At 15.2% G+C, this 65,602-nt stretch overlaps 7 protein-coding genes across 7 annotated transcripts, besides 76 other annotated features; 2 read left to right on the top strand and 5 right to left on the bottom strand. All coding sequences in view use genetic code 6, as the record gives it.

Annotated features, from left to right (window-relative positions):
- Positions 1-16: 16 nt before the first annotated feature.
- Positions 17-72: a microsatellite.
- A 5-nt stretch (positions 73-77) lies between these two features.
- Positions 78-132: a microsatellite.
- A 36-nt stretch (positions 133-168) lies between these two features.
- Positions 169-207: a microsatellite.
- A 512-nt stretch (positions 208-719) lies between these two features.
- Positions 720-763: a microsatellite.
- Positions 723-756: a microsatellite.
- Positions 764-1,614: 851 nt separating the features above from the next.
- Positions 1,615-1,648: a microsatellite.
- A 284-nt stretch (positions 1,649-1,932) lies between these two features.
- Positions 1,933-1,989: a microsatellite.
- Positions 1,934-1,978: a microsatellite.
- Positions 1,934-1,988: a microsatellite.
- Positions 1,990-2,018: 29 nt separating the features above from the next.
- Positions 2,019-2,081: a microsatellite.
- Positions 2,053-2,099: a microsatellite.
- Positions 2,100-2,502: 403 nt separating this feature from the next.
- Positions 2,503-2,565: a microsatellite.
- Positions 2,509-2,549: a microsatellite.
- Positions 2,509-2,565: a microsatellite.
- Positions 2,519-2,565: a microsatellite.
- Positions 2,566-4,167: 1,602 nt separating this feature from the next.
- Positions 4,168-4,217: a microsatellite.
- Positions 4,218-5,792: 1,575 nt separating this feature from the next.
- Positions 5,793-5,846: a microsatellite.
- A 2,812-nt stretch (positions 5,847-8,658) lies between these two features.
- Positions 8,659-8,689: a microsatellite.
- Positions 8,690-9,095: 406 nt separating this feature from the next.
- Positions 9,096-9,133: a microsatellite.
- Positions 9,134-9,904: 771 nt separating this feature from the next.
- Positions 9,905-9,944: a microsatellite.
- A 1,981-nt stretch (positions 9,945-11,925) lies between these two features.
- Positions 11,926-11,959: a microsatellite.
- A 235-nt stretch (positions 11,960-12,194) lies between these two features.
- Positions 12,195-12,251: a microsatellite.
- Positions 12,244-12,295: a microsatellite.
- Positions 12,296-15,327: 3,032 nt separating this feature from the next.
- Positions 15,328-15,422: a microsatellite.
- Positions 15,354-15,428: a microsatellite.
- Positions 15,375-15,426: a microsatellite.
- Positions 15,393-15,434: a microsatellite.
- A 1,192-nt stretch (positions 15,435-16,626) lies between these two features.
- Positions 16,627-16,696: a microsatellite.
- Positions 16,697-18,396: 1,700 nt separating this feature from the next.
- Positions 18,397-18,427: a microsatellite.
- Positions 18,428-21,600: 3,173 nt separating this feature from the next.
- Positions 21,601-21,649: a microsatellite.
- Positions 21,650-21,733: 84 nt separating this feature from the next.
- Positions 21,734-21,770: a microsatellite.
- A 236-nt stretch (positions 21,771-22,006) lies between these two features.
- Positions 22,007-24,796, bottom strand: IMG5_127670 (hypothetical protein; the record flags this gene model as incomplete). Its single annotated transcript, XM_004032166.1, has 7 exons — positions 22,007-22,524; positions 22,569-23,458; positions 23,511-23,711; positions 23,771-23,841; positions 24,183-24,214; positions 24,244-24,322; positions 24,710-24,796. Coding segments are annotated over 7 exons (1,878 nt in total), but the record flags the coding sequence as incomplete, so codon positions are not given.
- Positions 23,003-23,044: a microsatellite.
- Positions 24,797-24,850: 54 nt separating the features above from the next.
- Positions 24,851-24,886: a microsatellite.
- Positions 24,883-24,927: a microsatellite.
- Positions 24,928-25,058: 131 nt separating this feature from the next.
- Positions 25,059-25,137: a microsatellite.
- Positions 25,138-28,007: 2,870 nt separating this feature from the next.
- Positions 28,008-28,041: a microsatellite.
- A 566-nt stretch (positions 28,042-28,607) lies between these two features.
- Positions 28,608-28,659: a microsatellite.
- A 1,045-nt stretch (positions 28,660-29,704) lies between these two features.
- Positions 29,705-29,755: a microsatellite.
- Positions 29,756-31,244: 1,489 nt separating this feature from the next.
- Positions 31,245-31,283: a microsatellite.
- Positions 31,251-31,284: a microsatellite.
- A 1,012-nt stretch (positions 31,285-32,296) lies between these two features.
- Positions 32,297-32,326: a microsatellite.
- Positions 32,327-32,355: 29 nt separating this feature from the next.
- IMG5_127660 (vacuolar ATP synthase proteolipid, putative) lies at positions 32,356-33,228 on the bottom strand. The gene is made up of 5 exons (XM_004032165.1): positions 33,149-33,228; positions 32,947-33,105; positions 32,833-32,909; positions 32,700-32,748; positions 32,356-32,566 (listed from the first exon to the last, which is right to left on the bottom strand). Exons 1-5 carry the CDS (start codon positions 33,219-33,221, stop codon positions 32,463-32,465), a joined length of 462 nt encoding a protein of 153 aa, XP_004032213.1. The 5' UTR covers positions 33,222-33,228; the 3' UTR covers positions 32,356-32,462.
- Positions 32,590-32,643: a microsatellite.
- Positions 32,629-32,678: a microsatellite.
- Positions 32,911-32,938: a microsatellite.
- A 271-nt stretch (positions 33,229-33,499) lies between the features above and the next one.
- Positions 33,500-33,558: a microsatellite.
- A 3,471-nt stretch (positions 33,559-37,029) lies between these two features.
- IMG5_127650 (hypothetical protein) lies at positions 37,030-38,459 on the top strand (the record flags this gene model as incomplete). The annotated part of the gene is made up of 9 exons (XM_004032164.1): positions 37,030-37,075; positions 37,156-37,248; positions 37,308-37,416; positions 37,500-37,567; positions 37,668-37,804; positions 37,863-37,988; positions 38,044-38,118; positions 38,185-38,288; positions 38,369-38,459. The coding sequence occupies exons 4-9, from the start codon at positions 37,522-37,524 to the stop codon at positions 38,457-38,459; spliced, it is 579 nt and encodes a 192-aa protein (XP_004032212.1). The 5' UTR covers positions 37,030-37,075; positions 37,156-37,248; positions 37,308-37,416; positions 37,500-37,521.
- Positions 38,460-40,649: 2,190 nt separating this feature from the next.
- Positions 40,650-40,695: a microsatellite.
- Positions 40,665-40,695: a microsatellite.
- Positions 40,696-42,401: 1,706 nt separating this feature from the next.
- IMG5_127640 (tRNA-specific adenosine deaminase, putative) lies at positions 42,402-43,001 on the bottom strand (the record flags this gene model as incomplete). Its single annotated transcript, XM_004032163.1, has 2 exons — positions 42,674-43,001; positions 42,402-42,616 (listed from the first exon to the last, which is right to left on the bottom strand). Exons 1-2 carry the CDS (start codon positions 42,954-42,956, stop codon positions 42,402-42,404), a joined length of 498 nt encoding a protein of 165 aa, XP_004032211.1. The 5' UTR covers positions 42,957-43,001.
- Positions 43,002-43,161: 160 nt separating this feature from the next.
- Positions 43,162-43,201: a microsatellite.
- Positions 43,202-43,400: 199 nt separating this feature from the next.
- Positions 43,401-43,425: a microsatellite.
- A 526-nt stretch (positions 43,426-43,951) lies between these two features.
- Positions 43,952-44,382: a microsatellite.
- A 520-nt stretch (positions 44,383-44,902) lies between these two features.
- Positions 44,903-44,950: a microsatellite.
- Positions 44,941-44,978: a microsatellite.
- Positions 44,956-45,024: a microsatellite.
- Positions 44,958-45,011: a microsatellite.
- Positions 44,974-45,026: a microsatellite.
- A 601-nt stretch (positions 45,027-45,627) lies between these two features.
- Positions 45,628-45,694: a microsatellite.
- Positions 45,641-45,694: a microsatellite.
- A 2,537-nt stretch (positions 45,695-48,231) lies between these two features.
- Positions 48,232-48,318: a microsatellite.
- A 112-nt stretch (positions 48,319-48,430) lies between these two features.
- Positions 48,431-48,463: a microsatellite.
- Positions 48,432-48,466: a microsatellite.
- A 433-nt stretch (positions 48,467-48,899) lies between these two features.
- Positions 48,900-48,952: a microsatellite.
- A 189-nt stretch (positions 48,953-49,141) lies between these two features.
- Positions 49,142-49,166: a microsatellite.
- A 1,475-nt stretch (positions 49,167-50,641) lies between these two features.
- Positions 50,642-50,688: a microsatellite.
- Positions 50,689-53,093: 2,405 nt separating this feature from the next.
- Positions 53,094-53,121: a microsatellite.
- A 318-nt stretch (positions 53,122-53,439) lies between these two features.
- Positions 53,440-53,503: a microsatellite.
- A 1,013-nt stretch (positions 53,504-54,516) lies between these two features.
- Positions 54,517-54,554: a microsatellite.
- Positions 54,555-54,694: 140 nt separating this feature from the next.
- Positions 54,695-54,719: a microsatellite.
- Positions 54,696-54,737: a microsatellite.
- Positions 54,730-57,621, bottom strand: IMG5_127630 (hypothetical protein; the record flags this gene model as incomplete). The annotated part of the gene is made up of 4 exons (XM_004032162.1): positions 54,730-55,456; positions 55,509-55,722; positions 56,697-56,916; positions 56,964-57,621. Coding segments are annotated over 4 exons (1,818 nt in total), but the record flags the coding sequence as incomplete, so codon positions are not given.
- Positions 55,460-55,501: a microsatellite.
- Positions 57,622-57,847: 226 nt separating the features above from the next.
- Positions 57,848-57,896: a microsatellite.
- A 390-nt stretch (positions 57,897-58,286) lies between these two features.
- Positions 58,287-58,338: a microsatellite.
- Positions 58,296-58,341: a microsatellite.
- Positions 58,296-58,348: a microsatellite.
- Positions 58,349-58,394: 46 nt separating this feature from the next.
- IMG5_127620 (hypothetical protein) lies at positions 58,395-59,944 on the bottom strand (the record flags this gene model as incomplete). The annotated part of the gene is made up of 5 exons (XM_004032161.1): positions 58,395-58,870; positions 58,951-59,380; positions 59,565-59,659; positions 59,742-59,851; positions 59,892-59,944. The coding sequence occupies 5 exons, from the start codon at positions 59,942-59,944 to the stop codon at positions 58,395-58,397; spliced, it is 1,164 nt and encodes a 387-aa protein (XP_004032209.1).
- A 436-nt stretch (positions 59,945-60,380) lies between these two features.
- Positions 60,381-60,465: a microsatellite.
- Positions 60,466-61,897: 1,432 nt separating this feature from the next.
- Positions 61,898-61,942: a microsatellite.
- Positions 61,943-63,010: 1,068 nt separating this feature from the next.
- On the top strand, positions 63,011-63,274 carry IMG5_127610 (nonhistone chromosomal protein lg, putative; the record flags this gene model as incomplete). Its single annotated transcript, XM_004032160.1, has 1 exon — positions 63,011-63,274. A coding segment is annotated over one exon (264 nt), but the record flags the coding sequence as incomplete, so codon positions are not given.
- Positions 63,275-63,902: 628 nt separating this feature from the next.
- Positions 63,903-63,930: a microsatellite.
- Between the last annotated feature and the right edge of the window lie 1,672 nt (positions 63,931-65,602).

Raw genomic sequence — 65,602 nt, 5'->3', positions numbered from 1 at the left:
AATATTATATATATAGATTATTATTATTATTATTATTATTATTATTATTATTATCTATTTATATTACTTATTTACTTTTTTTACAATTTTTTTTTATTTTTTTAATTTTTAATATTTTTTTTTATTTATTTTTATACTATGCTCTTTATTTTTAAATAATTTATATTTTTTTTTTTATTTTATTAATCTTTTTATTATTTTTTTAATAATTTTGATAATTTTGATTCTTGTTTATTTTTTATAAATTTTGTATTTTGTTTTTAATGGCTCTCTTTAACATATTTCATTATATTTTTTATTATATTATTTTTGAATTTTAACCTTAATTTTTTTTTACTAATATTATTGATAATCTACTTACTTTTATAATTTAATATAATATTTTTGATTATTTTTTTTTTTATTATTTAAGAAGAATATTATATTATAAATCTTTAATTTATTCTTTTATTAATTGTTTGAAACATTTATATGAGGATAAATTAACTTAATTATATTTTATAAAATAAAAATTTATAGATTAATAATTTATCTATAAATTTTAATATAATTAATAAAAATCCACTTTTTTTTCTTATCATTTTATCAATATGAAAATTTTAATTAAATATACACGATAATATTAATTTTTAGAATCAAAATTTTATAAGATTTTTTTTTTTTTATAATCAAATTTCTAAAAAAATAAAGTTTTATATATCAGTTTATAACATAAACTAATTAAATAAATATATTAAAAAAATATATATATAAAAATACTATTGATATTTAATAATTTAATTATAAATAAAAAAATATAATAAAATAAAATAAGTTAATATGGGTAAAGATTAATCAGTTCAATTGCAATATTTAATGGAAAAACTATATTAAATAGATAAATAATTAGGAGGATCTGCTAAAAAGAGTAAAAATAAATTATTAAAAATAATAATTAATATTGAATAAAATATATTAAGTTAATGAAGCAAAAGGTTCATCAGGAGAATTCGAAAGTATATATACAGAATGCAAATAATTAATGTTTGCAATTAAAAAGAAAATGGAAGAAATAGAAAATATAAAAACCAGAGACAAAGCATTAATAGTAACAGAATAATAAATAAGAGACTAATTGCATTAATGTTAAAATTTAATAAAATAAATGAATGAAGTATTAACTAATTAAGCTAAAAAGCCAAAAGTATTTTTTTATTTTTATTTTAAAATATTATTGAAAATATATATATATATGTAAATAATAGGTTTTTGATAGAAATGATGTATAAAGAAGAGATAAATAATATTATTAAGCAAAATAAGAACTTAGTTATTTATTAGAAAAAAGAGGATTATAATAAGATACAGGAGATTCTTTAAATAACTAAAAAATATTATAACTTTAACTGAAATGAAAAAAAGTTTTTATTTTAAAAAAAAAAAATATGAATTTATATTTCAAAAAAAAAAAGATATTATGGGAGATGGAAACAAATAAATATATAGAGCAGAAATTAATGATTTAGAAATGTAGGCCTTAGAAGATTTTCGTAAAAAAGATCTATAAATAGATAATGTATTAGACAAAATTAATGAAAATGCAGATATTTTAAAAGGCAAAGCTGAATAAATGGGAAATGTATTATAAAATATTTATAAAATATATTATTTATAATTTATTAATAGAGAATTGATTAAGTAGGTGATAAAGTAAAAGGATTAACTTCAAAAGTAGATGAAGCAAATAAATAATTAGAAACTTCAAATAAAAGAATGAAGGAAGTTATATTAAAAGTAAATTTTAATTAATATATTAAGTTAAAAATAAAATATTGTTATTAAGTATAGAGCACCAAATAAATTTTGTTTAGATATGATTTTAATATTTTTTTTATTAGGTTTAATAGGTGTTGCTTATACTACATTTAAATGAAATAATATATATAAAGGATTTATATATATTTATATATAATATATATTTATATATATATATAATTATTAATATATATAAAAATATAAATACAATTTTACATTTTTAAATTTTTATTTTTTATATATATTTATATATTTCTCATTTTAATATATATACTATATTTTTATTTATATTTTATTTTTAATATTTTATATTAGCATATTTAATTTAATATATTTTTTAATATGTTTCATTTTCTTTATATCATTTTATAATTTTGTATTAGTAATTTAAAATTTTTTTTTTTTTTTCAAAATTTAAAATTGATATAAATATAAAATTTTTTTATATCGAAATAAAAATAATTAATTTAATGAATACAAGAAAATACAAATATTTTGATGATTTGAAATCAGAAAAAGAACTAACTTTAGAAAATACATTATAATCTAATATGTCATAAACATAATTAACTAATTTAGTTTTATATTCTGACAATGAAGACGAATAAGATGATTAACCTTTTCGCAAATATTATTTTTCATAAGAATTAAGATAATTAAGTGAATAAGAATTATAAATATTGGATAAATGTTTAAAAATATATTAATAATTACAAAAAAATGTAAAAATAAAAAAAATTAAAAAAAAATAAAAAAATAAAGAAAATAAAACCAGATAATGCATTCGATTATAATTTCGAATAAGAATTATCTTCATATTTATATGATTGGAAATCTTCAAGTATCATAATAGAAACAATATCTCGTTTATATAGTTATAAAGTCGATAAATTATCAAAAGACTCAATAAATGTATTAAATTTATTTTAGCGAAATTTAACAGATAATGCTAATAATGAATTTGAAAATAATGAAGATAAATATTAAGATACGCAATCAAATATGGTAAAAAAAATGTAACAAATTTCCCATAAAAACTCAAGTTTAGGAAATAATACTGTATTAAATGAAATTGATAAAATAACAATTGATCAATATGATTTAGTATTTGAAACAGAGCCTTTATTTGAAAAAATATAACGTATTTTTGACAAAAGTGATTCTGAAGGACTTCTTTTGAATAAAGTTAGATTAGGGAAAGATCTTTAGTTTGAATTAGATTTTTAAATAAGAAATTTCGAGTAAAAATAAATATAGACTAAAGCTAATTATAGTTTGGAAAATTTACCAAAAATTGATTTTTTTGAAAAAAAAAATAGAAAGAATTCACTTATTCCATAGTAGATATAATAAATTTTATTAGAAGAAAATATTGATTAAGATTTTTTGGAAAAATAGCTATTTAATTAAGAAAATTAATATAATGATTTCTAAGATGAAAATATTAATATTTATTCAGAAATTAATAATAATATGAGTTTTTTTGATGATTTAAAATCTTAAAAAGAAGACTTTAATGAAAATAAAGATATATTTGATATTTTTAGTTTATAAAATTAGATTATTTAAATGGGAACAGGTATAAATTTAATAAAAGGAGGTATAAATTAGTAAGAATTTTTTATGAAAAATAAAAATTTGTTTCAAAATAAATAAAATAAATTCAATAATTCCAAAAAAGAAATAGAATTAGAATTTAAAAATATTAAATAAGAAAATAAAATTTAATTTGATTTTAGCCAAAAAGAAAATATTCGGGAAATTTTCGGCTAAAAATTAAAAAAAGAAATTATTTTTTCTGAAAAAATTATCCATAATCATTTAAATGGAAAAGATTTTGATATAAAATTTGATTTTTTATCCAATAAAAAAAATTCTTAAAATCCTTAAAAATAATTCTTATAAAATGAAAATAACTAATCATTTTAATAAGATGAATTTTTTAATGACATAGATAATTATACATTTAATACTTAAAATAATAATAATAGTTAAAATTTTCATTATTTAAAATCTAATGAGACTTTTTAATCAGTTAAAATTTCATAACTTAAAAATAGTGTCTGGAATAACATTTAATAAAGCAATTAAAATGATGTTAAATTTTCAGATATTCTTTTGAAAAATAATCAAAATGTCTCCATTTAAACTTATTTCCTTACAATACTGCATTTAGCAAATGAAAAGTAACTTAAACTTTTTAATGATAAATAAGATTTTACTATATAAATTGAATGAAGATAAGTTTTTTTTTTAAAAAAAAAATAATAATATAAAAAAAAATATATGTATATATATATATATGTTTATAAAAATTATATTAATATTAATTTGAATTTGAATTTTTATATATTAATTTAAGGATTTTTATAATTTTTGAATATTAAATATTATCTTTTTTAAAAAAAAAATATTATTTTTTTAACATATTTTAATTTATTTATTTTTTCATTTATCAAAAATAATAAACAAAAATAAGCAAAAACGATCTTAAAACGGAGTTTTTTATTTTTTATTTGAAATATATTTTTTATTATTAATAAATATATATACAAAGAAAAAAATAAAAATATATATATATATTAATATAATTTTTATAAAAACATATATACTAATAAAGGAAAAGTAAGTAAAAAAAAATATTTATGTTTTTTAATTTTTATATTAAGGTTTAATGAAATAGATATTATATTTTATACTTTTTTTCCTTATTATAAATATAAATTGTTATTCTATTAAATATTTTGATTCCTAATATTAGAAGATAGCCTAAAGTAAATGGGGTAAAGTAATTGATAACTTGTTATATTTATAAAGATATCTTAAAACGAAAACATAATAAAACACTAATAGATTAAATAATGGAATTAAAGTAAGATATTGAATATGAGTTAGAAACAAAAATAAAATTATATGAAAAACAAGAATAAGAATTAGAAATAAAGTTAAAAAAATTAAAAAAATAATTAAGCAATATACAAGACTAAAAACTATAAATAGAAATAAATTAAATATTAAATTTATAAGATCAATTATAAATGTTAAACTAACAAAAACAATAAAATTAAAATCTAATAAAATAATTAAAACAAAGCATAGACGATTTATAAGAGAAAATAAATTAAATAAAAGAATAATAAAATGAGATTAAGGAAAAACAAACACTTTTTAATGAATAAATAAATCAAATTTTAGAATTATTAAATTAAATTGTTTAAGAAAATAAATTTGATAATATGTCATATAATTAAAAAAAAGGAAAAATTTTAACTAAACTCAAATAAATTAAACAATAGAAAAAATTCGGAAATAATTAGTCTTTAATTATTGTAGATAGCCTGTTTAATTCTCTTTTCCTTTAAAAATTTTCTAATTAAGCAATACTTTAGTAGGTATTTTAAGCTCTAGTTAATATAATTGAGGAAATTAATAAAAATGATTAAATTAATTAACTTTAAACTGTTAATGATAATTATTAAAACGAAATTGATATTTAAAATTAAAGACTTATTCAAAAATAATCTTAGGATGATTAAATCGATAAATAAATAAACTCTTTATAATGTAATTAAATATATAATTTTAATAATAGATTATATTTATATTAATTTAATTTTTTATAAAAGAATAGTTATTTGTTAATTAGGAATAAATCGATGAACTTGGAAAAACTATTTAAGATTTAAAAGAAGAACTAAATTTAAAAGAGCAAAATTATAAAAACACTGTAGAATTCAATCAAAATGTTTTAGAAAAGTTGTAAAAAGAAGATAATGAACTTGAAAAAATACTCTATTAATTCAATAATAGCAATTTTTAAAACTATTTATTAGAAAAAAATTGATTAAATTATAAGTTGTTAAATAAAATTAAATTAAAAATATTATTTTAAATATATTCAATATTTTAATATTATTATTATTTTGTACTTAATCTTATTATTAATACTTATTTAATTATCTATTATTATTAGACAATATAAATAGTAATATATAGGAAATAAATTAAAAAAAAATAATAATATTAAATTAAGTAATTAAATTAAAAAAAATTATATATATATATATATTAAGAAACATAGTTTTAATATTATATATAAATTATTGAATAGAATAGGATAATTTTATAATTAATTTAATTTATTTAAATATGCATATAATCTGTATGTAATTATTGTTTTGATTATTTTGAATAAATTATATTATAATTATTATTTATAATTTTTTTAAAAAAATATTAATAAAAAAACAAAAAAGCCTTTTCCTTTCTTTTTTTTATAATAATTAAGTATTTATTACAAACAAAAACAAATATTAATAAGTAAGTAATAATTAAAATAAATATAAAGATATTTTATTATACATATACAAATAAGTGTATTGTAAATTATTTAATGAATTTATCAAAAAAGAAAATTTACTATGTTATACATATTATACGATAAAATTACATATAGGTTTGTGGCTTTCAAATAAAAATTTATATCTATAAAATTTCTTTTAAAATACTGTGTTTTTTTAAATAAAAATAATTTTAAGATTTTAATTACTTTTTTTGTATCGTCACAATATTATGTGATACTAAAAGTAAATTAAAATTATTTAATAAACTTTTAAAAGATTTTTTAATGAAGTTTTAATATAAAAATCTGCTTTTATAAAAATTATGTTCTAAAAATATATATATAACAAAATAATTTTAATAAGTAAAATAATTTATATCAATTTTAATACTTATTAAAATTTCTTTTTTAATGTGTGTAATAAATTTGTTTGTTTTATTATAATATTTTCATAAATTAGATAAATATAGATTTTATAACAAAATAATCAATATGTATCATTTAGCTATTAAAATATATATAAATTATATAATTAAATTATTTTTATCTAAAAACAAAAGATAAAAAATTATTTTAGTTTTATTTTTATTTATATCTTTTTATATATAAATTTTAATATAAATTAACTTTATTTTTATAAAATAATTACATTTTTTATAATAATATGTTAATTAAAATACTTAGTTTATATGATTAAGGTTTTTTGGATAATTATTAATATTTTCGTTTTTAAAATATTAAAGATATCTTAAAAAATTTAATATTAATTTTTTTTTTTATTAAGTTAATTTAATTTATTATCTTTATTTAAATTATTATAAATCAAATATTTTTTATTCAATCAAAAAAATTTTCAATAATTTTATATTTAAATATTATTTAAAGTATATTATTTTTAATAAAATAATTTAAAAAATTAACAAAATCTATAATTTTAGTAATAAAATTGTTTTCTAGAAAATTAATTATTAAATAATTTTTTTTTAATATATATTTAATTATTAAGTTAATGCTTTTTAATTTGTGTTTGAAATAAATAAAGATTTTTATTTATTTATTTTTTTTAAAATATAAAAAAGCTAAATATTTAATTAAATAAATAATATAATACTAACTAAAAAAAAACTAATTATATTTATATTATGGAATGGATTGTAATATTTATTTCATGTACAATCTTTAGATTAATTGAATATTATTTTATTTTAAATTTAGAAGTAAAATAATTTAAACTTTATTTTTTTTTTTAAAAAAAAAAAAAAAAAACTATTTAAAAATACATCATAAAACACAAAAAATAAAAATCATATTAAAAAAAAAAATAATAGATAGTTTAAAAGACCATTTTTTACATTTTAATAACTATAGTTGATTTAATTATTTAAACAGCATTATTAGAGAATGACATTTCAGACTTTTTCACTCATTTATATGATAAATTTAAACATAATATTTATACAAGCAATAATTTATAACTTTCTCAAGCAATAAATTTATTTGTTTTCATTTACTTTTTATTAATAAAAGTAAATAATAATATAAAAATTTAATAGCTTATTTATTGCAAAAATAAATTAATATAAATATAAATAAAAGGTATTATTGTTTTCGAAAAAAGCATTAATAGAATCATATTTTTTAGTATTTTTGGTATTATTCATGTTTCTATTACAAATACTAAACTCATATAATATCATAAAATTATATTAATTAAACTAAAAAGAGAATTAAATTGAATAGAAATAGTCTTTTATAATAAATATAAAAGAATAAGATGAAAAATTATTACTTAATAAAAGACTCTCATAACTTCATTGGTGCGCATATATACTATATTTAGCATTTTCGAAATTATTTTTAAAAATAAACATATAAAGTTCAGATTTTTAATAACTTTAGTTTTATTTAATTGATATTTATTTTATTTATCCTATTTTCGATTAAGAAATTGATAAAAAATAATAGTTCAAATATTCTGGAATAAATATATTATTTAATATATTTTCTCTTAATTATAGTTTTGCATTATTAATATGGATTTTACTCCTTTATATACTTATATAATTCAATTATATAATTGAAAGGGTTATTTTAATTATAAGTATTATTTTTTTTAATGAATTTGTTAAATATTTAATATTTGTTGAGGATTATAATTTTTTTTTTCTCGGAAAAATAATATTTTATGTGCTTTTCTTCTTTGGAATTTCTATGTTTTTTTAAATAGAACATTAGGGTCTTATTTTTACAACCTTTTTCCCTTTCTTTTTTTTAATAGGAAATCTTTTAGTAATTTTTATGCTTATTATTAACATTGAAGCTTATATTGAATATTCTGGATTTTTTTTAAACTAAATTATTTAAGAATTTGTTTTTTATTATTTTATTTTAAACCTTGAAATTATAATATTGATGAAAATTTCATATTCTATTAGTAATTATTTAAATTAAAAACTTTATTATACTACTAAACAAATCACATATATAGAACAAAATTTGATATATGAATTAATTGTAAAAAATATTATTTTTATATTTATTATTTTTACATTTTAGAATTAAAATTTCACTAAAATATTTTGGTATTAAGACAATTTGCTAAAAAATGTTTTAAAGCAAATTAACTATTAGATTTTTTTAATATTATATTCATTATTTACTATATTTTATATGAATTCTAATACGTAAAATATTATAAATACAAAAATATTATAAAGAAATACAAAAATAAAAAAAAGAAAAAGTTTTATATGCTGCATTTTAATTTTTAATTAAAATATTTGGATATTTGACGAAATGATTATTAATTATAGATAAATAAGATATTTAAATGTATTTTTCATAATAAAATATTTATGTTAAAACTTTTTTAACAACTTTTTATTTAACATAATATTTACTTTATAAAATAAAATTATCTGGAAACAAAATTTATTTTCTAATTTATTACCTTTATTCATTTAATAAAATAACAGTTTTTAATAAATTAATAGTTTTGAAATCTTTATTGTAATAACTTGCTTTTTTATTGGTATTAATTTATCTTCTAACAAAAAAATATAAAATTTTGCTTTTTTTTTAAGGGTAATATTTAATTAATAGTATATATAATTAAAGATATTTATATATATCAATATAATAAAAAGGATGCTTTAATTCCTATTTACTTTTATTATATTATTTTTGAAAATGGAAGTGGATTTTCTAAATAAATAACTTCTATAATTATATTTACTTTTTTAAGAAATTTGTAACTAGGAAGTTGATTAAAATTAATAAAAATATTTTTTTATTTAAAAGTAAATATAAAAAACCTTACTTAATCTAAATGTATAATTACTTTTAATATAATAATGAACATTAAAAATATTTTTTTTTTTTCAATAAAAATAAATTTTATTAAAAAATTTTTATATAAGCATTCAAATTCATCTGTATTATCTGTATTTTATATTTCTCTCTTATTATAGAAAATTAGGGTTTTAATTTTAAATAAAGTTTCTTTTATTTAACTATTTGGCAAGTTTAAAATCGCCCAGAATACGTCTTTGATCTGATAATTTGAAATATTTAATTTTTCAATAAAAAATTATTTTCAAAATAAATAAAAAGCTAGAATCACTAATTTTTTAATTTAAACTTTATTACTTTATAAGCTTTTCATAAAAGAATTAGAAAAAAAACATTTTCTTTTGAAATAAAAGTTGTTATAATTTTTAGGCGAAAAACTATTTATCTATTCTTTTTTTTTTTTTTTTAAGAAATAATTATATATACTTAAAGGTTTATATATATATTTACAGGTTTAATAATATAACAAAATAAAAGTATTTTTTCTATTTTATTAATACCACTTTAATTATTTACCTTTTTTCAATCTAACAAATTATTTATCAAATTCATTTAATTCAGTTTGTATTTACTATTACTAGCTTTATGATGTTCTTCTTTTTAAAAATCTATTTAATTATTTATTTTAATATAAAAATTTTCAGGTAAATGCTATTTAGATTAAAAATATTTAATTTTCTTAAATTTTATGTATTATATTTATTTATTCTTCTTTTGATTTTATTCCCGATATTTCCATTTTTTGTTATTACGTATTTTAAGATATTTTTTTTTTCTTCTCTTAAATTAATTTTTTTTTATAAAAGAAAGATACAAAGTTATATTGTTTTTTATATAGAAAAATACATATTATGTTTTTTTATTTTTCCTATAATTTTTTTTTAAAAAAAAACTTATAATTAATTTTTTTCTCCCCATTTTTTATTTATAGATTAAGATTTTTTTTTTTTTTAAATGTTAAAAAGTAATATTTTCATTATAAATATTATTATATATGAAATCTCATAACAATATAAATGTTTTTTTGTCATTATTTTTTTCTATCTACAAATTATCTTTTAGTAACTGGTTTAGAAAAATTATACTTCAAAATAATTATAGATTTCGAAAGAACTTAATGAGTAATGAGTTTTTGGAAATTCTTAAGAAATATGATTCTCCTTTATATTAATAGCATTCTGTTTTCATACATTTAAAATTTATTTTATAGTAATAGATTCTTTTTTTAACATCTAAAAATTCTCATAATCTTATTTTGTTAAAAATTCTTACCTTTTAACCTTATAAATTCTACAAAATTCAGACGAAATTTTAGATTAGAATATAAAATTTACTTTTAAAAACAAATATTCGCCAAAGCTTTCTTTTTTGTTCTAATATTTAAAAATTAGTCTTTTATTTAATATTAATTTTATAATATTATTTTTCCATTTTACGATAATAAAAAAAAAAATACTTTATATATATTATATAGAATTAAATAAATAAGCTTTTTACATCATCTGTAAAAAACATAATTTTTTACGATAAAAAAAGTTCATTTAATTTTAAGGTTTAATATCATATAATAAAAATTTATTTATTAAACACAACATAATTAATATGATAATTTGAAATTGAGCTATTATATATTTTCTTTTTTCAGAATTTTATAAACAGCCAATCCAATCCATGCCATAAAAAGCAAAACAACTGACAAATAGTTTTAATTTTAAATAGAAGTTTAATTAAATTTTCCAAGTTTATTTTAAAACCAAATAATTTATTCGAATTTTTTAATTATTCTTTTTCAAATTAAATACTTTAGAATAAAAAACACATAAGAAAATATATTAATAAACATCTTAGTGTTATGAAACAAAAAATTATAATAGCTAAACTAAAATTAAAAATACATATAATATCTTAAAAAAACAATTTACTTCCTTAATTTTAAGAAATTTCTATTATATTAATTCACTTTACCTTTATCTCTATTAAATTACAAAAAAATAAAAATCGTAATTTAAAAATCTTATAAATACAATTTTAAAATCTTATAGGTATTTTTTTAGTTTATATAATATCTTATTGTAAAATTATTGGATTAATATTTTTAAATTATATCTTAATTAGACCTTTTAATATTTATTAAATTTATATTAATAGAATAAGAATAATATACTTTTAAATTATATTATTATTATACTGCTTTGTAAAATATTTGTGAATATTTTGTTAATTAAATGTAAAGGTTCTTTATATTTACTAGCAAAACGATTTCTTTCGTTATCCTTCTTCGTATGTTTATTTAATTTGGTTATTATCATACTTTTTTACTTATAATACTAAATATTCAGATTTTTGGATTTAAAATGTACTATTATCTAAATAATCATCGTAATTTAAATATTTATCTGAATCCTTAAAAATAATCTGCTTTTTTTATTTATTTTTAATATTTATAATAATATATTTATTTATCAAATATATAATTTTTTGTTTGATAAATACATAGATAATTTAATATTTTTTGAAAATCATTCATATTAAAAGAAAAATAATTATTTTTATTTAAAATTTGTTTTTCATAGAAATGATTTTATTAAAATCAAATCTTCTTTATTTTCTAAAATTTTAACATATAATAATTTATTGGTTTATTTTAAAATTTTATTAAACTCAAAATATTATTTTTTTTAGTTTAAATTATTATTTTTTGTTAACAGAAAAAAAAAAAAAATAAGTCTTTTTTTGAAAAATAAAAATAATCAATCTGTTTTTTACTTTAATTCTTTATTTATGTTTTTTGCTTTTTTTTTTAATTATTTAAGTTTCTATTTTTTTTAACCAAAAATATATATATAAAATATTAAAAAAAATAAAAATATTAAATACCTAAATCAAACCTAAAATAAAAGGATATAATAAAGGTATCAAAATAGGCAAGTAAACTCCCATTCTATAAAAAAAAAAAATATATAATTAAAATAAAACAGAAATAAAATACTTATATTAATCAGAAATATCAGAATTAGTAATACCAACTTCACTTTAATTATCTAAATTTTCCTAATGAAATGACACAAGTAAAGCTTAATTAAATATATTTTTATCAACCAAATTTATTATTTCTTAACTTTAAGTAATCCATTAATTGATAAGTACTATATTTTCTTTTGTAAACATGGTAGTTTTAGCAGTTTCTAAGTGTTTTAAAGTTCTAATTTGTTAAGCAATAGATTAAAAAGTAGTAACAACTTCTCTTTTAGTAAAAAAGAAAGACAAAACGTTTAAATCAAACTTAAATTGAATATTATTTAATGTATCTTATAGTTAAATAAATGTATTCAAATCATAAAATTCGATTAAAACTTTATTAAAAATAGCTTTCTGAATATTATTTACATTCCAACTTATAAAATAATTATCTTAATAATTAAAAAATTGACCTTAATTGCCTTATTAATTATCAACTAAAAGTAGATCTTATTCATTTAAGAAAATGATTATTTATCTACTTACATAGTCTTTGAAATTTATACGATTTTAATAATTTCCTAATAAATTCTAATTTAATTTTACACATTCGGTTAATTCTATTTCTTATTTTTTTATTTATATATCTTCGAATTCCCCTTTTTAGATATTCTATTTATTTATTTTTTTAAAAAAAAAAATTATATATACTTTAAAATTAATTCTTAATTATTTTTTTTATAAATTTAAAGCTGAATTAAATTTTAATATTTATTAAGCAATATCGTTTTTTAATTAATCAAATTTATCTTTAGAATAATTTTATGAAGATGTTTCATAAAAATAGATATTAAAAAATAAATCTTTAATACTATATCTATTCAAATAAGAATAATCATGATAAAATAATATAACTCTTCTTAATTCTAATAGTTTTTGCTTTTCAACTTCATCGCATGCATTTCCTACATAAAATTATAGTTAGTTTATTGCTTTAAATTGTATTTCCTATTTAGAATCTTAACATAGAAATTCTATATGAAAACTATTCTCACTTTTTTCAAATTAAATGAAAAATTCTTTTTTAATATATATAAATATTTATTAATCATATTTATGTTTTACATCTCTCAAATATGGTTATTATATTTTCTTTCATAATATCTTATTTTTATTTAAAAACATTTAAATCAAAACTAATTGTATAATTTAATCTTTTATTTATTTCGTATTCTAGTTATAATAATTCCTCTTTTGGTAATTTTTGATTTGTGTCATACATAACAGTCATATACCAAGCAAAGCCCATAATAATAAAAAATAGACTGTAATTTAGAATTCCTATATCTTTTCTCTTCATATAATGGTTTTTATTTATTTTATTTTTAATTTAAATTTTTTTATTATTATTATTACAAAAATAATATATAATATCTTTTATTAATTATTAATAATATAATAATTTTAATTGTGTTATTAAATATTATAAATATTATAAAAACTTAATTTTAGTCTATAATTTAAAATAAATAATAAAAAAATATATATATATAATAATTTTTAGTTATTAATATATTAAAGCAAAAAAAAAATTATTGATAAATTTCCTTAATTCATTTTGAATAATAAAAAATTTATAAGGAAATAATTATTAATTACATGATTTTAATACATTAGTTAAATAAAAAAATATATTTAAATCATCCATATTAAATATGATATTAACAAAAAAATAATTAAATAAATAATATCGAATTACGTCAAAAAATTAATACTAAACCAGATGATATAGTAATAACTTTAAAAATTTAATAAAAAATATATTACAAATTTGTTTTTATAACAATAGACATATAAAAAAAAAAAACTTAATAAAAATTAGAAAAATAATTATATAATTATTAATTTCATTAAAAAAATTAAATAATAAATATTTAACTGAAACGAAATTATATTGATTAGAATAATATTAAAAATCAGTATAATTAAAAATAAAAAATAGATATAAAAATCATTTTTTAATTTAAAAACTATTAAAATGCTAAATTTTAAATATGTTTTTAGATTTTTTTGTAAAATATTTATTTGATTATTATTTTATTGAAGAAAATATGTAATTTTTTTATTTATTTTTTTCTTAAAAAATAATAATTTGAATTAAAAAAATTATTAATAAATTAATAATTTAGATTTTAATATAAATATTACTAATAACCATTTTATTTAAAAATTTGTTTTTATTAAAAAATATACTTTTAATTAGTTCTCAGTAAATTAAATTTAGAATATAATTCAAATATTTTATCATTGTTTTTCAATATATTTTTAAAGATAATTTATATTTTATAAAATTTTGATTGAAAATATTACAGAAAAAAAATATTTGTTAATATTATCATATTTTAAACAAAAAACTCCAATAAAAAAATCAAAATAGTCATTGTTCATTTTTTATTTTTTTATTGAGTTTATAAATAAAACTATAAAAAACATAAAAAAAATTAACAAAATAATAAGATTTTAAACCTAAAAATAAAGTAGTTTATTTATTATATTTAAGAAAATAAATAAAAGATAATTTGTTTGTAAAAACTAATTAATTAGATTATCTTTTATTTATTAAATAAATTATTTATACAGAAAAGAATTTCAAAATAAATGAAACAAATAACTTGCTATAAAATACTATATAAAGTTAAATTTATAAAAAAATAAAAAATTATGCTATGAATTTAAAATAATACAAATCATTAAAATAACTATTTTATTTGTTAATATATTTAATATGATGGAAAGAATAAAAATAATTTATAAAATTTTATATTAAATCTGCATTAATATAATATTGAAGAATATTATTAAAAAAAATAAAAATAAAATTGTTATAATATAAAATCATAATATTATATATATTTTTAATAAATTTATTTATATATATATTCATATCTATATATATATATATTTTATATATATTTATATATTTTTTGTAATTTTATGCAAATTTTCTAATATTAAATATTATTTTTATAATCGATTAAATAAATAATAAAATTCATTTATAAAAATAAAAAACTAATTCTAAATAATTTTAAATATTCAATCATTTAAAACATTCCATTACTTTCCATTAAACTGCAAAATAGTTTTCATATTTTCAATAAGTTCATCATCATTATTAGACTAAACATTTTAAAGTGCATAAACATATCCATCAATACTTACTGCTTGAGTATTTGAGAAACCTTCAGCAATAGGTAAAGCCACTGTATTAATATTTTAAATGAAATAATCATCATTACTTTCATTAATATAGAACACAAAGCTAAGATTACTTCCTAATTTATTACCATCATAACCTCCAAAAACAAAAATTTCCTCTTCGTTAATTTACACACAACAAGATTAACCCAAAATCTAAAATGAAGAAGGGCAAATTTCACCAGCATCAATATTAGGGTCTATTACATGCCATTTATTTTACCCTAGATCATATTTTTCAATAATTTATAAAAATTATCTCTTTTCACCAATTCCTCCAAATTTATAAATATATTTATCATTAAAAGAAGTACATGAAAAAGAAGCACTGGGAAAATTCAAAGCACATATTTTTTCCCATTTCTTATTACTTAAATTAAACCTTTCACAAGAACTCATATATTCCTTTTTATTATTAATTCCTCCTAACACATATATGTAATTTTAAAAACTACAAATTCCAAAACTACTTCTTCCTTCAAACATATTTTCGACTTCTTTAATTAAAGTCCTTTTTTTCTAATCATATTTATATATTTTATTTGATTTTTCGATTTGACCGTCTTATAATTGAATAGTTCCACCTAATAAATATATTTAATCATTTTAAATTGTTAATGATTTATGAAACGAAGGAATATTGAAATCTATATCCAGTATTATTTATTCAAAAGAAGCTTGCTTTTCTGAATGAATGTTCAAATTTAAGTAAAATAATTTGTTTAATCCTGTATTCTCATCGAAATGAAAAAAATGCAAATTTTTTTTCTAAGCAGTCTCATCGAAATATTCTGAAGTTATTCTTAGTGGTTTATAGTAACTTTTTTAAGAAGAAGAAAAGTTTTAATTAGATAATTACTTTTGACTTTTTAATTAAGTATTTTGGAAACTTTATAAATGACTATCATTATTTACATTTAAAAATTATTATTATTAAATTGATTATTATTATTATTATTATTATTATTATTATTATTATTATTATTATTATTAAATTTACTATTTATTACCATAAAATTATACTATTTACTCGATATATAATTTTAATTATATAATTTTTGTTTCTTCTATATTTATTTATACATTTTCTATATCTTTTTAATTTACTGTTTTTATAATATCTTATTTAAATTTGTCTAGTAAAGATATTAAATCTAATCTACAAATTTTATTAATTGATTTCAATAGTTGAGGACTTTCTAAAGATTATTTTAAATTTTCTAGTTCTTATACTAATTTACTTATTTTATTAAATATTCCTTAAAATTCTGCTGTATGAAATAAATTTTAGTTAACTTTTTTTTTAATATTTCTTCTTAATAATCAAAATATTTACTTACCTTATTATAATTTTTTTTTAATTTTATATTTATATTTTTAGAATACCATTTGTATTATTTTTTCTTTAGTATTATTTAATTTCTATAACCCTTCATTTATTAAATTTTCTGGATTAATTAAATATTTCATCTCACATTCATTTATTTCCTTATCTAATTAAAAAATGGCTGTTTCTATTTTTCTACTGCAATTAATTTTCATACTTCTAATTGATTCTATATTTGGTTATGTACCCTATTAAAAGTGATATTTGTAATGGATGTCAATACAATCAGGACATAAAGGGCGTAAACAATCTAAATTTGCGCAATAGTTTGTAAATGGATCATTATGCTCATCGCATAAATTATAAGCATTAATGCTTTATTGTTAAGTGTTTAGTTAAGTTATATTTTATTAAAATGATTGATTATTTTACGAATACATTTTGTCTTATTTTTTTGTTTTTTTATTTAAATATTTTTAAAATAAATTAAATTACATATAAATATAAATTATTTATTTATTTTTTTCGAAAAAAAAAAAATGATTTTATTTTTATTTTTAAAGTAATTTATTTTTTGAATGGAATTCGTATTTAAATATAATTATTATTATTTTGTAATCATAAATTGTACTGTAATAATAAAATTATTTTTCTTATATATTTAAGATTTTTGTATATTTAAATACAGATTATTTTAAATTTAAGAATTTTTAAAATAAAATTTAATTTGGTTATAAATAATTACTTAAATATGTATTAATTTAATTATAAAAATGTTTTAAACTAAAGAGTTAAAAATAAATAATATTAATTTTCTTTTTATATAATGTTTTAATTATAAGTCCATTAAAAGGTTTTTTGTTTAAGTTTACTTTTATAATATTTAAAACTTATAAAATATTTATTTTTTATAAATAAATATATTTATTTTGCTTTTTTATTATTTCATAATTATTTTTTTAAGATATTTACGTCATTAATAATCTAAAATCAATTAAAAATAAAATATTTTTTTTATAAAATCATTATTTACAAATTTTAAATTTTTTAAATAGTTTAATTATAATAGATTTTTCATATTTTTCTATAAAACATATCAACTTTGCTTAGATGAATTTATATTCCAGGCGCAATCCATTTATTACAACTACACTTTAAACCATCTAATTTAATTTCTCCTAATTTTGCTTTACATTTTGGGCAATTTAATTTAGTATCATATTCATATGCTTCTCTATTTTCAATCCAATCTAAATTTTGCGATATAAATATTGATGTACATTTTTATTCTTTATGTTCTATATCACTATTTTTAAATAATTCTAATCTGCATTATTTACAACGATAAAACTCTTGTTGTTCCATATTTTTTTTTTTATAATTTTTTTTTTTTATAAATATAAAAAAAATGATTATTTACTTTAATATATTTTTTTAATTATATTTATTATCATACATTAAATGTGTAAAATTTAAGATAGCTATTTATTATTATAAATCTAATCATAAAAAAAAAAAATTAAATTAAATTTAAAATATCATAAATTTTAATATATTAAATATTTAAAAAATAATAAATAACTAAATTTTTAATTTCTTGAAAATAATAAATCATTCATTTAGTAAATCTCAAAAATATTGAAAAAAATGGGAAGGTTTAAACTCAAAGAAGCTGAAAAAAAAAACTAAACATAATAACAATAACAATTAAAAGATAAATAGAATTAAAAAGAAAAAGAAAGTAATAAGGAAATAAAACAAAACGAGGATGATTTTAAAAATGCTTTAGAAAAAATAATAAAATTAGATAAAAAAAATAGTAATTTTGATTTATATGACCCTCAAACTAAGTTAAATAAAATAAATAGACATATATTTATATTTTTTTTTTTAAAAAAAAAAAAGCATTCATTTGAAAGTAAGAAGTGTTAATTATTAAATAAACTATCAATAATTACATGGTGTCTCATAAATAGATCATTAAATGCGTTAATTCTGGCGACATGTAAATAGTACATATTTGCGTCCTATATAAGGATAAGATGAAAATAAATTAGAATACTTAAAAAGCGTCTTAAATAAGAATATAAGCAGTTAATTATATAATAATATAAATTATATTTTAAAAATTAAAAAATATATAAAAAAAAAAAAGTAAAAAAAATATTGAAATTAAGATATTTATATGCAATGAAATAAAATTATATATAAATAATTATTTAATTTTTTTTTCCTTTATAAATATCTTTAAAATAATTTATTTTTAATTAAAAATTATAGTTAATGATTATTAAATAGAATTAGATGATTGGGTTAAATATTAATCAACTTTGTGCATAAAAAAAGAAAATTTCGAATAACAAAATTTAGAAAATTTAATTTAACATATAAAAATATCTTTTTAACTCAACTAATTATAAGACAAATAATTATAATAAAAAATTTATTAAAGAAAAGAAAAATGTATTGCCTAAATTCTGAAACATGATTATTTAATTAAAGAATAAAATGAATTAAATTAAATTTTTTAAATATTTTCTTAATAAAAATAGGAAATAAAATATAATAAAATAAATAAAGATAATACTGATGAATTACAAATAGAAATATTAAAATTAAGTGAAGAGTTAAATAATATTAATTACAAAAATAATCAAAATATTCACTAATTATAATAAAAAGTAAATCTAGAAATCTGCAAGCAATAAATTATCTTTTTATAAAATCATAATTAAGATTAAAATGTTGATTTTATTGATTAACAGAATAAACACTTGATTGAAAAGAACTTTAGTAAATTAGATGATATGAATGTATAACTTAAATTTTTATAATAAGTTATCCTAAAGCTTGAAAAAAAACAATTATCAGAAACAATTTCTTGTTTAATTGCAGTAAAGAAATAATCAGAAAGTAAAGTATTTATAATAAATGTTATTAAAATTAACATATTAGATATATTTTTTATTAAAGAGTTATTTATTTATAAAACATTTTTAATACACATATATATATATATAAAGATAAGTATAAATATTAAGTACGGTTTGAAAAAAGTTACAATAGCTTTTTTGAATGGATTGATGAGTAATTATATGAAGAACTAAATAATATGAGAGATTAAAATTTATATTTATTTTATAATATACCTTAAAAGACATTATATTCACATACAACTAACAATGTATAAAATTATAATTTTATTTATATAATTATTTATGTTTAATATAATAAAAAAGTATTTTGGTCTTTCATATATATTAAAAAATCGTCAAAAATAAAACACTTTAAGATAAGCAGATATAAAAAGCTTAATTAAAAAAAGAGAAACTCCACCTTAAATGATGAATGACTTTGATATATGCCACCATTGCAAATAATTCTTTTAGACTTCAATTTTATTATAATGTAATTATAAATAATCTATAATGGGATAACCAGGGCATTAATATGTAATAACAGATCCATATTTATTTTATTTTAATGATCATGAAACTATTAATAGTTCTAAACCATAAATAAACAAAAAAAGAAACTGCTATACATTATATCAAAAAGTTAATGGAGATTTAGTTTGTAAAAGAATGTATTGTAGAGCCTGTTTAAAATAAAATTATGATTAGATTTTAGCAGATATTAAAGATAAGAAAGATTGGATTTGTCCTTTTTGTTAGGTTTTTATTATATTTTTTATTTTTTTATTTATAATTTAAAAAGGGAAATTGCTATTGTACTAGATGTATTAGAAATGATTTAATTATGAAATATAAAGGAATATGTATTTTATTAGGTGGAGATATAAATTAAATATAGAAGGAATCTTTATTAGAATATTATTCATAAAATAATACTTTAAATAGATTGAAAGACTAACAAAAGAGCAAAAAATCGAAAATTAAAGACGAAATTATTGAAAATAAAAAAAATATTGAATAAATTAAAGATATATGCTTAAATGTTATGTATAGAGAATAAAAAAAACTAGAATTATAGGAATCGTCAATGGAATTATTTAGAGCTAAATATAATTAAATTAAAAAAAAACTTAAAATATGAAATAAAATAAAATATATATATATATAAATAAACTATAATCTAAAAAAAAAAGAAAATTTATTTTTATTATAAATAAATAAATATATTTATATATTTTTTTTGTTAATTTAATAAAATATATTATTTAAAAATTTTCATATTTAAATTTCTTCATCTTCATCTTGAAAATAGTGATTTTTTAACCTATTTTAAAGAATTTTTATTCTAACAAGTTCAGAAAAGTCAACAATTTTATCGTCCTATTTATTTTTTTTAATATTACAAGTGCTAAGTTTAAGTTCTTTAAATTACTAAGGAAATTTTTGTATAAAATTATTATTAAAATAACTACTTTAAGAACCAGGTTTTTCAAACTTATGCTTAATTTAAAAATATTCATCATTGGTTTATCTAAGTTTATTTTCAACATCAGTAGCTACTAATTTAATAACTTTATTAGATTTAAATATTGATTATTTTGTGGTAGTATCTTTTATTTTTTCTTCAAATTTCTTTTTTCGAGAAAATAATAAAATATTATTATTATTATTATTATTATTATTATTATTATTATTATTTTTATTTCTTAATTCATATTTTCTTATATTTTTGTTGTATTATCTATTATTTATATTTAATTTTCTTACAACTTTTCTTCTTCTCGATGCTTTTTTTTCTCTATTTTTTCTTTCTCTATTCTTTTTTGTCTTTCTTGTTCTCTTAATTATGCATAATAATGCATAAAAACGCTTTTCAGTTTCTTTTATAATCCAAGTACTTTATTTTCTCTCTATTACAAAATAATATTTTTTAGAGTTTTTTTTTTCTGTTTTTCTTCTATTATATTTTTTAAGGCTTATCCTACTTCATCATCACCTAAATCAAAATTTAATCCCTATATTTTTTAATTTTTTTTTTAATTTCTTTTATTAAAAATTTACTTTGTTTATTGCTAAATTAACATTCCTTTATTTTTTTTAAACTTTAATGAAATGTATTTATTCTTTTAGATTATTTTTTAATTGTATAAATTATATATTATTATAAAATTCAAGATTTTATTCTAAATACATCTAATTATAATTATCTTTAATATTAGAATTTAAATCATTAAATTTTTTTTATGTAACCATTTTATTTACAAAATCGATCACTTTTTTATCTTTATCGCATCTTTTTATTACATTTTTACATTTCTTCATTACTTCATCCATACAATTAATATTTTCTTTATTAACTTTTACATCAGTTATTTTTCTCATGAATTCATCTAAATATTTTACCTTTTTTATATTTATTTTTTTAATAAATTATCTCATATATATGTACTTTTTTTATACTTAAAATTCTTAAGCATTTCTAGGTTTTTTTAGTATTTTCGTAAATTTTTCTATTCTTTGTTCTATTAATGATTTTTCTTATTTTTTTGGTACATTTTTATTTTAGTAAGGCAAATAAACTTAAAAAATTAATAAAATTAAAATTATAAAAAAAAAGAAATACAATCATTAGAATATAATATTTTAGAAAAAGTCTCTTATTAAAGATTAGTTATATTTTTTTATTAATTATTGTTTATATTATTTTTTTATTTTATTGATAAATTTGTTTTATATTCATTTTCAGGTCTTTTTACATCCAGTTAAATTGAATTTTCTTTTGATGATTTAAAAGAAGAATCAAACTTTTCATCATCTAAAGAAGAATCTTTATTAAAAAAGCTTGCATCTAAACCAATAAAAGACAAATCGGAAGCAGTTTTATATGAATCATTAGAAATAGATAATTAAGTAGTCAATTTTTCATTATTTTTAGTTATCATAGATTAAAAATTTGTTTATGAATCTTTTTTTCCAAATATTTTATTATCTTCTTAAATTATATTTTAGTTTTATTTTATAGGTTAATGCATTATTTATGAATTTTCTTCTTGATCTTTTTTTATATATATATATATATTTTTAATAATTATATATATAATACCTTCTATAGTTTACAATTTGTTTATATTTTTAGTTTATTAAACTTTTAAAGGTTTTTTCTAAATATTTTTAAGTAAATTAATATTTTATCGCTAACTTACTGTTATGTATTACATTTTATTTAAATCTTTTGTATGAAATTTATCATATAAAATTTAACTAAAAAACTAAGAAGTATTATTTTCTGTTTATTTTTTATATTTTTCTTCTTCTTATTATCTATTTTTAATTAACAAAAGCTCTTTCCATAATACTTTTTAACAAATATATTCGAACTCTCCTTATTCTTCTAAAAATTAAGTATATCTTTTTCCTATTTCCATACATATTCTTGCTACATGTTTTTTTATAGAGTCTATTTTTTATAAATATTTATTCGCAAAAAATTCAGCAAGCTTACATGCTTCTAATCTATTTATTTATTTGATATAAAAAAAAAAAAAAATAACAAAAATATATTTACACTTATTTATATTTATTTTATTCTTCATAAAATTTAGCTAAATTAATCAAACACATTATTATAGTTTTTACACATTTTACTTATATTGCATAACTTTTATTTGAAAGTGTTGCATTTGGAGCTTTGTCACATAAATTTAATCTATATTCAAATTAAAGTAAAATTATAGCATTTTCAGTATAACTAATTGCTTTTTAAATACTTTTTTTGTTTTTTAAAAAAATAAAATTAAAAAAAATATATATATATATATTAAATACTCATCACTCTCAAAATAAAAATTAGCAAGTGCTATTTTAACTTTTGCGCACAAATGAACAATTTTTGTATACTTTTTTTATTAAAAAATTAAAATATAATAAGTTTAAATTTCAAAATAATTAATAACTTAATAACTAGATATTTAATCCGCTATACTATTTGCTTCTTGTAGATAAAAAAAGCAAATCTTAAATTTATTCTATCTTTTATAAACAAAAGAAACAGTAATAAAAAACTACATCAAACTAATCAAAAGCATATTAATTTCATAATTAACTTTAAATTAAAAAAAAGTATTAAATAAACAATTATTTTTCTTTATTACTATTAAGATTTTTGTTTGGCATTAAATAAATCATTTTATATAAAGTATCACTAGAATAAATTTCTTTTTTAGAATTGTATTCTTACTTAAGTTTCTTTGAAATCTTATATTAATTAAACTATTCAGAAGTATATTAAAATTATTAACTGTAACTATCATCATCAGAAGTTAAATGTGAAGTATCATTTAAATATTTCTCGTCACTATTTTTTTACAACCCAATTTTCTACATATAAATATTAAGAAATCTTTTTCATAAAAAAAAAAAAAAAATTAAATAAATTATTTTATTAAAAAAACAAAAAAAAAAAAACTTATAATTTTCTGATAATAGTCTAACCACTTTATCTATTAAAGATACTATTTTATCTTCCATTTCACTTTCAATATCATATGAATATACTTTCAATATTTTCAAACTGCAGCATATTATTCTTTTATTCAAAAGTATTTTTTATGTTATGCTTAAACCTCTTTTTGGTTTATATTATTCTAATAATGTGAGTATTTTTTTATAAGCTTTTTATTTGTACATTTATCCTATTACTTTATAAATATTATCAAATTCTCCATTTAATAATGCTTTTTATTTCATATCATCTTTATTGGTTACTGATTAAGGAACATTAATTTCTTATTATTGTAATATTGATTGAGAAATTTAGAAATTTGAAATTACTATTGCTGATTCATTCTTCATTTTTTGTTTATTTTATGTACTTAGTAGTATAGTATATATATAAAGTTGTATTTATAATTAATTTATTTTTTAATTATTTACTTTTTAATTTTATTTACTAAATATTAAATTTTATTTTTCGAAATATTAAAAGTTACATTTGTTAGAAATTCAAAAAAACATAATAATATTAATTAAATTATTATAATATATGCAACTGATACGAAAATAAAATAAAAAAAAAATGATTAATTATCACATATAAAATAACTATTTTTGTTTGAAAAAACAATATAATATATATTTATTTATAAAAAAAATATTATTATTATTTATATTTACTAAATATAATTAATATATATATAAATTAAAAAAAATAAAGTGTTTATAAATAAATTTTATTATATTTTTTAAAAAATTTAATTAATAATAGACTATTATAAATATTATTTACTTATATTCATTTATGTGTATATTATATTTTTTTTATTATAATCATATATTTAATTTTTATCAATTATTCATATTACATAGTTAAAATTAAAATATAAAAAATAATGTATTATTTATTTTTATATTTAAATTATGTTAATAATTGATTCAAAAATAAATAAAAGCAACTAGTAAAAATTTCTAAATCTAAAATATTATATTTTGATAAATCTAAAATTTCTGTATCTATATTATTTAAAGATAGACTTCCTTAATTATTACATTTAAATATTTTTCTATTTATTATGTTTTTAATAATGATAGCTCTATAATTAATTCTAATTTTAATTAAGTATCTTTAACAAACTAATAATTTTAATGTAAATTTGAAGAATAATATATATTTTCCTTAAGATGTAATTAGAAAACAAAGCTTTAATTACATATATAAAATATTATATTCTATTTAATATTTAATATTTATCATATAAGCATCTTTATATACGATTTGAAATCATAACTAATAGTATCATGAAATATTTTTAAATTAGTTACACTTTAAATTTAAATATTATTTTTTTAAGTTAAAAACACTTGTATTTGGGTTCAAAATTTATTAAAAAAAACTCCACTATTTTAAATACTTGTTTTTATTAAATAATAATTTTTTGTTTATAGTTTATAATATAAAAAAATTACATTATTTTTAGTCTATATTATATTAAATAGTTTAATTAATTTTCTATACAATACATTTTGCATATATAGATTTCTTAAGACTATCAATATACCCATTCTTTTATTATTTATTTATAAGTGTAAAATAAATTAAAAATATGTTATTTTTATAGATTAGATAACTTTTTTGGATTATTTAATAATATTAATTCATACTTAACTTTACTTATTTCTTAATTTTTATTTATAATAATTAAAAAAACAATCAATTAAAACTCTTTTTATTATTCTAAAATACAAAAACTAAACTAATATAATTAAATAATATTAAATCTTCTTTTATATATAAAAACATTATTTATATACTGTATAAGATAATATATCCTAAAATCCATATTTTATCCATAGGAAGAATAACTATTCTAAAAAGAAATTATTTTTTAGATAAATTCTTGTAGTTTTCTCAATTTATTTGATTATCTTAAATAATTTTTTTATAATATCTTACAATATTACATCAAAATATTATTATTTTAAAGTGAAGTGATAATTTAATTTCTTATTTTCTTATAAAGAATTTATTATAGTTACGTATATATATATAATAAATAAACTTATGTCTGGCAAAAAATTAATAAAAAAGATATTTAGTAAAATATATAATATTCATTATTTTATAAAACAAAAATATAAAAAATTATAATTTAAGTAAATATTCTTATTTCCTTATTATATATTTGTTTTATTCTAAATATCTATTTTTGTTTTAGTAATAAGATTTATATTAATTTGTTATTGATTTATTATATTTAATTATAATAAAACTAAAAATACACCATAGTAATTTTTCAATATTTTTACACAATTTGTTAACTAATAAACTTTTTAATTGTATATATTTGTTTATTTGTAAAAATTAAAAGTAAATAAATAATTAAATGATTTTTCAATAAATTGAATTAACAGACTTATTAATAAATTCATATGAGAAGTTTAAGAATTTAGAATGTAATACATCAAAAGTATTCAAAATTTTATAAAGCATCAGGATTATTATTTAATGTGAAATTTAAGATACTTATACTAAGTATTTTTTTTATGTATAATAAATTCATATTTTTTTTAATTTTTAAATATATTAAAGCTTTAACATAAACTCATTTTAAAAATATTTGTTTATATTTCAATTAAAAAATATATCGAAGTGTTTATGATTTTTTAAAATTAGATAAATATAAATCTTCTATATCTCTATTTATATATATTAATTAAAATATAACATTTTAAAGAAATCAAAACTATTTTATTTTTATAACTTGATATAAATCTTTTAAATTTTAATTAATAAAAATAAATTTATTTAGCATTTTAATAAAATTAAATATTTATAAAAAATTAATCAAATTTACATTTTAGTAATTCTTCACATTTATTACAATTAATAATTTATAAAATAATATTTATTTTTTATTTTAAAGAAACATGAAAATATTAAATTACATTATACCAATATATAATTTATTATTATTTAAAACTTATAATTCGAAAAACGAAATGTTTAAAACATAAAAGAAATATATATTTAACAATTAAATGAGTTTTAATAAAAATATATAAAGACTTAGCCTCGAAAAGTTAAAACTTTGATTAAAATCAATTAAATCTATTAAACATATATTCATCTTGAATTAAAAATTTTAAACGCACTTGAATTTTATAAACCTAAAACTTTTTAAATATACGAAAGATAATGATTTAATATCATCCGTATTTAATAAGTGTAGAAGAAGAATGTATTTTAAAATAAATTAAAACAAGAAAGCTTTTCTGGCATAAACTTGATAAAAAAATAATAAGATGCTTATGTTATAGAATTAAGTTCCATATTCCGTAATTATCTAAAATATTTTAGATTATATTTAATTTTTTATTTATATTAGAATAAGATATTAATAAAAGATAAAGATTAAGAAGTTACGAAGACAAGATCTGTAATTTATGATTATAGAGGACATTAAAAATAACAATAGGATGAAAATAACGAAATAATAAAATCCTATTTTATAAGATTATTATTATGTAAGGCTATTTAGTTTTTATATTATTGGGGCTAATTGGTATTTTTTTAATTTAAATATATTTTTATTTTTAATATAAGGGCCCTATAGAGTTACATTTAAGATTGTCACTACTTTTTATGAGTAACAGAAAATCAAGTGAAGGTTATAGAGTTCTTGCATGCGTCTAATTAATAAATATAATTTATTCTAATAATATGTAGGCCATAAAATACAAGAATAGATCTAATAATAGAATAAGGAAAGTATTTTAAAATATGAAAAGAAGATAATACAAAAGATGATAAAGTTAAAGAAGAAGACGTAAATAATTATAGGAAATTTAAAAGAAATTTTATGAATATACAAGAATTAAAAAATGAATAATAAACTTAATAGTTAGAATTATTTATAATTTATATATATTATTTATATTTTTGATAATAAAAAATAGTCAAAAATAAAATATGATAATATATAATTGTCTAAATATTATATTTTAAAATGAATATTATTATAATTAGATTTAATTTGATTTTAATTAAAAATCTACTCAATAAGGATTTTTATTTTTGGTAATTAATAAAAGCAAAAAAGTGCTAAATTAAATAAATATAAATTAATTTTAAATATTTTTTTTAATTTTGATTTTTAGCCCCTCTATTTATATATATAATTTTAAGTATATAAATTATTATTTAATTATATATTATATAAATAAAATAAATTTAAAAAAAAAATGTATAATTAAATATTTATATAATAATCTGATGAAAAAACCCTGAGTTATCTTATTTAATGATGACTTTATTAGGTGAACAATCCCTGACAAATATTAAATATAAAATTTTATAAATTTAAAACAAAAAAAAATAAAATATAATATTAATTAGAAAAAAAATATTTATATTTTATATATATTAATATTTTATCTAATCATTTTAATTTATATGTAAATAAATTTAAATAAAAAAAATGGTTTTATGACATTTATATAGCTATATTTTATTTCAGTTTTAAAACATTATAATTATTTTTAAGAAAATTAATCTATTTAAATAAATAATTTTCATTTAAATAGCTATGTATATATTTAATTTAATTTTAATAATTCACTATTTCATCTAAAAATATTTATGCAAATAAAAGATTTATTATTATATTTATTTAAAAATACTAATAAAAAAATTATAAGAGCCGAAAATAAAATAATAATTAAGTTTTACATAAAAAAAATTAATTAAAAAAATGAATATTAAATCAGAAAAATTATAATATTAGAAAATAGAAAACTAAAAGTAAAAATAATGTTAAAAAATCTAAAATATTTTATAATATATATATTATAAAGCATTTCATAAATATATTTATTTTTTTAATATTGTAAAATTTATTTATTATTTTATCATATTATTCTAAATTTTATAAATAAAAAGATTTATATTTTAATAACTTAATGAAAATTCAATATTATTATAAATAAAATGCTTGTTTTATCAATATTATTATATTTTTTATATAATGATTATTTTTTATGATAATAATCTTTAAAAAATTTAATTTAAAAATAACGTTAATAATATTTTTCTCATAAAGGGAAAGTGTTTTCTTATTTTTACAATTAAAACAAACATGCTTTAATATAAAAAATCATAGAAATAATTATAATCGATTTTTCTAAATATTAAAACAAAAATTATTATCATAATTATTTTTCTTAAAAATAATTATATAGATAATAATAAAATAATAAATAATCACAAAGAAATAAATATATTATAAATAAGAATACAATATATATATAAATAAAAATGTTATTTACAAAAATAAATCAAATAATATTTATTCTAATAATAATAACTCCGTTTATAATTTCAAATTTTGTTGAAGAATATTTTTTGCATGAATAAAAAGTGGATCATTTTAATCCATTATCAATAGATTTATGGGATTAACGTTATTTTTAGATAAGTAAAAATCAAAAACACCACTTTAAATATAATAGGCTAAAATGAACATAATAATGTTATGTAATAGTAAATGTAATTAATAATATTTACAATAAATAAATAATATCCCCGAATAATTTCATTTATTTATAAATAATGATTAAGATTTTAATTTTTTTGTTTTAGAATAAAGATACTTTGGAGAATCACTTCCTTTTCGAAATTATAAGTATAATCCTGACTTTATGAAATATAATACAATACATTAAATACTAGCTGATATAAATGAATACTTATATTCTTTATAATAATATAATATAACAAACCCTAATTAAAAAAAGTTTAATTTAAATAGATAATATAATTTTTTTAAAAAATATAATAATAAAAATAATTAGTATATTAGTCGGAAATGAAATTACAGGATGTTTAGCGATTTGGGCTTAATAAAAATACAGTAATTCAATTTAAAAAGCAATAGTAATAAATAGCCCTTCAGAAGTAGTATTATAATATGGTTAATATGATGAGGAAATTTTTAATAATCTTCTAATTGAAAATTAACAATGTTTAAATAATATATTGGGAATAAGAAATTTTATTGAAGAATAATTAAGTGATTTTTAATTTGCGAAAAATTTCAAATAGTTTTTTTTGTTTAAAAAAGATATTGAAAACATGTTCTTATTGTATTTCTTCTCAGAGTCTTTATCTAATTTATTAAAAAATATAGAAAAAAGAAATTAGTTTTGTCAATAAACAGTCTAATTAAATTTAATGGCGTAGGTAAAGTATATTATAGACAATTCTAGTATTTTTTAGAATGAAATTTTATATGAGAATTAGGATAATTAAAACGCAAAAAATTTAAAAAATAATGAATTTTTAAATAGTTTATTTTTATAATGCGCATCAATAGGCTTATTTAAAGTTGGTAATAATGAATATAGATCTATTCGTTCTAATTTGATAAATTTAAAATTATTAAGATAGATTTGCTCTCATTTTTTTAGTGAATTTGCATGGCCTGATATAAAATAATTCAATTATTTTTTTAGAGGAAATTAAAAAGAATTCAAAAATGTGCTTTTTTTAAACTAAAAAAACAGATTAGACTAATATTTGTTAATAAAATGTTAAGAAAAAGAAAAAAATAATTATTAAAATCTTAAATAAAAAAAAAAGAATAAAAAAGACAAAAAGAATAAGAATGTAATTTCTAATAAAAATATTGATAATTAAGAAACTTAAGATTGTTTTTATATTGATGATTTTAATTCTGATTAGATTAACTAAAAAATTTTAAGCTGGCTCTAAATACACGATTAGAAAAAATAAATTCATGAAAAAATTAAAATCAAATAAAAAAAAAAAAAATAAACAAAAAAAAAATGAAATTTTCCACTTTTTTTTTGTTTTAAGTTATGTGTTTTTTTTTATTTACCATTTTAAAAAAAGTTTATATTTAACTATTTAAATTTTATTTTATTATTTAAGAAAAAATTATCGCATTCATATAATTAATTTAACTCTATTTTTTATTTTATTATATAGTTATTTCTCAATAACAAATATTAATAACGATTTTCAATTAGAAATAATATATAATTTTTATTTTATATAATTAATAATATTATATTTGAAAAAAATATTTTTAATATGTTATTTTTTTTAAAAAAAAAAATTAGTTTGTTATTTTAATCTTAGCTACTAAATTCCATTAATTATTGAATTTAATAAAAAAAATATCAATAAATAAAATAGATTTATTTTAGTTTAATTATATAAAAAAAAATATATATTTATATTATGTAAATTATTAAATATCAAAGAATAAAGTAAGCTAAAGTATATTTCTTAGTAAACTTTTTATAAAATTTTATTAAAATTAATATATTTTAATATAAAAAAATTAATATATTTTAATGGAAATCGAAAATAACTAGAGTAAATATAATATAAATAGCTTAATAATCTTTATTTAGAAAAATATTCAAAACATAGCAACCTAAGATGCTCAGGAGCTCGCTTAAATATATATTTAAAATATAGATTAAAATTTTATCGAGAAAAACGTAGATTTATATATATTAGTTGAAAGTTCTATAAGTGATATTTTCTTAAAAAAAAAAAAAATTTAATGTTTTTAGTCAGTTTTATACGACTACCTTAATCACAAAGAAAACAAAAGCAAAATGAAGCAAGAAAGTAATTAAAACTAAATAAAAAATATTGATAACAATCTAATCATTTAATTTTAGAAAATATCAAAATATAAAATGTTAAATCAAGATAAATTATAAAAAATCCAATAATTAAAAAAAGACTTATTTGATTAATGATGTAATTAGATATTAATTTTAAAAAATATATTTATAATAAATTAAAATAAGTTTATTTCATATAAAAAATTTATAAAAAAAAAATTATATAAATCCTTATTATTATTATTAAAATTATTTATAAAAAAAAATTAACTTTATGTAAAAAAAATAATAAAAAATTATACTATTAATAAAATAAATTTTATTAATCTAGATGTTAATATTGACCATATTTAAATTATTATGTTCATTACGATAAAATCAAAGCAATAATAAGTCCATATAAACCCAAAGCCTCGGCAAAGATAAGAATTAAAATCATTCCAACAAAAATTTTATCTTATTGAGCATCTTAGTAAAAAAAAATTAAATAAAAATATATAAATATTAAAAAAATTAAAATATATAAACAAATATATAAATATAAATATTTTATAATAAATATATATATATATATATATATTTATTTATTTATTTTATTTACTAGCTCTAACTCCTGCATCTCCAACTATACCAATAGCTAATCCTGCAGCCTTTTATTATATATGATTTAATTCATATTTATATTTAAATAAATTTTTATAATTATTTAATTTTAATATATATTTATTTTTTACTAATGAAGATAATCCACAACATAAACCAGCAGCAAGGTGAGAATAGCAACTGTGACTATCATAACCGGTTTTACCAACTTTTTTTTTTTTTTTTTTTTTTTTTTTTATATTTACTTTTCTAGACTAAAATAACTGCTACAATCATACCATAAATTCCCAAAATACCTGCCATAACTACTGGAATAATAGATTTCATAATTAGTTCAGGTTTTAATACACCCATAGAAGAAATTCCTACACCTGATTTTGCTGTACCGTATGCAGCCCCCAAATCTTTTTTTTTTTATTATTAAATATATTTAAATTAAATTTCTACTTGCAAAAACTAAAGCACTAGCAACTCCAATAAATCCGAAGAAATAATTGATTCCGTTATTATCGTCAGCCATTTTATTTTATTTTATTTTGATTTTGATTATTTTTTTTAATTTACTTTTTTATATTTTAAATAATTTATTTTATAAAAAATAATTAAAAATAAAATATTAAAGAAAATCAAATAAAAAAAAAAATATCAAACAAAGATTATCAAAAAAATAAAATGAGATATTTATTTTTATTTATTCTTTTATTATTATTTTATTTTACAAATTTTATTATTAATATTTTTGTTATCTCCGACTCATTATTTATGTAATATAAATTTTTTATTTTAAATAAAAATATATTTATTATTTTTTTATTAATTATTTCTCTATTTTTTTATTATTATTTTTTTAATTTTTTGAATTAATTAAAAATTTAAATTGATTTTTTTTTTAGCTATTAAATATTTAAATATATTTTTTATAAAAATTAGTTAAATTTCAATATCTTAATATTTCAAATTACTTTTCAAATAATTATCTAAATTTTTTTTTTTTAAATTTAAAAATCTATAATAATAATTTATTCTAAAAAATATAATTTATTATAAATAATTCGAAATTTTTATGTCTTTTTTCAATATTTTTTGAAAATTAAATTTAAATATTTTAGCTATTATTTTTTTAACTAAATTTTTTAAAAAATATAATAAATAAAAACATTAGAAAATAAAATGATTTATTTTACAATATACAATAAGTATTTATAAATTTTTATTTTATAAAAGAACTATAATATCATTTTTTACGATAAATATTCAAATGAATAATCCGATCATAAAATATAACTAAAATTTGGTTAAAAAATAGCAAAGCTAGATTATAAAAAAAACTTAAATCTTGTTCTTTTAAAATAAGATATAGACTCTAAAAAGATTTTGATTTTTAAAAATTAACGAAAATATAAAAAACCAAAAATAATATTCACAATGTAATTTTAAGAAAATATTTTAGACATCAAAATATAAAATAAGGATAATATTTTTGTTTTATATTATAGTAAAATACTTATTATTAATATTTATTAACGAAAGATTATTTATATTATAAACATAAATTATAGTTTTTCAAATGATTTATAATATTTTAGCCAAAATTTATATTTTAATAATTCTAAAATTATAAATAATGGTAAATATAGTTATTGTAATATTATCAAATTCAATAGTTTGAGAATAATAAGATTATTTTCTTCTTTAAAATATAAAGAAAATGAACTTTACATATTCAAAAGTTATGCTTAATTTCAATTATTTGAAGTTGTTGAAAAAAATGTTTTTATTTTAGATTTTTAAAACTCTATTTTGCTTATTTATTATAATTAATATGAACGAAAAATAGAAGAGTTAAAATAGTTTGAATTAAATGATTTTAATAGAAATATTTATTTTTATAGCTTTTCTCTTAAATATTTAATTGTTATTAATTAAACTGCTAACTTAATTTATATAGATCTTTAAAAATAATAATAATTATAGCTTATTTTTGTTATAGAAAAAGATTTTAACCCTGAAAAACATATAATTTTATATAGTAATAATGAATTTATCTAATTATTTAATTAAGATACTATACTTAATGATTTTGATGATATTCTTTTCTAATACGTGTAATCTGAAATACTTCATTATAAAGAAATATAAGAATGAAAGATTAATTCTTTAAATATTAATAATGAAACCAAACGTTAATATAAAATATTTAATTCATAAACAAACAAATAAAAATTATATATTTAAATCTTTATTTTTTATATTTCTTTTTAGTATATTTCAATTAAATAAAATAAATAATTTCAAGATATTTTATTAAATATTATTTTGAATAAAAATAAATAAAAAAAAAAAATCATATTTATATAAAAATAATGAGTAATAATCCAGCCATATTAATAGAAGATTTAGCAAGATTATTTTAAGAAAAAGATTAAGAAGCTATATTAATATCATTATAAAATTGTATTAATAATCCAAATGTAAAAAAAATACACAAACAATTAAAAACATTAACTGCAAAAAAATAAAAAAAAGTACATATAAAATAGCATATCATAAATAAAATACGAAGAAATAAAATTAAAATTAAAATCTCAAGATGAAATTCTCGACAATTTTATAGATTTTTTATGTTTATATATTAAATGGACAATAGAGCGAAAATAATCAAACGATTGTGATGTATTTTCTTTGTTTATTCAAGCCTCAAATAGTTTTAGAAATACCTTCGAAAAAATGCAATAATAACATGAGCAACTATTAAAACTAGTCTAAGGATTTTTTAAAATATGTAAAAGAGTAGCAAAACTAGCATTAGAATAAACTAAATAGCCAGACAAAATACTAAAGCAAATAGATAATTAATTTAACTAATACTCATCAGTTGTAAATAGATCAATAAAATAATTCGGTTGTGAATTTAAGAAAAAGATACTTCTTTAAACCTATAATGTATTACTTGCTTTTAACTTTTATAGATATAATTATCCTGGATGTTAAAGTTAATTGAATATGACAAAAGATTATTAAAGTATAACCAGTTAATAATTAATGGCATAACCAAAAAGTTAATAAATCACATTTATGTATTATTATGGTAGACTCCTTATTTTTTAACAAAACTATCAAAAAGCATTACAATCACTTTAATTTTCTTATAATTTATGCAATGCAGATGATTTTAAATAAAAAAGATAAATCCTTAAATATCTAATACCTGCGAAAATGCTTTGCGCGTAATTTCCTAGTTAAGAGTTAATAAAATATTATAAATTACAAGAATATTAAGAACTTACTGAAGCTATTATTTAAGGCAATATACATAAATATGAATAGGAAAGAGAAAAATGGAAAAAACTGTGGATTAAAAGAAGCCTTTATCTTATTTTTGGTAATTTATAAACTCTTTGTGTTAGAAATTTGTGTAAAAGAATTGTAGTTATTCTTTAAGATAAATATAATAATAAAATTCCTCTAGAATTATTAAAAAACGGGTTCTAATTTTCAGCACAATAGGAATTTTCTGTTGAAGAAATTGCTTGTATTATTGGAAATCAATTTTATATTGGATATTTGAAAGGATATGTTTATGAAGGACATACTGTGGTTTTAAGTAAAACCACTCCTGTTGTTAAATTTTAAAAGTTTTTAATTAAAAATGAAGAAGAATGAAGATTGACTATATTTATTATTATTTTCTGTTTTTATTTATATACTCTTGTTTTTAATTATAAAGATAATTTGTAACTTTTTGTTAATTAAATAAAATTTCTAAATAACAATTTTTAAAGTTTTTTGACATTTAGAAAAAAATTATAAAATATATATTAATAATTTATTTAAAAAATAATAATAATAAATGATATTATTTTATTATAAAAAGCCTTTATAACTCAGTTGAGAGAGCACAAGACTAAATATCTTGTGATTCTCGGTTTAATATGGAGTGAAGGCATTTTTTTAAAAATAATTAAATGATTTTGTTGCTTTTTTAATTTGTTTTTTTTACTGTTAATTATTATTTTTAATTTATTTATGTTGGTATAATTAAATATAAGTTATAGAAAAAGATATATAAAATATTATATTTAAATAAAATTTAGTTTGATAAAATGAATATTAAAAGTGCTTATTAAACTGCATATAATAAGGCAGATCCTAAATCATAAAATTATTATAATGAATTAGAAAATATATCATAGAAGTAATTTTTATTTTTAAAAATATTTTTTTCTTAAATTATTTTTATTTTGAACTTATATTATATATTTAAATTTTACGTAATAAATGTAACTATTGTATTTTAAATAAATAGATAAAGATTCGGGTTATTTACACAGCCACCTCCTTTGGCAGTAGCTGATAAATATGAGCATTAATAATGTTTATATAATTATAAATTTAATTAAAAATAATATATTTTTTATTTAATTATTAATTTTTTTTTTCTATCTAATAAAAAGTTCCAAGATAGCCTATTAATTTTTTAGTTAACCCTAAGCTTTAAAGTAAAGTAGAACCATCATTATTTTAAGTACCTTCATCAATTTTATAAGGTATTTAAATATTAAATCTATATACAAAACATATAACATATAAAAAAAATATTAAAAAGGTGATCCATATAAAGATTCTTATAAAGCTAAATATATAAAAGACAAAGAAAGGGTATCTACTATTCCTCATTAATAGCCTTTTAAAAATACTGATAATCATAAGACAATGTAAATAAATTAAATTATTATTTATATAAATTATTATGAATAAAAATTAAAAATTTATATTAATAAAATATTTTATTTATTAGAATTGGTAGTTAATATGAACATATGAAGGATTATAATGATAAAATCTATAATAAAAGAGATGAAAATGGTAATAATTATAAAAATATATAATAAAAATTTTAATTTTTATATTTTCATTCTTTTTATATTTTCAATATAATTAATAATCTATATTTAAAAAATAAAAGGAAATATTATTACAGGCCCAAAAAATTTTTTAACTAATCCTACAAAATAAGGATAAGGAAATACAACTATTGGTCATTTATTTAATCATGTTAATTATGAAAACGACCCATATAATAGAGAAAAAGAAATGGACAAAGTAAAAAAATACTAAACATTTATGAAATAAATTTATTTTTTAATTAAATATTATATAGAATGAAAGAGCTATTCATAAAAGTAAAATCTTAGATTTGAAAAAGCCTTTTATCAACTCGAAACATGGCTAAGGAATATTTAATCCCGATAGAATCGTTTATGGTTTAGATAGACCAATAACTGAAGTTTATTAAAAAAAAAAAAAAAATATTATTATTTATAATTAAAAATAAAAATAAGGGGATAAAAAGAACATATAATTATCCAGGTGTTTAACATCCTAAGGCTTTTAAAAATGCAGATATCCCTAAAAAAGTAATTTTACATATATATTTAAAAATATCAAATTTATATATAACATTAATTTTTTAATATTAAAAGGGATACAACAAAACTATTCAAAAATTTCCTTTTTATTCAGAAGAAGGAGATGTTCCAAGGGCTTGGAAAAAAACAATACCTTCTATGACATAAAGAGCTTGGATGTAAAATATATAAATTAATAATTATATTTATAATAAAAATCTATATATATATTATATAATAAAAATTATTTTGTCTATAGTTTCCATACAAGAGGGACACTTTCCAAACCCTGCCCTTCAATTGTTAGTATGAGTTTAAATAAAAATAAAATTAGCCAATTTAGAAGATGATTTTAATATTAAATAAAAAAAATGTTTTCCATTTTATTATTTATATATTAATTTTTAATACATTTTTTTTGTGAATAATATAAATAATATTAAATTGAATTATATTTTTTTTTTAACAAAAAAATTTAAAATAAATAAGTAAGTTATTAAAATTGAATATTTTTAGTAAAATTGATAAAAGTAAAATTTGAATATTTATAATTACAAACAAAAGTGATTTTAATATTAAACAAAAATAAACATAATATTGTAATTAATGTATTAATTAATATTAATATAAGAAAACATCCTTGTATAAATAAAATAAATTATTTTTTTTATATCTTATACTATTCATATAGTTTATTTTCAAATAACATTATAAGCTATTAAATCAATTGTACCAAAATTAACTACTCCTACAGTAGTAAAGTATATAAATCTTCTTAAATATTAAAGAATCAAATTATTATCAAATCCATGAAGAATAACATTAGAAATTAAGCTTAAAAAATAAGTTAAGACTAGAATTAATATTGAAGCTCCCATAAATTGTTTAGAAATAGGCTTTTCTTTCAAAATATAAATTAAAATAAAAGGTATTATCACAATGCATATACTTAGAAAAATATATTCATATTTAATAATTCCCATGCCTTAAAACTTTTCAATATGCAAGTATCCATAATATATTAATCCGCATACAAACAAATCTATAATAGTTATAATTATATAACAATTCCAAAACAGTTTTTTCAAATATTTTAAATCATCTTAATTTTTACTTATTTAAAATATTTAACAAACTGCTAAATTTCCTATTAATGCACTAGAAATAATACACCAAACGGTTGTCAATATATATTATAAACCATTATCAAAACTTTCAAAATTATTAATATGTAATAGATGCATTTATTTATAAAAATATTCTTTTTATTAAAAAAAAAAACAATCAAAGTTTTAATTATAAATATGCTTTTATTAGGTTATTAATTTAAACAGATTTTTAATATAAATATTTAAATAATAGAAGTAATAAATAATAATTTTTTATCAATTATTTAATAAAAAAAAATATTTAAGATTTTTTATAGTTTTTTTTTATATAAAAATACTTTTTTTAACTTATTTTTTGTTGACTCTAAAATTATTTATTTTTATAAAATAATAAAAAATATGAATTTATTTTTAAGAATTTTTTAAAAAAAATTCATTTAATTTTCCTTCATCTACTTCAATAATTTTTTATGTAACTTCTTATCTTTTTAGATTGCTTCTAGTTATGCTTCCGTTTCTATATCCTATTCCTTATTATCCTTAGAATGGTGTAGTCGGATTACTCTAAAGCTATATTTATAATTAAAATAAAAAACTATTTCTTTTTTTTATAAATTTAAAAAAAATTACAAATATAACTTCTGTAGGACAAGTATGCTCTATTTCTTTTTATCGGTTATTTAATGCAATAACAGGTATAAACTCATCTTTAGAAGATTAAATAATGTTTTCGGGGGTAATAATTTGATTTTTTATTTTTTTAAATATTTCAATCATTTAATTTTTATCATAAATCAATGTAATATCTTTTCCTTTTTTAGAATAAAAAACTTCGAAATTTTTCTACTAACTTCCGTTTCTAAATTAGTCTTTATTGAAACTAACTTTTCTTTCTTTTTTATTGAGATCTGTATTATTTTATTTAACTTCTATATTTTTTATATTTTCAACTTATTATCTTTATTATTATTATTATGGTTTTTCTGTTTATTATAAATTATATATTATTTATTAAATTTCGATTGGTTGGTTTTCTTTAGAATTAACTTTTTTTTTCATAAAAATATAGTATTTTATTATTTATGAAAAAATTAATTTTACTTAAAATAGGGAAATCTTTTTCATCATCCACAAATAACTTTTAGGGCTTTTTGGTTTTACCATTGTTTGTTTAATTATATTTTTTATTATGAGAAAGATTATTATTTTTCTTATTAAATTTATTCTTTTTAATATTGAAATCGTTACTTTTATTGTTATTATTTCGGCTTTTGCTTCTTTAATTATAATTTCTGTTATTATAATATTAATTTTATTTATTATTGCTTAACCCTCTTTCTTTATGGGCATTAAATCTTCTAAATTATTATTATTATTATATTTAAATACTTTAATTTTGTTATAATTATTATTAGAAAAATAAAAGATTTGCTATAAATAAAGATAAAAATATAACTATAATAAAATATAAATATAAATAGATTTTTTTACGATCAACCATAGGAATATAAGAACTGTAATTTTTATCTTCATGTCCTTATTTTCTAATATAAAATTGATTTTGATAATCTTGATAAAAATAATAATTGAAAGGATTTGAGGAGGCTTAAATTTATTCAGCGTTTGTCGAAATTTCTTTGATTGGATATGAATTCCAAAAGAATGATAAATTTTAATACATTTCTTATGATTTATCATCTTAAATTCTTTTTTTTTATTTTATTAATTCTTTTACTTTCTAATAAATATAAATATAATTTTTTATTTACTTCTTAAAATAATTAGTTAATTCCTCCTTTGTGTTAGTAAGGAAACTTTAATATACATTTTCTTCTACGACTTAAGATTCTTTAGGTTCTTCTCCCTTTATTAATTTTTTTATTTATTAAATATCAAAAACACTTTATTAATTAATATTTACTTTAAATTTATTTGCTAAAATCCAATTTTAAAACTTCTAAGTTTCTTCCTCTGTTTTAAAGGAAATATGTAATCCATTATTATTTGTTTTAACTGAATCGACAATTGTCTTTTTAAAATAAACATTTTAATAAATATATATATATAAATTATACATGTTCGAAATTTGTTTAGCAATAATTAATAAAATCCAAAATTTTTTAATCTTCAATATTTTGTTCAACAAATTTAACTAAAACCCTCACTTTCAAAGGCTATATTTTAGGAACAACACATAATTTTTAAGTATTAATTGTAAGACAATCAGTTTTTTTTAATGCTTGTAAAACATAACGACCATTAGGACATATTTTATAAATATCTTTTTATTAATATATAATCTAAAGTGGTATTTCTAAATTTTCATTCATTCTTGCAATAAAATAAACATCTTTTTCTAAATTCTCTCTTTTGAAAATTTAAGTAATCTTTTTTAATACAGAAAATATAAATAAAACAAATTTCAAAAAAATCATATTGAAATAAAAAGTTTAATTTTTTTTTTTTAAAAATAAAATAAAATCAATAATATATTTACTTTATCAATTAGTTATTGCTACAGTTCAGGCGTATCTATTTGATATTAATATATTTAATAAGTAATATATATTAAAAATGTTAATAAAAATACCGAATTTATGAGTTATGTGAGTCATTTATTAGAGATAATTTTATATTTTATTAACCTTTTTATTAAATAATTTTTTAATTATTTTTTGAAATATAATTTTTATTTTATATAAAACCACATTTTTTATATCAAATTAGTTTTGTCCAAAAAAAAAAAAAAAATTATGATAATAAATTATATTATTAATGTAAAAAAAAAAAAAAATTAATTTTTCTCTTATTAAATTACTAATTAATATTTATATTATTGCTTTTTGTTTTTTTTTTTTTGATAAAATAATCAAATAAAATTAAAAATATTATAAAGATTATATTAATAAAAATGCTAAAAGTAAAAAAAATATTAATTAATTGAATTTCAAAAACAAACTATAAATTATTTATAGAAAAATTGATAATATTTTTTTTTTTTTGTTAATGAAATTAAATAGATTTTAACTATTAGTTTTATATTAAACTTTTATAATAATTAAAAAAAAAAATTATATAAAAGAAATTTATTTTTTTATTTTCTTCCAAATTTACATATAAATTTATTAAAAAATATTATAAACTTTTAAAAATTTTTAGTACTTCTTTTTTATAATAAAATTTTCATTTATTTGCTTTTTTTCTGTGCCTTTTTTCTTCTTCTAAGTTTTCGTTTCCTTTTTCATATAATTCTTTAAATAAATTTTTACATTCAGGCTCTAAATATCCTCCAAAAGATTTATAACTTTAAGCCCCGTTATTTCCTGTATTTAATTCTAGAACGGTACCATTTCCTCCAAATCTATCATTATAACATCCAAAATAAGTTTCTTTTATTCCTATAGATTATAAATGAAATTAATTTATTTTTTATTTAACGAAAAATAATTAAGTACCAATAATTGCTAATGCATGAGCACACATTATACAAGGTTCACAAGTCACAAAAAGGGTAATTTTTTAAAATATCGAAGAGTCATTATTATTATTTTATAAAATTTAATTTATGCAATTGATTTCGCAATGTGAAGTTGCCTAATAGATATTATTTTGAATAAATAATTGTTAACTAAATAAAAATATACATTTTTGAATTTATTTGTTAAATTATGTGCTTTTGCTATTATATTTCCTTCTATTTATAAAGATTAATTTTTTTCTAATATTACCATTACACATCCCACGGCAACTTCATTATATTTTAATGCTGATTAAGCCTTATTTTTTATATTATATTCAGTTTTTAACTTTTTTTAATTTTATAAACTTCGTTTAATGCTAAATTCATGTATTTTAATACTATTTCTTCAGGTAGCTTTTATTCTTAGATTAATATATGGTTTTACATTATTTTTATATATATAAATAAATATTAAAAAAAAAAAAATATATTTATTATAAATATTTATATTATAAAATATATTACTTTTTAGCATGTATTATTTTTTATTTGTTTTTTGTCTTTTTATTTAAAATTACTTTATCAAAGAAAAAAAAATATCATAAACCAATTTTGATTAAGCATTTATTGAAAAATTACGGTAAAATAAAAAAGTAATAATTTTAAAAATTAATTTATTTTTTAATAAATAAAAATTTAATATTTATTTAAATCATTTACACAAAAAAAAAAAAAAAAAAAAAAAAATTTATTTTATTTTTCTAAAACTAAATAATATCTATTATATTAATATTAATATTAATAAAGTATTTATTTTATATAATCATTCGAAATATAAATAATGAAATAATTGCAATAAATTTTAAATTATTTTCCTACTGTAGAATATATCTTCATTTTCTTTTTCGAAACTTAATTAAATAAACGCTCTTTAATCTCTTAAATAAGAAATCCTTATTAAATAATTATTGTTCGTATTATCAAATAAAGAAAAACGCCCACCTAACTCTGTCCAAGTTTCTCCATATTAATCAAATTATTCGTTTAGTTAAATCAAACATGGAAAATAATTAGAAAAATCTTCAACGCGCTTTATTAAATTAGTTTTAATATAAATCGGAGTAAAAAAAATTGATTCCTATTTATTTTCTTCCCATAATGCAATAAAACTATTTTTATCTGTAAATCCAAAATCAATATATTTATTAATAGTTATAGGAAGAATTACATTGATTTAAGATTATTTATAACCTGTACTGTTAAAAATTAAAGAATATATATATATATATATATATATATATATATATATATATATATATATATATATATATATATATATATATATATATACATATATCTGTATATGTATCTCCATATATATCTATATATATGTATAGATATATCTCTCTAGGTATATATATAGATATATATACATCGCGCTATATATATATAGATATATATATATACGGAGAAAAAAAAATAGATACCTATATATTTTCTTCCCTATATGCATATAAATATATATATTCTGTAACTCCCATATCATATATATATATATATATATAGGGAGAATAACCCTATATATAGATTTTTTTATACCTGTACTGTTATAAATATAAGAATATATATATATATATATATATATATATATATATATATATATATATATATATATATATATATATATATATATATATATATATAAAAAAAAAAAAAACCTATAATGAATTTATATATTTAGTATTTGTTAAAGAATTTTAAAATTAGGTATTATTATAGTTTAATGAATTATTTATTTAGAATTAAAATTATATTCTCTTAATTTATTAGGAATAGAAACAAAATTATTTTATCCTTAATTTATTTAAAATAAGAAAAAAATTATAAAAATAATTAAAAAAAAATACCTTTATTATCAATAATAAGTATATATAAATTATTTATTGGAATGCTTAATCTATTTTAATATTAAACTTAAATTTTTAAAATTTTTTAATTATTTTATTCAACTATTGAAAAACTAGCAGAAACTAAAAATTCAAATGTATCATGTAAAATACTAATTTGCAATTAAATAGATTCTTTTATTTGATTACATTTTTAATTTCCATGTTTTATCAATTATTTCAAATAAATTGAATACCAAACATCATTTACATTTTCTTTTTTCCCTTAAATATTTTAATTTATTTAAATAACAGGCTCTAAATATCTAATAAGTACATAAAAATATATAAATATGAAAATAAATATATTTTAAAAATATATATATATATATATATATATTTATATTTATATATTTTATATTTTTTTTTTTTTTTATATTTTATATTATTTACTTTTTTTTAGCCGAATCTTATTATTTATTATAATTTGGTAATTTAAAACATTCTTGCTTTTGAGAAAGATAATTGCACTGATATGAATTAATCGAAAAATTGAGTTCTTCCATTATATTATAATTATAGCTTAATAATATTGAATCTTTTAAATTGTTCTATTATTACATTTGTTAAGAATATTCATAATTTCTTTTTATTTTATCACACTCATAAGCTTTTAATAAAACGAAAGGATCCTAATAAATTTATTTTAAATGAGGATTCTATTAATATAATTGTGCTAAATTGATACTTCTATCATATATTTTTTTAAGTCTTTCAGATTATATATAATCATTATTTTCGCTTTCATTTATAAAATCATTTTAAGAAAAAACTGAAAGTGAATCTTCTTATTTTTTTTAATTTTTAAACTACATTTACTCATTTATTAATTAAAATTCAATTAATTCTTGTTCTTAACTTATATTTTATTTTTTTATGTTATAATTTTTCTCTATCATTTATTTTTATTCACTTTCGATTAATTCTTTTTTTATTTTTTCAGACTAAATTATTATTATTTAATTTATTTTAAACTCTTAGTTAAGTTATTTTATTTTTTCTAAATTTTCATTACCATAAATTTAATTTTATTATAATAAATTTATATTTTATTATAATATTATTTAATTATCTATTATTTCTTATATAAAGTTTACCTAATTTTATTATAAATATTATTTTAATATTTTTTTTTTTACTAATTATTAAGATGTTTAATATTTTTTTTTATTATTTCTAATTTATTCTATATTTAATTTTAAATATCTACATTTTTATAAACATCTTCTTCTATATTATCTTATTATTATTTAATTTAATTTTAATTATTGTTATTTTAACTAAAATATATTTATTAATCAACTTCTTACTATTATTATATTTTTACATGAGGTTCTTTTTTCTAATTATCAATATTAAGTTCATTTTTATTAATAGAAGATTCCATTTTTTTTCTTTTTAGAATAAATTTCTAAAATCATCAAAAGTATGACGAGCTTTAATTTCATTATCTGAAACAATTTATTTTTATACTTATGGAACATATGACAAGCATCTTTTAAATGCAAGATTTATTTCTTATTTTGAAATTTTTTTTTAAGATTATTATTCTATTATATTATTTGAGTTAGTTTTTTGGATTACTTATTCATTTTATTATAAAATGATTTTATTTGAACTAACTTTTAATGTTTATTCCGCGTTTTAAAAAAAAAAATCGTTTTAATTTTCTTATTTTTATTCATAAAAATTATTCTCAAAAAAATTAAAGCTATCATTTTTTTATTCAAATTAGAAAAAATCTGGATTCTATTATTAATTATTTTATTATAAGTTATCTTATATAGATTTTTAAGACTATTATTTATTTTCATTTGATTATTAATTTAGCCAACTAATTTATTTTTCTGATTTACTCTTATTATTTATTTAATCATTTTGGTTATCTTCTATTTTAAATATTTATATTTTTTTAAGTGATAATTATTATTATTATTTTAACCTGATTTAATCTTAATTTGATTGTACATTTGCTTAAAAATACTATCCTTTCTATATTTTTTATTTTTTTTATTATTAAAAATAAAGAAATGAATAAAAACTTTTTTACAAAGACTTTAAGTCAATTGGAAATTAAATACTCCAACTTTCTAAATATTAAGCAGACAATTAATTTAAAATTAAATTTTAATTATTTTAATCTTTTATTTATGTTTATTTAGTTAAAATAGTGTTTAATATTTATACCATATTATTTTTCTGCTAATTTTAAAATCGTTTTTGATAATTTCTATCCTACATAACCTTTATTTAGAATTATTATTTATATATACTAAGAAAAAAAAATTAAATATTACTTATAAATTCAGTATTTTATTGATTCATATATTTATTAACTAACTTTTTTATACATTTAATGCTATTTTTCTGTTATAGATATAAATAATACCTTTAATGCTTTGCACCTATCTTGAATATTGTTAGTGTCATTTTTTATGTATTTTTTTATTTAGTTTATAAAGTTCTATATAAAAACCCTTTTTAATATATATTAAGTTATAATTTAAATAAATTATTAATTTACTAATCTTGATCTTATATTGTTTATGTAATATTTTCTAAAAAAAAATGATATTATTCATTATCTTCTTCTAAGGAAATAAATATTGATACTAATTCAGCAAATTTTTATTCAATATCTATTTGTTAATCAGACATATATAAATTTTTATATTATTAATTTGAATATATTTAATATATATTTAAATAATTTATAAAATTTATAAATAAATAAATACGAAAAAATAATTTCTATAATATTTTTATTTTAAAAAATTAAAATACATAGATACATATGAATGAATTAAACATTGAGAGGTTTAAAATTGAAGAGAATATTATAATGGAATTCATTTATCATGTTCATACAATATTGATAATATTAGAGTCGTTTTTAGGTTTTTATAAGATGTTTAAATTTTAAAATTCGAAGCTTATTTAAGGCCCACAATTACTAATAAAAGTACTTTATTTCACAAACTGGTTAATATTTGGAATGATAAACAAAAAATATACTTATGCAATACCTATATATTCAGCAGTGAGTTTATTATAAATGCTTGTTTATTTAATTTTAAATTAAAAATGGGATCAAATAGTTTATTAATTAACGATTATTATTAATACTGCGTGGTATTTGAGAAAAGCAGAATCTCATGATCTTTACATTGGATGTTCTATAATTTCTGGTCTTTTAATGTTTGTACCTTTTTATTATTTATACTATGCCGTATCATAAAAAAACCCTTAATTTTTAAGCATTTATTGTATTTATGTTGGATTGTTTGAAGCTTTATGCTATTGCACTTATAATATTTATAGGTAATAATATTTAATATCTGTATTGGCGGTTTTTAAAATTATCTCTTGTATAATTAGCAAAATTATATATAGAAAATTATTATAAGATTAAAAATTTAAAGAAGTGCTTGTAGACAAAAAAAAATGAGTTTTTTAAATTTTAAAAAATAGTTATATTTTATATTTAAATGCTTTTATTAATTTTTAGATTTATCTTTTAATTATTTTTAATAAAATATAATATAATTAATATTTTATTTACTTCAAGTTAAATTTATGTTTGCTAAAGCTTTAAATACTTAACATATTTAATTTTTTGTAAATAATAAATAATTAAAGTCATATATTTTATTTTTTTGTTAATAATAAATAATTAAAGTCATACATTTATATTATATTTTTTGAAAAATCTTATAAAGTGAATTAATATATAGCTTAAATAATAATATAGTTTATACTTTTTATATTATTCCTTTTATATTTAATTTTAATTTTTTATATTTATTAATAATAAATATAAAAAAATAAAAATATAAAAATATTTGTTTAAATCTTTATTTAATTTCTAAAAAATGTTGAGAATATAAAATTAAATAAAAAATATAAGATTTACATTAGCAAGATTAGCAAATAATCTTTTTATAAAAAAAATATGTTAAAATTATGAAAGTTTTCAAAATTTAGATTAATTTTATAATACAAATACTTTTGAAAAAGAATTATAATTAATAAATAAATTACATATTCCAAATTAAAGATTTTACAAACTGAAATATAAAAGTTAATACTTTTAAGAATTCTTATAAATAAAAAATAAAATAACATAACTACAACAATAAGGTTTAATATAAACTCAAGAAGAGTGGGAATAATAAAAACAAGAAAAAAGAACTTCAAATTTACTTTAATATTTTTCAATTTTAGATGAATTTTTAAATTAAAAAGTTTTTTCAGAAAGCGAATAGTGTTTAATTTTAGAGATGTTTTTAAATAGAATATTAATAGAAATATTATTAAATAAATATTAACTTTTTGAAAAGTTAAAAACAGAAAACCCTATAAATGAATAAATAATAATAATAAAAAACTAAGTAAATAATTTAATAAATGGTTAGAAATATAATATAAACTTTACAAATTAAAATGTATAAATATTTAAGTATATTGTTAAACTGTTTCAAGTTCTTTAATAATAAGAATAAAACACCACCACCACCTAATAATAATAATAATAATAATAATTAAATTTTATTCAGAGTTACATATAAAATGCTCGTCTTCTAAATCTTTTAGACATCTAGAAAGTACTTTTAACAATTTCAGATTATGTTTAGGAATGTTAATAAAAGATAAATTTTGATCTAATAAGAATTGAAGATAAAATATAAAAAAAACCAAAAAAACAATTATAGGTTTTTTATAAAATTTTCTTTTGTTTAGTTAGATTAAATTAAGGAAAAGGAGATTGTTGTTTGAATTTGGCTTAAAAAATAATTAAATAAAAGTAAATTATATCAAATAGAAACGAAATAGATTTGACAAGTATTCTTTATTCTATTTGTAAGTTAAGCAAATAAAATTAAACTATATTAATTTAAGAATAAAAAGATGATCTTATTTATTTCATTAAAAATTATAAATCCTGTATTAGTGAAGTTGAATATTTTCAAAGGATACCTTATATTCTATTCTGCATATCAAACTCTTAGAAATTTATTGGTAATGAATAAGGAAACCAAAATTAATTAATTATACGTAAGTTTATTCCTATAATATTAACCAATTATTCTTAATATTAACCTTCAGAAATCGCTACTATCTTATATTGTATAAAGCAAATTGATAATAATTCTTTTTAAAATGAAATATAGGAAATATATAAATAATATTTTCTTAATTTAGCAATATAAGAATAAAAAAAGACTGAATAACAAATAGATGGAAAACCTTACTATTTTAAATAATTAAATAGTTTAGATATTCTTTGCTTATTTATAGGAATTAGAAATAAAAAAAAAAAAAATAGAAAAGAAAATTAAAATACTTCAATTTAAGTAATAAATTAACAAATTCTGAACATATTTATTTAAAGGCTTGATAAAACTGATGATTAATTAATTATTAAAATTTTGTACTAAATAATGTATAATCATGATAATATAATAGACTCTTATTTATTTGAGACTAATTTTATAGATCGAATTATGAGAATATCCAGAAACTTCAATAAATTAAATAATTTTGATTTAATTTAGTTGGGTTATATTATGAAAAAAAATTCGAGGCTATTACAAGCACATTTTTAATTCTGGGAATAATTAATTAAAGAGTGTATGAAAAGAAAATTTGAATTTTCTATCGAAAAAGATAAAATTTCTATTATGATTGATAATTAAATTTAATTTTATAATAAATGTATTAATAATGATAAATATAAGTAGAAAACATAAATATAAATTATTATTAAAAATATTATAAAAGATTTATAAAAACTAAGAGATAATATAAATAAATGAGTTTTTATTTATATTTTTTATTCAAATATTATTTTTATCAATTTTTTAGTTTATTTTTAAAACCAAAAATTCGAGAAAAAATCGAAATAAGCCTTTTTGATTTTAATTGACAGAAAAAAATTTAAAAAATAAATAATTTATTTTAATATTTATAAATTAGCATTATATTTAAAATATTCTTCTAAAAAAAATTAATAAATAGCATTTTCTATAATATATATATGCATTTATATATATATATATATATGTATATGTATTTAATTAATTATATATTTAAAATTTAATTATAAAAAATACTTTAATTTTTTTAAAAAATTGATTCAATTAAAATATATATTGTGGTTAAAATTTAAACATTATTTTATTAATATTTATTTTAATATAAATATTTTAGTTAACCACATTATATTAAAAAAATGATGTTTTCAGATATAGAAAAAGCAACATTTTTCAATAAAACAAAATATTTAAAAATCTAGTAATATTATTAGGACTAACAAAGTATAAAAAATTTAGGAATAAATAGATATAAAGAAGATTGGTATAACATTCTTGAAAATGAAATAAAGAATGCTAACATATTAAAAAGAATTCAGATTAAGCAACAAATATATTTTTTTCGTTAAAACAAAAATAACCTTTTAACATCTAAATCTTCTTCTCATGGTCCAATAAAGAAAGTAAATAGCGATATATATTTTTAATAACCAAATTATATTGTAAAAATGGATTTATTAGAATAATCAGATGATGAAGTAAAGGAAAGTAAATAATATTTACAAACTATCCGATAGAAAACTGAAAAAAAAAAAAAAGTACCAGAAGCTCTAATTAATCCTTATGAATAAATTATATAAATGCTATAATAGATAAAATAGAATTTCGAAATATATTTCTAATCACAAAAATAAATATTAGAAATATTCGAAAGTGTTCCAAATTTAAAATTAACAGAAATATCACAAATAATGACATATTTTTTTGAATTGTGTATAACATAGTTATTTTAAAAACAAGAAGAGGAAGATAAAATAGATACTTAACAATTTAAGAAAATATCAATTAGTAATGGAATTATAAACTCTCTTTGTATTTTTTTTTGAATTAAATAAAAGATGTTCCTTTAAAATCTTCATAAATCACCTCATTTAAATAACTCTGGGTTTAAAACTCAGAAAAGTATTTGATAAATGAAAACCTTATTATTGAGCTTGGAGGCTTAGTAAGAATAAAAGCGATTTCTAATTCTTTAATAAATAATATTGAAAAGGTATATTAAAAAAGATTCTCTTTGGAATAAATAAATTTAATATTTTAATTCATATATGCATTACTTTTAAATTAAAATGAAAAAATTTACGAATTTACTTAAATGTTAAAATTAGATAATATATAAGATTTTTTTACTTTAAAATATATTATTTTTGATGAACTATATTAAGATTCTTATCTTTTATGGAATTTAAAGTTAGCCATTATGTGTAAAATCGAAAGACTAAGATTTAGTTATTTTAATTATTTATATAGTTTAAAAACTACAAAAGAAATGGCAAAAAATATAATTAAATATATAGGAAATTCAGTTATTTAAGAGTTTAAAATAAACACTAAAAAAGAATAAATTTATTTTTTTGAAAATTTAATTGATTGTATTTTAGGTTCTGAAAATTCAAATACATTTATTTATTTATTAAAGAAATAAAAAATAGAAATAAATCATATAAATTTATAAAAGATAGAAAATTTAATATAATTATGTGTTTGTTCAAATTTAGGTTTTTAAAAAGAAGTAATTAAAAAAATTATCTCTCATAAGTTTTCAAATATTAAAAGGACTGTTAATATTATTCCAAATTTCGATCATATACTTGAAAAAGCAGAATTTTTAGTTTAAGAAATTAAAAATATGAGCTAATATATTATTAAATACTCGAATCTAAATATTAATGAAGGATTAGATAATAATTAAATTAGATTTTTAATGCAAATTCTAATGTCTATTTTCGTTTCAAGTTTAGATGTTTTTTGTATTTAAGATCTTTATTTTGGATTTAAGGTCCATAAAATTACTTAAAATAAATATTTTTTATGGACAAAGTCGCTTAGAAGAGTACTTTAAGAAATTTTGTTATAATAAGAACTAATTAATAATATTATAACATATTTAGAAAATACTTATAATGATTGTTTTTTATGATTTAGACTTTATATATTAAATACTATTTTTTATGTATACATTATTATTAAACTATTTTATTTATTTGTTATATTTTGAAAATTTATCTCTAAACATATAACGCAACGCAAAAGAAATATTAAAATATAATTAATACGATCATAATTTATATGAGATCGGTATATTTTTATATTCCTTTTATACTTAGTTATTATATTTTTATAAAAATAACATAATTAAAATAAAATAATGTGTTTTATAAAATAAAATAAAACAAATTAAAAGATATTTATTTATCTAATTAAGTAAAATTATTAATAATCTATTCAAAGATTAATTAATATTTTTCATTTTAATTAAAACAGGAGATATTCTTTTATAAATGTTAGTCCTATAAATCAATATTTTGAGAATCTATTAATCAATCATTAAATTTATTTGATTTGTTTTAAAGAAAGTCTAAATTTATTTTTAAAATTTTATCTTAATTTTTATCTTAATTTTTTTTAATTATATAAATTTAAATAGGTATGAATTTTTTCTCTGTACTAACAATAAATGTTATTTAAACAAAAATAAAAAAAATATAATTATAAAAGAGTCTTTTAACTTATTAACACTTCTGGAATGGCTTATTTCATCTTATTTTTATTATATTTTTAATTCAATATAACTTTATTTTATAGAAGATTATTTATATAATATTTTATGGACATTTTAAAAATAATTAGGCTTTTTTATACTTATAATTTGACTAATAATTTTATGTATATTTGGCTAAAAAGTAAGATTTTATTAAAACAACTTTAACTATCTATCTATCTATATATATAGATATATATATAGATATATATATTATATATATATATATAAATATATATATATATGGATTTCCTATTTTTAAAATTTTTTTTTATAAAAGATTATATTCTAATTATTTAAATTCTTGTCTTTTCTACATATAATAGTTTTTTTTTAGATTTTATTATTTTACTAATAAGGATTTCAGATAATATTTTTAAACTATAAATAATTTATTTTAATTTACGTTCTATATTTTTCTTTGATTTTATAATCTGGTATATAGCTTATTTAATTAAAGGAATTGAAATTATACTAAATTTATTAATTTTAACTTTATTAAATAAATGATTACTATTATTAATTATATTCTTCTACTTATTTTGAATATTATTTAATTCTTATTATTGTTATGTTTGTTAATATTTGGCTAAAATAATTTTTTATGTTAATCATCTTTTTTTTTTTTCGATATTTCTTTATTAATTTAAAATTTGTTATTAATTAATGGATTGTAAATTATGTTTTTACTATCAAGTTATTTATTTCAATATTTTTTCAGTAATTATTTATTATATATCAATATCCAATCATTGCTATTAATAAAATATTTCTGACAAATATTTTGAAATATGATTGAGCTTTATATATATTTAATTATCTTTGCATTAATTTAATTATATATTTAAGATTATTATAATGGGATTATTGGTTTATTTATTATATTAAGAATTAAAAGAAAAATAATAATTTCAAATGAATTACTAAAAATTATTTTTTTAGTATAAATTTAATACAATAAAATATATTTATAAATTAAAAGAAAATAAGATTTAAAAAAATGGAATATATTATGAATATCTATTGCATATTTTATTTTTTAAATTTTATTATTCTTAAACTAAATGAAAAAAATTAAAAAAAGATATATTAGATATGCTTTTATCGGTATATTAATTTTATTAAATAAATTCTAAACTTATAGAAAGGTATATATTTTTAAATATCTTCTTTATTAATGTTTTTTCAAATAGTTTTAAATCTAGTTGCTATAAATTTTCCTTTCTAATCTTTGTTTCTTAATTTATAATTAGCTTTTTAAAATTTTTATTTAAATAAAATAATTATTATAAATAATACTTTTAATTAAGTCTTCATTTTTTAAAGGTTTATTATAAATATTATCTTTAATTTTTTCTTATTATTCTTAAAGTCCTTGAAGAACTTCGTATCCATCTTTTTCTAAATCCAATTTAATAATACTTTCAATTTCTATATAAAAAAAAAAATTAAAAAAAAAAAAAAAAACTTATCAAAAAATACCTGCTTAGCTTAAACCAGTACTTTCAATTAAAAATTAAAGATCGTCAAAATCAAGTTATTTTTAACTTTTATCAAAATGTTTATAAATGTAACTAGAATAATCTCCATGTTCAACAAAATAAGCAATTTCTTTTTCAATTTAATCATCTTAAAGTCCATATCCTTTTAAAATATTTCTAATTGAATTTTTTTCGTCAATATTTAAAATTTTAATAGGGACTTTATAAGGTTTATTTATGAATTTCATAATTTTATCATCTCCATAACTATCTTTTTAAGCTTCGAATTTTTCTCCCAATTAAGCAATGTAATTATTTAAATCTTACACATAATTTTATAAAGGAACTTATTTTCCTTCCTTATCTACTAATTATTCCTTTTTAATATCATAGACTTCATCTGGAACTTGAAATTCTTATATTAATCTCATTGTTCCTTCAGGATTTTCTTTTAAACCTTATAAAACTTATTCTATACCATAAGTTGGTAATAAATGTTTATTTTCTTCAAAATATTTTTTATCTTCAATTTATTAATCTGAAAGTACTATTCTATTATAAAAATCACTTTTTTCTTAATTCAAAAAAATTTAACCATCAACATCTTTACAGCTTTATTTAGATTTTTCACCAAAAATATTTTCTCTCATTTCTTCTGTATAGTCTCCATCATAAAGATTTTAAAGTTCTTACAAATACTTTTCATATTTAATATTTCTTAATAAAAAAATAAATAATAAAATAAAACAAAAATTAATAAAAATATTACTTGTATTTAATTTCAATATCAGTTAATGGTTAATAATATTAATCTCCTTTTTCTTTTTCTTCTTCTTTTTCTTATGCAGGTTCTTCTTCACCACCTTCTTCAGTATATTTTTTTTTTTTAATAATTTTTTAATTAGCAAGAAGGATTTTATTTTCAAAATAAAATTTTTATTATTCAATCCATTATCTTTAAATTTCTTCTTTTTTTTTATCTTCTAATTATTTTAATTTGAAAATTTATAACTATTATTATTTTTTATTTTAAACTATCTCATTTTAATCTAATTATTATTCAATCACATTTTAATTTTTTAGCAAATATTCATGACTAACATCATTTAAATCTGAATTAAGAATTTTAGATCTATATTAATTAAGAATTTAGCTTTAATGCACTTACAAATCTTCCAATTATTCTAAATTTTTATCTTATAGGTCTTTTAGTTATGTCTATATTTAATTAAAGTCTTTCTAAGTTATTTAATTATTGAATTATCTTCCTAATTAATCTGATTTTAACTGAAGCTTTTATTCCAAACTATATTAAGATCTTCCTATTTATTCATTTTCAATAGTTTTTGATAATTCATTCGTAAAATTCTTACTATTAGCTTCTTAAATTAAAGCATTTTTAAATTATTAATGACTCATTTCAAGTATTTCATTTTATTCCATTTCTATTAAATTCTTTTCAATTAATTATTCTTTTATTTTATTTTTTATTGGTCGTATTTTTTTATATCTAGTTTATTTATTTTAAATATGAATAAAATTAATAAATATTACAAATATTCTTAGTGTTTTTTATCAAAATTATAATGTTCATTAAATTTTTTTAATTACACATTAAATATTTTAGTCTCAGACAAATGAAAGTATGCAGTTTATGTTTATTCTTTATTTGCAAAAGTAACAAATACATAACCCTTTGATTTATGAATACTTCTTTATTATTATATGATCTTCTATTAAATGCTTTTGTTTAATATTTTTTGGCTTTCTTCAGGCACATTTTTATATCCGTCATGAACATTTAACACAATTCTTGGTATTAATTGTCTTTTTGCGAATTCCTGAAGTCTCTCTTCTTCTTCTTAAACTTATTTACTAATATCATTTATTGTTTTTTAACCTTTATCTTTTTTTTTTTTTTAAATAAATTAATTTTTGTATTTATTAATATATATACTTAAATTAAAAATAGGGTTATATGGTGGATATTCTATAACTTTTGGTATATCTTAAGATAAGTCATTGATTTCATAAACAAATTAAGTATTAGTTTCATCTACATTTTTCTTTAAATAATCTAATACTTATTGACTTGTAGGTAAAGCCTAATGTTAAGGTTCTTCAATAAATTCAAGATTAACCACTCTTCCATATGAAGATAATTCAAAAAGTAAATCCTGTATTAAAAAATTTATTTGCTTATAAAAAAAATAATAATAATTACAGTTAACTTTTAATCAGGAAAAAAACCTTAAATAACTAAAGTTCTATTTAAGGAATGTTCATTTCTCGAATCTTCAAAAGTACAAGCTTATAAAGGATGTCTAAGATCAGACTTATATTATTTGGTATTAACTAAATTTTTGAAAGTTAATGCATCTTTTTAATTATTAAAAGTAAGAGTAGCAAAAGCAGGTAGAGAAATAACACATTCAGTAACAGAAATAGATTAGAAAGGAACATTAATTTCAGAAGAAATGAAATTTAGAATATCATTTTTATCCCAATTAACAGGAAAATTAAAAACAATTACTTAATTATCATCTAATTCTTATACGTACTCATCCTATTTAAAGTCATCCAAAATTAAAGAAAAATGAGAATTTTCTTCAACAACATTTAAATTAATATTTTTTTCATCAATATTTAAATAAGTAGTATTTTATAATTCATTTAGCCATTATTAGTTACTAGGATTAAGAATTTGCCCATATTCATGTTCTTTTAAAGATTGATTCATAAGAGAATATTTTCCTGTAATTACTCCTTCTTTATGTCCTATAATTTCATAATTATATGACAAATTCGCTATTTTATATGCATTTTTTCCATATACTTAATTTAATTCACTTTATAATTATTAAATTATTTCTTAGTGTTAATTTTGATCACCTTTGTAGATTTTTAAAGATAACTCTTGCAGTTGTTTGGCTATTTGATTTAAATAATGACGAGATGTTAATTCTTCGTGAATTTTCTTCTTTTCTTCATAGGATTTTTCGGAAGATACTTATTGTGATATTGTAGAAAATCTAGATTTTATTGTTATTGGGATATTTTTATAATATTATTTTGTTGGTAATATATTCTTTTTTAGCTTTCCAAATATTTTTAACATATTTTTTTTTTATACTTATTTGTTTTTATTTTATTTTTTAATTTATTTTATTAGTATATTAATATTTTTTTTTATTTAGATTTGAATTAATAATTTTAGATATATATTTTTTTATTTATTAATTATATTAAATAAAATTTAATTTACTTTTATATTGTTTTTTGAATATAATAATATATATATATATGTCTAAAATATGTCATCTATATATGGTTTGCTAAATTCTCTTTAAATATATAAATTCATATGTTAAAATATAATATATAAATAGATAAAATAATTAAATCATAAGTGTATTTATTATATATATAAGAAAGATGTAAATAAGTTTTTTTATATTTTATATATAAAATACTTTATAAAAAAATTATTATAATTATTTTATTATAAAATTTAGATATATTTTTATTTTAATGTTTTTAAACTTTTTAAATATTTTAAAATAATAAAAAATAAATTTATTAAAAAATAAACTAATAAAAAAATTAAATAAATTTTTAATATAAAACTAAAAATAGAATAGAATAGATTAAGAAATCAATTTTATGCTTATTTTTATTCTTCAGTTTCTTCTATTACTTCTTCTTCTTATTCATCATAATCAGCATTTCTAAGCCATTCAACGATTTGGTTAGTATCTTCTTTAAATTTATTATTAAAAATTTCATTATAAAGGAAATGATCTTTAAGATCAATTTTATTATCGGCCCAATCAACAATAATTTATTCTGAAATGAGATTATTATCATAAAATATTTTTAAAATAGTAGGAATATATTGTGTAAAATCTTAATTTTGATAAGTTTTATAAAAGAAGTATTATAAATTCAATAAAATATCATCTTCCATTTTTTAAATTTTTAACTTACTATATAACTTTTGTAATAATTCAGCATTACAATCTACTTCATGTGCAATATTGACAGTAAAAATAGATTAAAACACAATATGTGATATTTAATTTTCTAATCCTTTATTTATTTAGAAATCTTTTATTTCTTTTATTATATTAGCTAATGCTATATCTAAATCTATTATTTCTCCATCTTTTTTTAAAAATAAATTAATATTTTATATATATATTTAATAATACCTTAATTCCTTTAACCTTTAATACATTCAGTTAATTGTTCAACTTTATTTTTAAGATTTTCACTTTCTAATAATAAATCGCTTGCTTCTAATTTTTTAATATTTTTTACTAAATCTTTTTCTTCAACTTTCTTCTCTTTCTTTAAGTCTTTTTATTTATCTGCTGGTACAGGTACTTAACCTACTGGAACTATTTCTTCTTTTTGATTTTTTTATTCTTCTTTATTTATTCCTCTTAGTTTTGGAGGATTTTTTATTATATAACTTGCAAATTTATGTGTATTATCACATTTTGCTCTTTCTCCACAAGAATCGCATTTTCCACATACTGTATTTTATTTTACTCTTAAAACAAATTCAGGATATTTGCATTTAGGACATAAAACATATTTTTCTATGAACTTATCTAATGTTTTTTAAAGTTATTCTTCCTTTATTATTTTAGTAAAACATAAAAATAAAAATAGATAGACTAAAAATTATTAATATATTTATATTTTATAAATAAATTAAAATATTAATATAATCAAATAAATATTAAAATATTTGCACTAAAATCAACTTTTTTATTAATACACACTTATGTATATAATTTATATTTAAATTTCTTTTTACCTTAAAAGATCCATTAATAATAGTTGAAACATCATTACCTTTTTCTTTGAAAATAATTTAAGAACCATATTCAATACCCATAAATTTTAAAGGATCTAAATAAAAAAATAAAAAAAATTTAAAAGAACTTCAAAATTAAAATAGTTTAATTTATTTTAAAAAAAATAATATAATTACATTCAGTTGGAACTCTTAATGCTTTAGACACTTCATTCATATTAACAACATTAGTTTTGATTCCATTTCCTTTACCTTCTATCTTCAAAATCATTCGCGGCATTTAATAACTTACAGTAATTATATTTATATGTTAAAGATAATTTATACCGATAGTTTGGTTCTTGGATGTATGATGGGATATTTAGAGTTGACTTTTCCATTTCTTTAAATTTTAATAATTTTTTTTTTTAATATATAATAAATTATTAAATATCTTATAATTTGATTTGCAATTAAAATAAACAAAAAAAGAAAAAAAAAATCATAAATTATTAAAAAAAAGAATACAAAGTTATATAAATTATAATATAAAAAAAATATATATAATAATCTTATATTAATTTATTTATTATATATATAAAATTCAAAACAAAAATAAAATTAATAGATTTAAATATCTTTATTTAAAAAGTAGATAAATTAATTTTAAAAAAGTAAAAATTAAAAGTTGTTAATAATTCATATATATATAAATATATATAAAAAAAAAAAATAATAAGATTGCATGAAATAAAATAAAATAAGAAAAAAAAAAAAATATTAAATTAATAAAATATATATTTTTGTATTAAAATAGTTTTATATCATATATAAAATTAAATAAATAAAAAAATAAATAAATAAATAAATAAATAAATAAATAAATAAATAAATAAATAAAAAAATAAATATATAAATAAATTGAACTTTTTTTTATAGTTATTAAACTCTAAAAATTTCAATGTTAGATAATAAATTTTAATTACAAAATAATTTACATTAAATTATATAAAATTATAAATCTTTTAATTAATTATCTTTTAATTTAGAAGATTCTTAAAAATTAATATAAGATAATAAATATGAATTAGTTTAAAATTAATAATAAATAGAATAACATATCTAATTAGAAGCTTAATTAAATTAAAATTAATCAGAAATGTATTAAATAAAAGAATGGTTATTTTTTAATTTTTAAAACGATATTATGAATTTAAAGCAAAAAGGATCAAATCCAATCGAACTTAAAGTTAAAAATTTCATTTTGATTAGAGAAAATAATTTACTTTGGAACAGAGTTGAATTTGATAGTTTATTAGATTTTAATAATATTGATTAAATACTTATTTCATAAGAAATTTTAAATCCTGTTTAAAATAATTTAAAATATGTAACAGTTATACTTTTTGGAAGAAATAAATCTCTTCCTTTATCTTTTCCTTATTGTTTTTATAGAGAAAACTTAGATAATTTAAGTTATTAAATACAAGGATGTCAATGCTATAAGGAAAAGAAAAAACTTAAAAATAAGTTAAAAAAAAAGTAAGAAAAGTATAGTAAAAACGAACTTAATAATTGGATTTTTGTGAACAATGATAAAAAAGAAATAAGACATAGTATCAATAATTATTAAGCTATATGATTGTATTTATAAATATTAAAAATTATTTATATATAATAATTTTAACTTTATTAATAAATGAATTTTAAAATTCTATTTTATAATTTTTTAATATATTAAGACTTTAAGTTTTTTAATTTAATCGTAATATCATTTTTATAAATTTTATTATGCATTTATTTCATTAAATTTATTATTATTATTTTAATTAAAATGTTAATTTTTTTTTAGTTATATTATAACCTTATTTTAGATAATAAAAATAATTTTTTTTAACTATTATTAAATTTAATGAATATTTATTTAAACATATATTTAAATATAAATAAAAATATTTTTATATTAAAAATTAAACGAAATAATATTTTTTTTAATATTTAAGTATTTAAGTTATAATTATCATAAAATCTCTAATCATGTAAGATAAATATGTTGATATTAACTTATTTTGTAATAAAGTATAAAAATATTGTTAAATAATTGAGTAAATTTAGATTGTTTGAAAAATTAATACAGTAATGTCGTGGTGTTAACATTACAATATAACATTTTTTATTAGGCGTATTGCTTTTATATAATTTAATAACAATTTTTGTTGGGATTTAATAAATTTTCTTAAAGAATCATCTTCATTTAAAAAATTATAATTATTTTTTATATTTTTATGTGTATATATTTCATTTGGATACTTATAAGGAGAAGAACTTATATTTTTTTACATTATTGCTATGTTTAAAATATATCTATAAATTATAAAATAAAACTATATAATGATAAATATTTGTACTTTGTATTAATTAATATGTATATAATTTAATTTAAAACTATCACTCATTTTCTTTATGATATTTTTAATTTATTTTCAAAATATAAAAAAATTATTTGAAACAAAAAATAAAATTGACAATAAAATAAATAATATGGGGATATTTCAAAAAAAATAATAACATTTTTTATGAATAATAAGACTATAATTTACATAATTAATATATTAAATGTAATTGTATTTATTTTAAAACAATATTAATTTTGTTTTTAATTAATTTTATAAATTATATTACATTAGTAAATAAATTTAAACATTAAACTTATTATTTTTAAAAGCCAACTATAAAATTAAATTATAATGATAATAATGATAAATATTTTCTGGTTATCAATTATAATTAAATATTTATAATTTAATTAATATTTTTTTAAAAATTAATAACAATATATAAATAAAAAAATATATATAAAATTATTGAAAAAAAATATAGTGTAATATATTTAATAAAACTTAATAATAAATATATTAATAATATATAATTTATATAGAATTTTTATTAATATATTTTTCATATTTTAATTTAAAATTGTAAATAAATCCTTATAATTCTCCAATATAATTTTTTTATTTTTCAGTATTTTTAAATACAAATTATAAGTGAAAAGTAAATACATTAAAATTTAAAAACATATTTATTATTTTAAATTGATTTAATTTTACTTTTAAAATTATCTAATATTATTATATATTTAATAAAAACTTTAATAATTTACAATAATAAAATAAATTTATATAATTATACTAATATAATAATTTATAGATTTATATAATTAATTCACTATTTAAATATTCTAATTATTTTCATTATATTAATAATTCGTTAAAATCTATTATTATTTTCTCTTTAAAAACTTTATATAATATTATAAAAAAATAAATTACTAAAATAATTATAAAATGGTAAGAAACAATTTCTAGTCTGAAGAAAAAGTAAATCACTAAAATAAATAAATATATTTTATATATTTTGATAATTTAATTTTGTTCTTTATATTGAATTACATTTTTATAAAATAGCCTTTACCTCCAAAAAGACCATTATCAAGTTTTTTCTTGTTTAAGTAAGAAAACCATGAAAAAGTTAAAAAATAGCATCCCAATGCTAGAATTACCTAATTAATAAGTATGATGGCTGAATAATGGAAAAAAGCAAGTATATAAGAGAAATAAAAATATGAAGGTTAATATGCTGAAGCTAAAGCTAAATATGAATAAGAATTGATAGAATATTAGAATAAATATGGAAAAATTAAATCTTAGAAAAGTAAAAGAAATAAATGATAAGGAAAATAAGCTTATTTTAAACTATATTTAAATATAATAAAATAAACAAAAAAATTAACTATTAATATATATTATTGTTTTATATTTAAAATCAACATTAAAAATATAATTTTAGAATATATTATCTAATAATTTTTATTCTTATTTTATATAATAAAAATATATATTTAATTTATAAATGATTTATAAAATATTAATTAAACTTTATTATTTTATTATTTATTATATATTTATCGATTAATTTTAGATCTGAATTTTGTTTTAAAAACTCAATTCATATAAAATTTCATTATCCATTTTTAGAAGCCTTTTTTTTTTTGAATAAAATAGTTTTTACTAATAAGTATAACTAAATATGACTAAAAATTTAGTATTATTAAAATAAGAAAAAATTAATTAAATATAGTATTATAATTAATTTAAATATTTTTAAATCAAATTTATAATTTAATATTTAATTTATAAAATACTATTTTTCTTAATTATTTTTTTAGTAAATAATAAACAAAATATTTTTATATAAGATTAAAATAAAAAAAAATTTAAAAATATAATTATAATAAATATAAAGTCAAATTAAATGAATAAATAATAAAATTTATAAAAAATAGTTGGCTATTAAGATTTTTAAAAATAAAATTTTAAAAATAAAAACTTTATTCATTCATAATCAAGTTTAATTCAAATTAGGAAAGAGCAATAAATAAAATAGAATAATGAGGTATATAAAAAAAATACAATTATAAAATTATATTTATTTTTCATAAATAAACATTAAGAATATAAATATAAATTACTAAAGCTTAAATTAAAAAATTTAATTAAGATAAAGCATAAACTAAAACTATTTTAATGACGCATTCGAGTCTCGAAAATATATAGAAGCATTATAATAAACAGATAATTTTTAAGAGGAATATTAAAATTTGTAATAAAGTAAATCAATTATTAATTTTTTTATAATACTTTTATTTTATTTCTAACAAAAATAGATTTATTAAATTCAAATATTTTTGTTAATAATTAAAATGAGTTTTCTAATTTTGTTTATAAATTAAATAATTTATCAATGAAGTTTTTAAGTGAAAAAAATCTTCAAAAAGCAATTAAAATAAATAATTTATCATATAAATTGACGACATCAGCTTTTAGCGAAATGATTGAATTATAACTACTAACAAACTTTTACAGAATTAATTTATTATAAATTTAAGAAAAATATAATGAATCAAAAGATTTATTGAATTAATCCTTAAATATTATAAGTGAAAATCCATCAAATATGTATGTTGGCTTTATATAAGCTAGTTATTCGTCTATATTATTTAAAAATGGAGAGTATTTATATATAATATTTTATTAACATAGCATTTTTATATAATCTTTAAAAACATATAATATAGTTTTAAGTAAGCATTTGAAATTACTAAAAAAGCATGTTTTATAAGTGAGCTAAATTTAAACCTATATCAAAATCATTAAAATTAATAAAAATTAGAACTTTATCTTTAATTAGCAGTGTGTCAAAATTCACTCGCAAAAATAACATTTTATTATTAAAATTATAAAAATTCACTTTAATTATATAAGGAAGCTTACAAAAACTGCTTATAAGGAATGGGTTAGAATAATTATTTTACTTAAAAATTTTACGATAAATATTAGAAGATGGTAAAAAATAATTTTTTATTTAAAATTAAAGATGAAATAAATAATAAAAATAATTATAATTCTAAATATGATTTTAAGTAATAATATTTTACTGAATTGTCTATTTAGAAAAAAGATTAAACACACAAAAATAAAAAGTTAAAAATAAAATTAGAGTTAAAAGAGTTTAATTTAATAAATCGAAATTTAACAAGAATATTTAACTAAAATTAGGATTTAGACTAAAAAAATTAATAATAAAATTAAGTTTAAAATTTTTAATAAATTTAAAAATAAAATGACCATATAAGAAAGATTTTTTGTTAATAATAATATTTTAATTATTAAAACTAAAATTTATATTATTCTTAGAATAAATTAAAAAAAATAAGCAAAAATATATTAAAACAGCTTAAATGGCGAACTCAATTAAAACATTAAAAATACAGACGAATTTTAAAAAAATATAGATTATTAAAATACTTAAATTTAATAGCAATAAGAATTGATAAAAAGCCTATAAAATTAAATAAAATAATTATAATTATAGGCTTCTTAGTAAGAGGAAAGTTAAAATCAACAATATTAATTAAATGAAAACTAATTAATTTTTATTTCTTATTTTTAGAAAAATAAATAGGAATTCTACAATTTTTATTTTGATTATGATATAAA

Source organism: Ichthyophthirius multifiliis (assembly GCF_000220395.1).
Source record: "Ichthyophthirius multifiliis unplaced genomic scaffold scaff_1120509251004, whole genome shotgun sequence".
Classification (NCBI taxonomy): domain Eukaryota; phylum Ciliophora; class Oligohymenophorea; order Hymenostomatida; genus Ichthyophthirius; species Ichthyophthirius multifiliis.
The sequence above is the reverse complement of the archived record's forward strand: the minus strand, read 5'-3'. Positions and strand labels throughout refer to the sequence as shown.